Here is a 60,948-nt window from a genome sequence, read left to right as displayed (position 1 = left end):
GCTTCAAAGAAAAGTGTCTTTTCATATTATAATTCCTTAACAAAAACTAGTGATTCACATCACAACAAGCAAAGAGATTTATCTTTACACATGATAAAGAAATAAGCCTCCGTCCATTTGCCCTGGAACTGGCGAAATTCAGTATCTACATTTCTTTCCCTAAAGCCAGGCTTTTTGCGAATAAAGTCGGGAAACACGCATGGAAAAATTTGCACGAAATTACTAAACAACTATTGTAGAGCTTTGCGAATGAACCGACAGCAAATGACTAGTTTGTTTACCAAGTTATGGGGCCTTCTACTGCTATTCAAATCGGCAAATCTCTCGCTTACCAAGGGCAAGGGAGGAACAGTGGCCCTCCATACTTCTAAGGGAAAGGAAAATTTATAGTGTAATCACGTGTTTTTCTTTCAAGAAAATGATTTAAAAGTCGGTATTACGCAGGTTTATAACAGGGTCAGAACTGGAATTTTTTTATGGATACTTAATGTCGCAATTCATCTTCGAAATTATTAAAAATCCTCCGTATCCCGCGTCATTGGCCTCCCTCCCCCCTCTTTACAAACTATCATATGGACACTCTTGTTAAGTAGCTGGTAATTTTCTTGCCATTATCTTCTACTGCCTCACCTCTTCAAGACAGTGAGCTGTTTGTCCGACTCGCCTTACGCTCGTGATCACATGTGCCGTAATTTCGCCCACAGACTGGAGACGTGTTTCTCTTTGTTGTTTAAATCCAGAGGCGGCGAAACTGCTTTGCATGTGCATAGATTAAGCAAAACTTCCAATGGTGTACGTAATAAGCTGCAAATCCGAGACGAACTTCATAGGTACGCCGCTGAAGAGATTAGGCGGGACACATGACGCATCTTGACTCGAGTTCCGCCTAAGAGGTCCAACGTTAACATCATCTGGGCTGAAAGAAATGCTCTACTAGAACTGAAAGGAGACCAAGACATCGCCATCTTACCTGCTGACAAAAACAGTGCTACTGTGTTTCTCTCACGCACAGAATATAATAGCAAGACATACAAATTGTTCGATTACCCTGCATACAGTAAATTAAAAAGTAATCCGACTGGTAGGATCGAAAGGAAGACTTTGGGACTCATCAGAAAGAGCTCGATTCCAGCGCAAGTCACCAAAGGCTTGCGTCAACAGCTTGCAGTTTCACCCAGACTCTATGGCCTACCCAAGATCCATAAGAAAGGCGTGCGTCTCCGTCCCATTGTAAGTAACATACTTATTTTGTTGTTAAATATCTGACATCACTATTGGGACCTCTCGTAGGCAAGTGCGACAATCATATTCGAAACTTTGCGGATTTCATGGGTTGGCTAAAAACTCTTAGATTGCAGTCGTCGGATCCCTTTGTAAATTTTTATGATGTGTCTTTATATACAAAACCGCCCTTGGAGAACTATTTAGAGCTCATTAGAAAAAGGTTTGAGGAGGAAATAGTGGCATTATTTGAACACGAACTTCCTTCAACATACTTATTATTTCGTGAGCAATATTCTGGACAATTGGTGTGTGTCACCATAGGAAGCTCTATTTCTCCTGTGGCGGCCAATTATTTTATGGAGGACGTTAAATAAAAAGCACTGCAGTAAGCCACTCTCAAGTCCTCTTGTTTTTTGCGTTATGATGATGTTACATTTGTGGTGTGGCCACATGGAGTTGATACCCTGCCTACGTTTCTTCAGCATTTAAATTCCCGCCATCGGAATATGGACTTCATAATGGAACTGGTAAAATATGGTACTTTACATTTTCTTGATGTTTTGGTACGAAGGAAAGTAGATGGAACCTTAGGACACAGTATCTACCGCAAGCCAACACATAGAGATCTATATTTGCAGGCTACAAGCTGTCATCGTCCTGCATGGTGCGGTAGCACATTACGTACGTTAGTTCGTAGAGCGCTTGTGGTATCTGATCCTGAACACCTGTCAGAAGAGATACAACATATGAAGACAGTGTTCCGACAAAACGGTACTTCTGAGAGACAGATACGTAATGCATTCAGGCTCAAACGAGTTCAATCCATGGAGCAGAATGAAGATACAAAGACACCCATAAGAAGGCTGCGATGAACACCAGCGTCATACAAGCCTACACCAACCGGAAAAGTCAACAACTGCAGAACACTGTCTGAATACAGGACATCGCATGATTTATGAAAAGACGGAAGTTTTATCCCCGGCACCATCTTTCTGGGATTGCTTCATGAACGAAGCAATACAGTTGATAACCTCATCAACAAAGATGCGGGATTTCAAGTGAGTACAGTCTGGAATCCTGCATTGGTTTCTACTAAATCACGACGAGAGAAGCTAGATTGTTCCATTACTCACCCGTCATAACACTGGTCTGGTAAGGGCTTTTTAGTGAGTAACTTCTGGCCTCACTGTTAGTAAACATAGCGTACAGTGCATGCGCAGCAGGCCGCTGTGCGATATTCGGCATAGGGTGTTTGAGTGTGGCACCATCTATCCGCAAATCATTCCGCATGCGTGATTTCCTCGCCTGCACATTCTTCGCGCGCTTCCGGATATCGTCAGCCGTACCTAGCCACCAGCAAGTTCAACCACCTCAAGATATCGGATAGTTGCCCCGAGGATATATTGTGGAATTTGCACGTCATCCGTCAGCTAACCCGTGAAGACTATTTACAAGATGGAGGATGTTTTCATGCCATTTATTAATATAGAAACAGCTTTTAATTGTGGAATAAGAAAAAGAACACACGGGTAATTTTCAATACTCCAAAAATCTAAGTGGGAATAACGGAATTGGAAAGTCGACACTGGGAGTAAAAGTGCAATGAACGCTTCATCTTAAACAGAAAATATGAATTTACAAAAACACTGTCCTAGACTGCAGCTCTCTCTCACTCAATTTATTCTTATGGGGAAACATGTCATAGAAGTGCAGAAATGTCACTGGTTGTGTGTCGTAAGAAGTCTGCCTTAGAATATTGAATAGTTTTATACCTACGTAACGGTCCCTTACGCACTATACATTATATAGGGTTTATGTTTAGTAAAACGTATCTATCTCTATGAGGGATACTTGGATATTTATTTTCCATTCTTTTCAAAGAATTTAATTACGCACACATATAATATAGACATATTTTCATGGGATTTTCACAGGTAACTTGAGCATAGCTTGTGGCAAAGTATAGGCTTTAAGTCATTAAAACTGTAATATGAAAAAAAGCGTCATAATTTAAATTTAATCTTGACTCGTCTGCTCGGCTTAATAGTTCGGATGTTCATTAATCAGTGCGTAGTCACCAAAATTTCGTAACACACCGAAGACTCAACAGATGGTGCTGTTATTGTTTAGCCCATAAGTTAGTGATATGTCAGTCACAGAATTAAGAACGGGAATCATATCTTTACGAATACAAGTTGACAGCGAATATCCTTAGCAAGATTTCTCTTAGTGTATTAATATATTACCTTAACGATATTGCTTTGCTCTTTTGGTAAGTTTTATTTATATTTGACTTCTTTCCTAGGGAAGTTATTTTTCCCTCAGTGATAGAAATATTATCGGAAGCTCATGTCCGTCACAGAGTTAAGGGAGACAATCTTATCTTTACGAATATTTGCAAACATTGAATTTGCTTGGTTAGGGTCTACAGATTCACTGATCATGTTCAGTTTATAAGAAAGATTGCTACTTTCGGTAGGTTTTATTTTATTCTATGCCAGGAAAAACTAATTTGTTAAGTTCGCTTTGTGATTTGGGTCTCTAGTCACTACAATTTTATTTCGTTTAATTTAGCAATAAAAATACCTAGAAAGCTGTCTTGCCTCTCCAGAGGCACCAGAATTACTTAAAGACCGAGGGCCATCAGGTATCCAGAATCCAATGAGCATCCTGAGGCGACACCTACTGCAGTTAAAGAACATCGGACTTTAACTTACTCTTTGGAAACTAGTTCCAAAAGTGAGGCACTCCGTAACTTTTATCGAGAGCATCATTTCTTCTCTCGCTCCTCAGAATACTACTATGACAGAGGTTTGAAGTTACTTCTCACAGAAGATGAAAATTTGAGTACTCCTAATCCCACTTATTCATAAAAAAGTACCATTCACGATGTGCTAATGCCGTGACCATAAAGAAAGCACAGGGCCAGAGACTGCATGTCGAGAGCGTGGACATTAGTTTCAGCTGGTTTTCTCATGATCAGCTCTACGTGGTTTTCTTACGTGTTAGTGAAACAAACAAGTTCTTCATTCATGTTCCCTGTCTTATTGCTTCAAACGTTATACAGAAAGAAACTTTTTACGTAAAATACAAATTCCACGCTTACGACGTCTCAGCCACAGCTATAAATAAATAATGAAGGAATGCCAGCTTTCTCAGCTAGTGGCCAATAAAACTATTTTCAGTTCACAGGATCAATCCGTAGCGGATAACTTGTACATATCTAAGTTATACATCGGAGAGACAATGGACTAAGTATTATTACACGGATCTAAAACATTCATTGTACATCTTTTCACAGGAAAAAGGATAGGATGGGCTCTTCAGGTGCATGTGTAAATGAAAAACAGTGTTATTTAATCAAGACTGTTTGAACCACAAAATTGTAAGGTGAATTTCCTCTGTAATATCCAATTTTACCACATTCATTTTGAAACCAATGTAACGAATACATTATTTGTTAATCTAAGTGGACTATTTTACATTCATTCAATAAAAATTTTTCGTAAAAAGTATTTTCTGGGGTTTACGTGCTTATTACCTGCTGCTACAATTAGTTCAAAAAAATAAGATTTGAGACGACAGTAAAAGTCTGTCACGAAGCACAGGCTTCGCGAAATGGTTCTAATGTCTCATTCGGTACATCGCAGATGCTTGGTGCCATACTGTACCCACTGCATTTGGACACGAATAACGTGCTTATAGAACTATTTTTTTCATTTGGTTATGCTACAGCTACATTATATTATTACTAATTATCTGAAGTATTGCATTTAGTATGTTTTCTGGGGTCATGACAGGTGACGTAATGGAGTGAGCGCATAAGCATATCCACAATCTTCACAGCTCCCCATCCACTGGTTTGTCGGTGTTTAGCGCTTGTTCATCTGGCCCAAGAGCGCGTAGTATGAGTAGGATGCATTCACCAACTGTAACAAAACAATACGAAAGCGTTAGTATTTATAATCAGTGGTAGAGTTTCCTGACTGTTTTAATTTGTTAAATAGTTGTGAAGTCTTCTGAAGCTAAGTCTTTAGCGACTCAGTGCAAGATGGCCTGCGAACACATTCGGCGCTAGAGTATGACGGTTCAGATACCCGTCTGCTCATCAACATTTAGATTTTCTGTGACCTCCCCAAATCATTTGAGCCAAATGTCCTGGGGCTCGTTTTCCACACATGGAATTGGCTTAAACAAGTGAAAACGCCGTTATCAATTTATGCCTCAATGTTTTTCGTGCCTTATGAAATTTAATTCTAAAAATTACAACGATACCTGCTTGTATCTAAAATGAATCGTTCATTCACCAAACTGTCGGGACTGAAAGGACGGACCTCGAGACTTGCCTATAGACTCAAACCTTAACTTTCAAGAAGAGCTCCATTTTTGTGCAACCATTGTAGATCCGGAGAAGTTTTTCGATTCCAAAAAACATTTTTGTTCTCAAGAAGAATTTAGTGAACCTCCTTGAAAAAATTATTTGTTTAAAGCTGGGGAAGACGATTTGGGGGAGAAGTAAATGAGCTAGGAGAAGGATGATAGTTAAAAAAGACGCAGAGGAAGGGAATTAACCGAATGGAGCGGAAATCGGTAGACGTGATGCAAATGTACAGACGAACAAATGAGTACAGTTTCGCGAAAAGTGGGTGATGAAGTCAAGAGAAGGAACTTCACAAACTGAGCAAGTCAGTGGCGTGTTTTAGTCCACTTCTGTCCCGTACTGAAGTTATGGGGCTTGGGATTGATAGAGTTGCTGGGCGAGCTTCTGAGGCATACCATGCGAAATTCTGGGCAGTTAGCCGGTTAGACTGTCAAAATCACGAAACAGTTGGAGGTCCCTGCCCACTTCGCTTTACACGTTGACGTTTGGGGACAGACTCGGTGACCCTTCTGACCCAGGTAGGGTTTGGCAAGAACGAAAAAAAAAAAAACAGAAACTCTCAACGTGGGTGGGCGGTCATTATCTTGGTGAAGTGTAAGTTCAGAACGGTTTGCGACGAAGGGCAACAAAATGGGACGTAGAGTATTGTCTCGACGTACCTCCTTACTATGGGGGTGCTATGTATGACAACCAAAGAGGACCTATTATGAAATGAAATAGCACCTCAGACGATCACCCCTGGCTTTCGGGCGGTATGGTGGGCGATGGTCACGTTGGTATCTCAGTGCTGTCCGGGCCATCTCCAGGCATATATTTGGCCTATAATCTCACTGACTGGAGTAGAGCTCCCTTCGGAGTGGAATCTCATTTACTGGAGTGGGATTGTCTTCCCCTTGTAATCGCACTGGATGGAGTGGTATTGTTGTCAGTGATGACTCCCGCTTCGAACTGAACGCCTATAACCAGCGAAGACGTTTCTGGAGACGCCTGCCGCATGACCCGACAACCAATTGTGATGTTCCGTGGTGCTACGTCATTTCATAGCAGGACCTCCTTTTTTGTCATCCGTGACACAGTTTCAGCACAGCGGTACGTCGAAGATATTCTATTCACTGTTACATTGCCCGACTTGGCAAGCGACCCTGGGCTTACAAGTCAGCAACGTAGTGCCCGCCTACATGCTGCGAAGAGTTTCCAGCGCTTGTTTTCGTACTTATCCTACCCTACATTAGCTAGCAATGTCGCCGGAATTCTCCCCAATTGAGAAGCTTTGAAGCAGTAGGGGCTGGGTCCTCCAACCAGCGTAGGATTTTGATTATCTAACGCGCCAGCTGGACAGAATTTGGCACTATATCCCTCAGGAGGACATCCGACAACTGTATCAATCAGCGGGAAACCGAACAACTAATTACCTTAAGGCCAGAGGTACACAAACGCGTTATTCACTTGATCAATTTGTGGAGCTCTTTCTTGTGAATAAATCATCCAGATGGCCTTAGGTTGTGTTCCAAAAATGAACAGCATAGAGACAGAAGTGAGCGCTTTCTGCAGAACCTGACCATCATGCTGCAGGACAATGCTCAAACACGTACAGTGCCATCTGATACTGATTTGTTTGACTGATGGGGCTGCTAAGTGCTATGCCACCTACTGGTCTCCCCAGACTTAAGCCCTCGTGAGTTCAACTCGATTTCTAAACTGAAGCATTCGCTTGAGAGCTGCTACAAATTCGTCGGCCAATAGACCACGCCGCTCGAACTGTCAACACAAATGGCATTGCTAAGAGTATCCTACGACTTCCACATCGCTGGCAATATTGGTGACTACTATGAAGATCAGTAACACTTTGAAACACGTATCTATTTAGTACGAGCTGTAAATAAATAGTTGCCACTATTAAAGTTTCAACCCCCGTATGTATAACAGATCTACCGATTTTGATCTTATTCCGGTAATTCCCCAGTGGTGGGTACCTTTTTGGTCTTAGCGTGTATTATGGACACTATCTAGGTTGTAAGAACACTGCCTGAGAAAGGAAAGATTCCTAATTCGAGTGCGCAGCTCGTGGTCGTGCGGTAGCGTTGTTGCTTCACGCGCCCGGGTTCCCGGGTTCGATTCCCGGCGGGGTCAGGGATTTTCTCTGCCTCGTGATGACTGGGTGTTGTGTGATGTCCTTAGGTTAATTAGGTTTAAGTAGTTCTAAGTTCTAGGGGACTGATGACCATAGATCTTAAGTCCCATAGTGCTGAGCGCCATTTGAATCGTTTGAACCTAATTCCAGTTCCAGTCCAGCACACTGTTTGCAAATGCCAATAATTCTAATTTCTGCCCCCTTACATCTTTTATTCTAGACAAATGAATTAACACGTATTAATGTGTACACTAATCTTTCTTTCTGAGAAAGCAGTTCACGCTTTGAGAGGGGGGGAGGGTGTTGCATCTCGGAACACTTTGGGGACTTTTACCTCTAGCCAAAGGTGTAACAGATGTTTAACGTATTTTCTTAGTTCATTTAGAAACGATAGTTTTCATTTTATCTGTGCTGCAACCTTTTTCTGAACTTACAAAAATTACTCCAGAAGAATAAGGTTTTTCCCCGCTGTACGAAACTAATCCAAGTTACAGCAAGGTAATGTAGATAGGGACAAATAGTCTGTTCAAATATAAAAGTGGTGCAGTCGAGAAACATCTTGGGAGTATTGTATTTAGTAGTGTGTGTGTTAGATTATTATTGTACTAAACACCAATAATCTTTAAGTGAAATCAAATAAACAAAAACATTATCAAAAACTACACGCAACGTAAAACCAATTTGAAATACAAGTCATTGGTGACCAACAAATGTTTCCAGGGGGATGGGTTTCTCCACGCCCAGTCCCAAAAAATAGTTTAAAAAACTAGATTCGTTAGTTTCTGTTGACTTCAGTTAACTTGGCGCTTTTTAAAGGGGTACTGATATGGAGGTAGGGCCCAGAACCTGAAAATATCTTTTAGCACATTCTTGGCAATAGCTATGCATTTTCAATGTTGTGTACTACCAAGCTGTGGGTTCTTTATGACCAACGAAAAAGAATGTATATTTCGTTAATTATTGTCGACTTCCACTTACAACAAACTTTTTAAAGACATGTTGGTGTATAAGCAAGGACCAGAATCTAAAAATATTAAATATGACAACACTAGTAAGACTTAAATTTTGGGTCAAGTTTAACACAAAAACTTCAAACATCTGTGCAGTCTGATGAGAGAATTCATTAGAAAATATAAATACTTTTTCAAAATTGTAAAATGTAAAACAGCTGACTAAATTGCAATATTCTCAAAAGGTGGACATGTAGTAACTTCTCCGTCCTCCCTCACTAGGTAATGAGATAGATAACATATCATACTGCACTTACATAAGAAGAATTCGTAATATTTACATACGCTGCACAGCACACCACCTCATATCTTAAAACAACAGAAACAGTAAAAATTTCCAGTAACCGCTTGCGGAGGCTTGCAGTGCTCATTCTTTCGTGTGATTTCAAAATCAGTCACTAGATTGACACACCGTCCAGGAAACATCATATGTTCGTAGATACAGAGCCGTCCACGTACAACAATCTCCCACGATTGTTGTACTTAAATAGGCAGCACTTAATCCTATAGACATTAACCAAATGTACACGGCACTCAAAACAGGCTGGCCTGAAATGTCATTTCAGCATTTCATAACAGAGGAATGTAAAAAGCAGACAATCAATTAAAGCAGGATATCATTGAACGTTCCACCAGCAGAATAATTCTATCTAGGAGTTTCACAGTAGTTTGTTGTGACCATGTTCTCTGTTAATGATATTAATACGAAGTGGAGATTTATCCAGTGGTGGCTTCCTAAAGCACCGATGGTGATCCCTGACCGCGATATCGTACTTTATTAATCAGTTGTCCGAAATTCTTGTCTACCATTGGAAACGATTTGTTCCGTGTTTAAAGACCCATTGCTCTACTGGGAGGCGAAAACATAAGGTCTGCAGGGCCGCGATGTAGCCCATAAGCCATTTATCACAACAACTAATGTGTGACATAACTCATATTGCAAAAATGACGCAGTTGTGTGGATAGGTGGCTAGGAGTTTCATAGCGTGGCCACTCAGCTTACAGTCTTAGACATAGAACCTAGCAGGATGCCGGCCACTGCAGAGCTCTAGGCCAGACACTCACTTGAAGTTCCAATAAGACCGGCTGCCCTTCCAGCCAACTGCACGATCGGGCAACTATAGCATGCAGAAATTTCCGGAGGATGTGTTGTCTTCCACTCGAGCTGATACAGAGCTGTATATGCTCCTGGTTTAATGGTAAACATTGCGAGTTCGGGTCTATTACCTCTTCAATTTTTTAAACTGTATTTCAGGTGTCTGGTAAAGGTATTAGTCTGATGGAGTCTGAATGATAGCTTTCATCACACACCAGTAATAGCAGAAAATTTCAGAAACATATCTGGGAAAGAGCTTGAGACTGCGCCAAGATCAGAGCAGATGAATTCTGGACATTTGCCACGCCGGACATTTGCCACACTTGCTTCTTCGCCAGGTAGCTTGAGTAGCGATCCCTCAGGTAAGGGACGCCCTTCCTCGTACTAATTCTGTTCGCTTTCAAACCGCCGTCTCCACATCTTATCGGTACAACCAGTACGTAAGGGACCTTCTTCTTCGACATCTTGCCCAAATACAGAGCTTCTTTTCCGAAATCGAAATATTTATGACTTTTGGGAAACGAAAGCAATACCGACGATGATGTCAGTATGTAATTAGTTCTGTCAAGTATAAATATACATCCCTCTGTCTGTACGGTAGCTTCCTTTCACGCTTACTGATTGCGATAGAAACAATCACCATGGGAGCAACAAGAAAGGAACGATGTAAAGAGATTGCGAATGTACGCTACTCATTTCTTTTTCACCACTGGATTTGTGCCTACTTTAATCAGTACAACTGCATGCCCAAAAGACAATAAGGAAAGAAGAAATGGGTGTATGAATGACTGAAAAGAAGAACGACATGCTTCATAATAATTTATTCTCTAAAATGCGATATTCCTTGCGGCGAAATATTAGTTAATAAAGTGTAGAGGGACAATGTTCAAAACATGACTGAAAATACGTTCACTAAATAGAGATAAGAACGTCTATGATTGATATGTCATCTAAAGTCGACGTACAATGTTAAAATGCTAGAAATAAGAAAATGAAGGAATACAGAATGCTATGCCTTAACGTACGTTGTTGTTCTGCATTGTTTAGCTCTGGTATTTACAGGGTCACAGAGAAAGCATCCTAGGTTTAGGAGGGGGAAAAGCCGTAATTCTAATGATCTGCACTACAACAGAAACAAGAAGGACAACTTAATGTGTGCTCCAGCTCACAAGTGACATTGAAGCAGATAGTTCCCGTGACTTAGTATGGGCAGAGGTTATATTCGACAACCGGAATAAATTAATAGCTGGCTCCTTTTACCGACCCCCGGTCTCAGATAAAACAGTTGTTGAACAGTTCAAAGAAAACTTGAGCCTCATCACAAATAGGTACCCTCGTCATACAATTATAGTTGGCAGTGACTTCAGTCTACCTCCTGCACGTTGACAAAAATACATTTTCAGACCCTACTGTAGATATAAAACGACTTCCGTAATAGTTCTACACGCTTTTTTTAAAATTATTTTGAAAAATTAGTTCACGAGGCCATTCAAATTGTAAATGGTTACGAAAACACACTTGACCTCTTAGCCACAAATAATCCTGAGCATCACGACGGATACAGGGATTAGTGAACACACAGTCGTAGCGAGGCTCAATTCCGTAACAAAGAAATTCACCAAAACTTAACGCGAAATATATCTATTTATAAAAGCAACTAAAAATTCGGTTGACGTCTGTCTAAGAGACAGTCTCCAATCATTCCAAACTATGTAAGTGAAGACCATATGTGGCTTAAGTTCAAAGATATAGTATCAACAGCACTCGAGAGATTCACACCCAATAAATTAATAACGGACGGAAATGATCCCCCATGGTACACAACACACAACAGAAAGCTGCTGCAAGAGCACCGAAAAAGGCAAAATCTCCAAGATTGGCGTAGTTTTGAGGCTCGAAATATGATGCGGATTTCAATGCGAGATGCATTTAATAGTTTCCACAACGAAAGTCTCTCTAGAAATGTGGCGGAAAATCCAAAGAGGTTCTGGCTCTATGTTAAGTAAACCTGCGGAAAGGCTCAGTAAGCGATAAGGAGGAGGAGGAGGAGGAGGAGGGGGAGACAAGGGATCCAACCCTTCGGAGCAGGTAAAATTGTGGCAAATGTCCGGCGTGGCAAATATCCGCATACCGAGCAGATGATGCTTTAGGGTTTCCTCCCTGTACAGCGGCTATCGGTCGCATGCCACCGGCCGCATATCGAAGTGCGCCGTCCGACCATATGAAAGCGTTGTGGCGCACCTTGAGTAAGTTTCTGCTCTTGCTTTGGTAAGCATAAAGCCGGTTACCAATATAGTTTAATTTTCAGAGTGATGTAACTTCGATCAACCGAGTAAACAACGCGCAGTAACACAACACTCATACTGCTGTGAGTGTAATTATTAACTGTCCTTTTCATATTTCAACTTGCAGTGCATCACTTGCATTTACATATCAGAACTGCACACTGAAAATCAATGAAAATTATTCAAGCGTTGTAAAATAGAGCCGCAAGTGGCAAACGTCTAACACTTGCGAAATAGTGTTCATTTTATGTTACGTAGAGCGGTGAAGGCAGCGGAGCAGCTCGAAGCGTTTGCATCACTCGTGGCCGAGTGATATGAGCAAATCACGTCACAAAAGGGTTTGCTTGTTCCAAGAAAGAGAACTATGGGTTGAATGATTTTCCACATTCAGGAAATCTAGATGATTGACGTTTGTGACGAAATGTGAATATTTAATCATCATGCAACATTTGCATTCATTAGGAGATGTTCATAAGTTGGGAGGAGGTGTGCTGTTTGCTCTTATTCATAGAAACACATATCAAAAGAGTGTCACCGCATTTTCACATCAGTTCGGTCACTGAACACTCCTACGCTGTACTCTTACATGTGATGCGTTATGATGGCTTCATGTTAACTTCTTAAGAAGAAATTTTAATGGCTGTGGCTGAACAAAGGGTACTATCAACATAATATTTTCCATCTTTTGATTCAAAAAGGATGTTGTGCTCTACGAACTCTTTCCCAGTGATGCGTCGATCATAGCTGTTATTTGTTGCCATAATTAAATACAAGCCTTTATCTGGTAGAAAAAAGTTGTCTATAAACCTAAACTCTGTATCACTTCTGCCAAGTTGATGTACCCTGTTATCACCATTGTCCAACTTCCTGTGAAGAACACACGTGCCTTTATGAAGCCGGCTTAAGAGTTTCCGCGTGTTGACATATGAGGTATTAATTATCTATGTACCACGTCTGCAATTATGCATACTGTTGTCTATTAATTTGTGAGAAACGGTAAATAAAACTTTACAATGTAGTACTAGTAACAAATATGATCTCCGTGAAAATAAGATACCGATAGTTTAAGCTCATGAACCAATTGCGTATGGGTGCTGCATGCACATTCTATAACTGTCTACTGATCTGTACCATCGCATTACACCTCGATAACTCTCATAGAAATATTGTGGTAGCCTGGGTCGCCATTCCCTTGAAACTGTCACGGGCTAAGTAACACTACACCGACTGAGAAGAGCTGCATAGAAAATCAGCTCCACGTTGAGCTTGGTGGACCTGTTGATGTATTGAGGGTATCTCTGCATGAAGGATATTGAGTTGAGAAAACTCTTCAACTAAGGTGCCTCCAGCTTTTATTGACAAAATGTTAGCGGCGTTTATATTGTTGAAAGATGTAAGAAAATGATACTTGGCGTGCATTCAATAATTATAGAGTGAGTGACAGTTTCACTTAAGGATGCTTATTCTTAACGTTACTACCAGCATTTTGTGTTCTTTGTTCTATGTTCTGACATCAGCTGCTTATCCTTTCATGTTAAGAGATACTGGAATCGAAATTGCAATGCACACATTCGCTGGTTTCTTCTTCAATGGCTTTTTGAGCCTACTTGACAATGACAGCAGTCATTCTCTAAGACCAAAATTATCAACAGGTGTCTGACCTTTTTATCATGTTTACAGCATAACTACTAGAGCTGCTAAAAAAATGTGAATTCTGAACAGTTAATGAGATTTCCAGTATTCAGCATGTTTAAGGTAGAAAAACGAAAATTACTGAGGCAGTTTTTGATTTATAGTGGCTTGTCTGCAGTTGGCACATCGGAGTATTATAAATTAACTTGAATCTAGTTGCTAGACGTAGTTAGAGAAACGAGAATAAAAATCATTGCTCAATACATACCGTATTTAAGCTTCCAGTCAATGCTGCAGCAGGTGGCATCATCACATTGTTGATGAACGAGCTCCTCAAGAGTGAGCTCACTCAAGATACACACTAGGTGTGGAAAAGTACTGTCTGCGGGTAATGTAACCGAAACTTGGTTCCATGCAAATTATATTTTGCAACAGTGTGACCATCGAGTTATATTCTGGTTGGCACAGAATCGTCCTGCTATATTCACTTGATTCAGTCTTGTCATTGCCACTGAATAAAGTGAGTGATTTTTACTTAAGCTGCGACATCAGCTTGTCGCTTTATGATTTTCAGCCAGGAAGATCGTTCCAATCGGAAATTGCTACTCATCTCGTCTTTTACATTGTAATTTACCTGTCATAAACTCCACTGGGCAATAAGGGAGGGACATATGCTATAACTCTTCGCTAGCTCTGTGGTAATGGGATGACAATGCTGTTTGGGTTCCCAGTTCCAGTTTCACAGACAGAGCTATAAGAATCCAGAGAGAAAATCAGTGACGACATCTAAAGAAAACTTGTACATCATACGTCATTTTGCTGATTCCAGTACACCAGAGTGTAAAAGCATACTGTACACTCAATAAAACCTTTTTCTGTTTCTAATGACATAATTTTTTTAAATACATAATTTTGTTTATGAAGTGCCATATTTCGACACCTCTTCAGTATGACAGAGGGCAATACAGACTATCAGACCGTTTCGAAGTCCAAAGTGCGTAATACCTTACTAACTGTCGTTTTAGGCATGCGCGTCACAGTACTGTATGTTTTATTAAAATCGGCTTTCATTGTACAGTTATATTGGTAAGTTGTAATTCATTTATATTAGCACAGTGCATATTTTAATAGCGTTTTTCTATGACTTTATTGGTTGCAGGAGCAAAGGCAGTGAGAATTTGATCAGCAACAATATATTCTCTCGCGTTATCTAAATCCGTGTGACAGCAATCAAGTAGTTTACCAATACTAAACCTGCTGAAAGCTGTTGGTTCTGGGTTAAAGATGTTGTCAAACCATATCTGAAGTGCGTTTTCAGCTACGAAGAAATTTTCTTGACAGTTTTTCGATAAAGAGCAACGTAGTTCGATATTCGAGGGTATAATATTAGGAGAATAAGTGCATGAAGGAGACTTTCCAAATAACTCCTGGATTGTTTCCTTTATAAAATCATTGGAGAGACACCGTGTTGTAGCAGCATTTGATATATTTTTGTTGGTCGTCTCACTTATCCCGTGATTTGCATCGATCTATTGCTGTGCTGAAACATCTCATCTTTCAGTCATAATGTATTTAGGTTGATTAAAACCTGAGCTATATTATCTATCAAATTAATATATAGTTAATAATAATAAAAATGGCTTTAGGGACTGCCACAATTAAGAACTCTACGTAGATATTAACTCTTTCTCTTCCCTGGTGGAAGTCTTCTATGTGGTATTTTCTGTGATTTAACTGGGTCCATGACGAGGCAGGCTAGGCAGAGATGCTGTAGGCACTGACTGTGTTCTTTCGGGCCCCCTTCGGAGTTTCTATTAGAGCGAAAGCAATATATGGCCAGGGCATCGACGAGTTGCATTCCTGCAGTTTCTCACATAATGCACCCTGTGCAATGTGGAATCCAGGCCTACATTCAAACTATTCATACAGCGTGCCATGACGAGCACCTGCACTAGCGCATAATCTTAGTTTTTACAACTGGACCATCTGGTCAGAGTACTGTGGGAGTCAGACACAGATACCGATTTCTGCAGTCTGTGAGAAGCGACACAACTACATTGTGTGCAGGAATTGTTTTCTGTCTTTGTGAAGCATTGGGAGGACGTTTTAGGGCCACTTTACGCAGGATCAAAGCTGTCTGGTCTAAAAGGTTGTAAGAGGCATCCTCATCGGTTAATCATAAAGAAAAACAGCTAAGAAAGGGAAGTCAGGGCACCAGTTTCCAAGAAATTCCGATGTGGGTACTGTGGTGTTGGCTGTAGTGAAATACTTAATTAGAAAGTGGGACTGTAATACAGATTTGTTTAAGAACATCGTACGTGGAAATTAGTTATTGTTTAATGTTGTAAAACTTTTCTGGTGGAGAGTTAGTTATATTATTCACAATAGTATCACTAGGTAGAGTTTTGCAGAATTTTTCTCATTGGTGCATGCGAATTATGTAGACTTGTAGAGAGGAGAGGTAAAGTCTACTCCAGATTTGGAAGAGAACACTTGGTCTGTGGATTCTGAAGAGATCGTTTGGTCTGCATATTATAGAGCAAATTCTTGGTAAGGGGATTCTGAGAGATCTGTTTGTGCAATTAGCAGCTGATGTGTTGCTGAGTGCAGCAGATCACGCCGCTTGGAACTTTCACGCCAATGAACACAGAATATGGTGAGAAATGGTCGCTTAGGCGAACGAATTACGAGACTTACCGAACGTTTCTAGACGCGTTGGTAGTATTAAGTAGGTTTAACAAATTTTATAGATGTTTTGGTAGTTGAAGACTCATTCATCACTACATCAGTGATGTTAACAGCATGTTATAGTATTTAGTTTTACGGAGAATCGAGCAATCACAGTATGTTTGCTGCGGACTTGTCTCTTGGTAACTCATTGGTGAGATCTCGATTTTGTCCGATTTACGTAAATTATTCAGTTTTTGTCAAGCTATTTAAGTGTTAAATTTGGTCCATTCAATGATAATAAGTGTCAATTTTTGTGTCCTATGGATTTTTTAAGATCGAATAGATGCTATGATTATTTCTTGTTCATTATTTCTTATGAGGTGCAACACCAATGTCCCATGTTTTCTTAGGCTTCGCTTGCCCTCGCACATTTTTTAAAGCATGTAACATCGTGGGGAACAATCTTACGATCGGCCAGTCCAACCGATTCAGATCGTTCTGACATCTACATGGGTATCTCAAAAACTCAAAAAATTGCTCTAACCAATAAGGGACTTAACATCTGAGGTCATCAGTCCCATAGACTTAGAACTACGTAAACCTAACTAACCTAAGAACAACACGCACATCAATTCCCGATGCAGGATTCGATCCTACGACAGTAGCAGCAGCGTGGTTCCGGACTGAAGCGACTAGAACCGCTCGTCCACAGCGGCCGGCCTCAAAAGCTCATTTGACCTTTCACAACTGCAAACAAAAGGTGTCTCAGTTGTTGACAACAAACGCTAGTTGTGATGGAAACATTCCGGAGGAGGAATTCCTATTGTACAACAGACTTTTTAAACCTCCAAATTCAAAATAATATGCTCACACTTCCCTTTATTCGAGTATATATCTTTTGTTTGGGCTCAGTCATTAACTTTTTTTTATGGTGTCAGCAGTACTCATCACAAGGAACTGTACTACTCAAGAATACTTAATATCTGAATTGATGACGTTCAAGTAAAAATGTAGCCACAGTCACTCTATTGATTTGTGTTGCTCTGCTTTAGAGCATGCAGCATGCATTTCTCCTACACCCGACTTCCGAATCGTGACTATTGAATGTCAAACGCTACACGAAGTTTAAATAGTATCACGACATTAAATACGTCAGTTATCGAGACTTTCTGAGTTTGGAAAATCTTTCAGTGGAGAACGATCTTTATTGATACAAACGATGTTTGCACGAGTTAATTGGACAATAACGCACGTCACATGCGATACAAACATTTTTAACTGCCTTCGATGTGTAAACAGCTGTATTAAGTCCAAAGCGAACAATAAGTTGCAAACGTTAGACCTTTTTCACCATTTTAGTTTATAACGCTGAAACAACGTTCATTTGTCTCAAGTACACGAATATGTAAATGCAAGACAACTGCTAGAAGCTGCTGGACAACTGAGACAACAGCCGGATCTTCAAATAGGAAAGTGACCGATGATAAATACAATCATAGCGGCCCATGTGTGCTCTGTTACAGCGCGCTGTTTATTGAAAATATTTTACGTGGAAAATCAAACTATAATAATAAACAATTTTGTGCCTAAAAATGTGCTGAAACTGCACCGCTCCATGGTCTCTTGAAGGGACAGCACCTGATGTCAGACGGACAATGATGTTTGGCTAATAAACGGTGGAGAGTGGCGTCTGTAGGCAGGGAATCTCTTGATAATGAGCGGTTATGACGTGGTGCAGCCACGAGCTAGTTTGCAGAAATGCTTCTGGATGTTTCTGCTATTACTTTTGGGTTAGATAGTGAAGTAAACACTATCGTTAAAGCTCCATCAGACTGATACCCTTAACAGACAGATGAAATGCGATTTAAAAAATATGTGACGTGCTGTGTGGCTGCGCGGTTTGAGGCGCCATGCACGGATTGCGGGGCCTCTCCCGCTGGAGGTTCGAGTCCTCCCTCGGGCATGGGTGTGTGTCTTGTTCTTAGCATAAGTTAGTTTAAGTACTGTGTAAGTCTAGGGACCGATGACCTCAGCAGTTTGGTCCCTTAGGAATTCACACAGATTGGAACATTTTTAAAAATATATACTTTGTCTATACATTACACGACATTACCACTTTTCTTTCTTTCTCTTGGTATATTTGTTCGCTGTCTTTCTTTCACAAGGAGTGAGGTTCAGCGCGCATGTCACGTGACGTCTCTCATAGTCTATCGTTGAAAACTTATTTCTCATTACAGAGGGCGGCCAATCGCTGAACGATCTTGCTGTACTGCCGTACCGGCATCACTATAGCATGAGCACATACAGCATTTTAATAGCTCGAGCGGAAACCAGACTTCCTCCTGAAACTTCTGTGGCCTGTAGTATTACCAGATCGTGCCGATGACTGGAGTTGGAATTTGTACCAGTGGCCAGATTTATTGACACCTTAAATACACTGTCTTTGACTTAGTATCTGTGGCGGATGGCTGGAGGTCGGCTTGAATATCTATGACTGTACATAATTTGGAGCTGTAATGGTTGTGAAGTGAGTAGGAAGCGATGGGAAAATGGATTCTCAACAGCCGGAAAATGCAGAAAACCAACGACCATAGGGTAAGATGACGCATAATGTTTTTTGGGACTGCCATGGTGTGATGCTAAATTATTATGCTCGTAAGGATTCAATCGTAAGTGGAGGATGTCACAGGAATCTTCAGAAGATCGTTATGAGAAACTGTGAAGACGTGGTGTCATGAGACACCGTCAGAAGAGGCGATTTTGCTCCACGATAATGCTTCTACTCATTCACTGTATGATTTCCCATTTTATCAGCATTTTTCCTCTTTCCTCACACTAAGAGGCATTTCTAGAACGACGACGATGTGATTTTCGGGGTGAAACATTTCCTGAACAGCCAAATTGCATGCATTTACCAGCAAGTCATATATCGTTTTGAAGGGTGAATAAATGGATGACAACTAACACCACTAACGCTACCTGACTGTTTCAAGGTGATGATTACATTTTGCTTCGGTGGTTAAGTATCTCGTTTTGCTTCACAGTCCGGATGTTAGGGTTAAAATTCGAACCTATCCGGCTACACAGTGTTTTCCGTATTACAGTTAACTGTCTGGTTACTCCCACTAACCGAGAGGAACGCTGGCTTGTCTATGGGGTAGAGGTGTCCAGCTGTGAGCACCAGCGGCTTCTGCGCGCGGCTGATGAGGATTCTCAAGGCGTGTTTGAAACGCTCACTCGCCTCCACCCAGGAGCAACCGTACGCCGCTGCTGATATCATCTCCGCCTGTGGACATATGTTATAGAGCTTTTATTCAAATTAGCTGTAAAAACAACCATAATGTAAATAAGAAAACAATTAAGTCTGAGGAGTAAAAAAAATTTGTAAAAACATATAAACGCGTAAGTAAAGTTTTAGTAATCGTCACTTTGACTTTTTTTGTATCGTTCTTGTCGATAGTGGCCGACATGGAAAGAAATTACATTAAAGTCTAGGTGAAATACTGTGTCACTGAGTAAGGGAAGCTGGCCGTTGTGGTCGAGCGGTTCTCGGTGCCTCAGTCTGGAACCGCGCGACTGCTACGGCATGGATGTGTGTGATGTCCTTAGCTTAGTTAGGTTTAAGTAGTCCTAAGTTCTAGAGGGCTGATGACTTCAGATGTTAAGTCCCATAGTGCTAAGAGCCATTTGAACCATTTTGAGTAAGGGATAATATTCTACTAATATTTGTCGAATTTAATTGACTTTTGCTCTAAAGTAGATGATCTTCGCAAGAATCCCCTTCAGAGTTCGTCAACCGGTATTTTCGTGGCTAGAAGATTCATAAGGCTTTTCTATTAATGTTGTACGTAATGAAGTTACCACTGCAAGACTGAACGTGCTAATGTGAGGAATAAAAAAAATAGAAAAAAGATGCGACTGAGTAAAATTAATTACTTACAAGTACCATGCAATTTCTGTTATTCTCCCTAACTTAACTACTTAGTTTCATGACAAAATTTTTGCTAAAAAGAGATATAATTTGCGTATTACCGCAGCGTCTATGTTCTCTTCAGATCTAAAGAAATGAGTGCAGTAAACTAAAATACGAGACGTTTTCAATAGGTAGGGAAATGTTAATGTTGGGAAGAACTTTATTCATACGTCTTCTTTAATAATGTCACGTAGAGGAAGGTGTAAGCAGATGAAGAACGAACACTAACTTCACCTAACGAAGGTTTATTCAGCACTTGCACATACAAGAGCGCAGAGCGAACTGCCTCCGGCCAGAACACATGCGGTATATATACAGCTGCAGAACATTCCTGTATAATGATTCTTACCATTAATGGATACTTCTAGAATGAACTCGAACCGAAGATTAAAATTTGGGTGAGTTTGTAACTGACGACCCTCTATACAATAATGTAGTATCATAACCACTACACTAGGGGGACTGCAGTACTCTGTTTTTTCTACAACTATGTTACCGTCTTGAAAATAGCCCCAATTAGATATACTGTTACACCAGCGCTTTTCCCGATTCCCAAAGCTCTTCTGTATCTCGATCATTTAGATAGTTACTAGCTCTCTCAGCGATCCATTTTTACTCTCACCTATGCTTGTAAACCGACGGCACTTACTTATATATACAAAGAATCATCCCATGGGGCCATGTATGCCGCATGTGAAGGCTAGGGCACCATTTCAGTACTGCTTCTGCTCGTCACCGAGCAACTAAGTGTAACAGCTGCATTATAGTGGTGCAAAAGCCATGAATTGTTTCACCGTCAATCCGGGCATATTTTCGGATTGCTTCACGCTAAATGCATTGGACTTTTAAGAACTACTCATTGATCGTTGTGCTTTGTAGGACGAACTTATGGTGCACCATATCGTTAAAACTGAAGAACGCAGTGAGGATAACCTAAACATCTGATCGCATTTTTTGTGCTTTCCGCCCATAATGTTTCCACATGAAAGACTGAGTGTTATATCCGTAGACTCCTGCTTCGTTACGTGTTTTGCTCGTTTCAGTAGTTCTGCACAGTTACTGATTTCGTCTAGCGACTCCTTGCATACGTCACTATTTGTCTTCGAAACTCAACAATTTTGGAACGTATTTTCATGCCGCACATCAGAAAAAAATTGTCTGACATGAGTCGGCTTGTGTGATAACATCCTCAGGGACTTCACGATCATCCATAATAATTTCTCTCACTTTTCTCACGCTTTCCTCTGTTGATTATACACCGGTCCTTCGGGAAGCTTATTTAACTCATAGCAGACTCAGCAAAGGAATGTTGGACGTTTCTAAAAAATTGCTTGCTGTATTCCGCTCTTACAACAAAATTAATACAAATTCTCGAGTATACTTTTATACTAAATAAATAATCGCCACAATATAACGTCTCCGACAGCTGAGAACAGGCAGATCTACGATAAGACTAACGCTACAGATACTTTGCTGACATGTTTAACAACACAACTATAAAATCTCGCGAATCGGTCTAACACAACGCACGAAAATGCAGAATTCCTGTTACTTTATGAAGACAGCTCGGACAAGTGTTCTTTCCTACAAATGATTTGTTTTATATGTTCATTTGAATACTCAGCTGTTATCACAGGGAGATATCTACTGTACTGCTTGTGTTGGAGTAAGAGAGCCCTGTCTGTGAGGGAAAGACGATGGAGTAGGCAGTTTGTGTGGTGCGCTGTGTGAAGCCACCAAGAGGTAGATTAATGTATGTATGTCTATACCGTTGAACCTGAAAACTAAAGTCTTCAGGTAAATACAGTAAAGATTTAAATAATTATGATTCGTGTTTTTGCCAGCGCGTTAGTGTAGATGACTTGGTTGGTAATTTATAATTGTTGGGTAGCCCCAGAATGCACGTAAACGATTTTGAGATAAAGACTGATTAGATATTTCATTTTTGTAATGCTTTTAAGATTTTTTGACAGGGCTATGTAACTTGATGCTTTAAATTTATGTTGGATTCATGAAATTAGATAATACTTGCTGTTTAAATCTCATTGTTTGGGAATCAATTGTGAGTAATGTAGCTTCAATTGTCAGATGTTTTTGAAAAGCCAAACATAACTAGCAATATAATTTTGCTAAAAAACTGAGTGCTAGTAATTAACCATAATCAGTACCGCCTCCCAGTTCAGATTATATATTTTTTTAAAAGAAACTGAATTTTCTTATATGTTCTCGTTTATCAGCCAAAAGAATTTCAAGCGCATTTTAACTATTATGACAGGCATTGCACACCGTTGAGCCTGTAGCTAGCATTCATATTTTTTATGAGAGTCCAAAATAAATCACGTTATTCCATTGCTGCTTTAGAGGTAAGACAATTTAATTAATTTGGTATGTGCACAAGGACCAAAGTTATCAGTTTTGAACAGGGTCAGGTGATGCAGTGCTTAAGGGGCTGAATGTATTTTGCAGGGACTTTATTTCGTTATTGGTATTGGGAGTTGCATTGCCCAATCGATTCGTGTAAAGTTTTTCTAACAGTAACACAGATTAAGCACACCTCTTCCAGTCGCAATACGCAACACGACAATTGGAATTCTGTACCAATTCCACAGTTCAGACATCATCCAACATAATAGTAAAGTTATTATATCATAGATTAAAGAGAATTACACACCTTACAGTTTCACTCAACTTGAATCCACCTCTCATATGAACAAAGCGGTGCAGAATGAAATACCCCCTAATTACTATTGTGCAGAGGTCCTTCTTCACATGTAAAGCGGTAAAACCTCCGCTATTTGTTTGACATCACTCTAGGAAGTACTCTATGTATCGGCGTGATCTCGGTGACCTGTAGTTAAGAACTTTTCCGGTCTCTGAAAACGAAGTGTTTCGTGTCGGCAATGTTGCGTAAAACATTCTGGGACTTCCTGTCATGCCAGTTGGAGCTTACGACAGTCACCTCCATCGTCTCCGTCAGGAGTCAACTGACTGTCTAAACTGATGCTGTGGTGGCCTTGTGTAGCCCATATACGGCTTGAGATTGGTCGGTAATTAGTAGTGCTGCTGCAGATGGTGTCAACGCCTGCGCTGGTGGCGCAACCGCTCTCGTAATAGCGTAAACATTGCGTATAATATCTCCGCCTCTTCCCTGTATTGAGCTCGTTTCCATGCACCACAAAGATTTTATCCGCTGTTGTGGCTGAAGTTCTTCTCAGACAATTTCTGTAGCCTAATTACTGAATCCCAGTTGGTGGGAGCTTTGGACAAAACTTTCCATTCGTCAAACAACATTTTGTGTTTGTGAGTATGTTCTCAGCAACTTCAGGTTTAGACATTTCTCGATTTTTAATATGCCATTGATGTTCTCCACAGCAGTTGGAAATGGTACCACGGAGTGACCGATTTAATTGCTTCCGTACTCAGAAGAGGTGTCATAAATCCCAGGAGTCCTGAGGACGAGACTGTTCTTAACAGGGCGCAGCATCTCCGTTGTCCTCTTAGAAGGTCAGAAAATGGGTCTCATATCTCGTTTTCCCCAGACTCTGCCGATTTTGCTGGATGTAGCATCGAAGAAAGAAAGTAATACGATCGGCGGTTCATCTCGTGAATGTTCAACATTTTCACGTTTTAATTATTTATTTGTAATTTCTGCTACCAGTCACTTTTATTTGTTCCATTTATCATCTAACATAATACAACGCGTTTAGAACATGTGCTGTTCATCATCAGACGTTTATACATACATACAAACAGAGAAATTTAGCTTAAAAATAAATTGTCTTAAACTAGATTAACATAGAACATTTTGTGGATTGTTCGTTTCTGTAGTGGCTGGGGTGGTATTTGAAGGGGGAGGGAGGGGGGCAGTGGATGGCCAGAAATCGATGTTGCTGTGATGTGATACATAACCAACAAGAAGAAAAACCGGCAGAAGACATCACTAACATCGGTTTCTGGCCATACACTGCCAATCTCTTCCCCCTCCCTCCGCCCCCCCCCAAATGCAAACACCACACCAGCCACTACAGTAACATGGACATAATGTTCAAGGTTAATTTAGTTTAAGAAAATTTATTTTTAAGTAATATCTCTCTTTATGTATGTATAAATACCTGATGACGAACACGGCATGTTCGAGACGCGTTGTATTACGCTAGATTAAACATAAACAAATGAAAGTGACTGGTAGCAGAAATTACAAATAAATGATTATCCCGCGCAGTCACGGTTCACAAACGTATCCACTATGCCCGAAAATAACTTTCACATTTCCTGCAATGTGCGTGGACTAGCGGTACTTGAATGGCCGAGGCGTCAAGGCGACTTATCGTTGTATTAAGATATCTAAAATTGACAGGATTCCTTCTTTCTCTGTCTCGACGTTGTACTGGATGTTTAGGTGTATATTATTATTTGCAGATAGTGCACTTAAGACGAATAGAGTTTTATTACTTCTTTTAATGTCAGTATTCTCCTGAGTAGCCTCTTCCCAGAGATGCAAATGGGAAACACTTTTATCTCTGGAATATTTTCCCCAGGAGGAGTCCATTATCACAAAAACATATGATTTTGTAGCATGGCCTCAGGAAATATAGTGATGTTATTGACTCTGTTTCCTTTCAGTACTGCCTCAGTACCAGTATAACAAAGCCTTGTCGGCTAATGTTGCAAACACCGTAATAGCTTGGATTACTTCTAAAGCAGTGTATAAATGCGGCGTTTTCAGTCTCTGAAGCAGTGTATTAGCACAGTCTTTGCAGTCAAAGCTCTAACCATATTTCGGCTTTGTTACTTCCGGCTGATCCCTCCCCCGTTTTCTTCTGGTCGTAACAGTGATATTACATCACGCTCAGTATCTGAGGGTACATTTCAGGTTAAATGTACTCTGGTGTGCAAAACGTAAGGACGAAAGTAACTTTCACATGTCGCATCCCTAGCTCGATGAAACTTGGACCACAGGTGGAGAAAACTGTTGTAGTATTGTTCAGTACAGTACAGTACAGAAAAATACTAAATGATGAGACGAACCGAAATGCCACTTTCATACAAAGACTATCATTACACTGAACTCACTGTGTTTCATAATGTTTCCTGGACAATACAGGAAGTTAGACATGGTTCTTAATAGAGTGTGTTTTCTGGGTTGCATTAGCTGTACGCACCTCTAGCCATATGAGAGTTCATCCAGCATTGTCGAACGTGATCGGTTAGGTAGTGTAAGTGTGGAGTTGTGGGGAAGCATAATGTTAAATGAACGTACTGACCTCAAAATCTTTGGACACGGTATACTCACTGGTCACTTTACTCCTTACCTATGTGCGTCTTTTCAGGTGCGCATCGGCCCTGACTTTATTTGTTATGGATGACAATGCGCAAACGAATCGACCACCGTAGGTGGACTAGCCTGCCCATTCCCGTGACTTAAATCCATCGAACACATGGTCGATGCATTAGGGACACCTACTGCAGTAGATCGACTTCATCGACATGAACTTACGACTGTTTACCAGCTGTGAACCCTACTGGAGGATTAATGAATTCCTGCACCACAATAACTCCTCACCAACTTCATGGCTACCATGACAGCACATTACGGAGCATCCACTGCCATCTGTGGTGATCACACACACTGTTATGAAGCGTGTGCCTACTTTTTTAATGTTCAAGGACCCATAATTAATCGCGATAACTTGTGTGTAATTACTGTCTTTGAATAAAAGTGTCATCTCTGTCAGTTACCTTTTATGCCGTACTGTAGCAATTCTTTCTATGGCTGGTCTAATTTCATCGTGATACGTTACTTGCAAGTGACACATCGTGCGAAAGTGACTTTCTTCCTTAAGTTTTTGACACCAACGTAGGTTCATAATCTCATATAGCCTAACAGATTCAGTTTCGAAAGGAGTGTCACTCTCACGATAATCGACGTTTTGCCAGCTTACACACACAACACGCACAGAGCAATACTCTTCATATGTGTATGCGTGTAAGCTGGCAAAATGTACACTATCGCAAAGAAGTTGTCACGCATACCACCAGGCAGAGGAATCACCACTGCCCTGACATATAGCTGCAGTTGCTGCGGAATGTAATGTTCCTGTAACATCTCAATCAAATTGGTCTGCAGTGCCACGAAAACGTTTTAATAGTACAATAAACAGATCAAATGAAAAAAGGTGACTAGTTGCATATTTTACCACACACTATGAGAGGATAGTCGATGCTATTCCTATAGAAGCTGTGAAGGCGGTGATAACTTGAAAACGATGGGAAGTGTAAGCAGTGGGGCGCATTGTCAGCAACTAAGCAGCTCTACTCGTGTTCTCACCTGTTCTGTCACTGTGTGAGCTGCCCAGCAATACAGGTAGACCTGGCCTCCTGGAATGGGGAGAAACGACATCGAGCTGAACGCTGCAGAAAGGTCCTTACTCTGGAATGGAAGTAAGCTTGTTATGTCGATAGTTGTCAGAAACTGGAAAGAAAAATATTGTAAATATTTTTAAAATCATTCAAAAACTTCTATTGAAAAGCAATAAATATCCAAGAACTTCTTGATTAATTTCTCTCAGCGAGTGTAATAATCTCAGAACAAAAATGTGACCGCTACGAAACCCAGAAATAAGATAGTGTCGAACTTCCTGACAGATTAAAACTGTATGCGTGACTGAGACCTGAAATCTGGACCTTTGTCTCTGCTGACAGAGCTACCTCATTGCTGTACATCCGCCAGTACCTGATCTCCTTCCTTCGAAACTTTTATATACTCTCCTATGAAACTTGCAAGACTAGCACACCTGGAATAAAAGATATAGTGGAGACATGGTTTAGCCACTGCCTCAGGGATGTTCGCTCTGCAGCTCAGTGTATGCGCTGACATGAAACTTTCTAGCGGATTTAAACTGTGTGCCGAACCGACACTAGAAGTCGGGACCTTTGCCTTTAGTGGAAGATTGCTCTACCGACTGAACAAAGGTCCCAAGTTCGAGTCTCGGTCCAACAAACAGTTTTAATTTTCCAGGAAGTTTAATATCAACGAACTCTCCTCTGCAGAGTGAAAATTACATTCAAAATATCATCATGATATCGATAGCCCAAGGACGTAATTGCAGATACACAATTAATTGCCCATATCAGTTCTCCTTAGATCGTCTAAAGCACAAACAATGTCCCAAAAATTTGGGGGTAAGCTAACACAGACGACAGAGGACAATAAACAGAGGTTTTTGAAATAGTAAACCTGTAATTGGGAATTAATTTTTCAAGTGGTAGTAGGTCATGAATGATCAATACTTGGGTGGAACGCATTTTTAAACTTCTTATATTTTTTGATAGACAGTACAACAACATTGGGATGTTACCTTGAAAAATAGTACGCAATAGTCTGCAATGAAACGAAGGTAGACATCAACATTGTTCGTAGATCATGAAACAACATTTCTCGTTGCAGAAATTTACAGTCATGTATTTTATGTATAATTCAACAATATGTAAGGTCCAGAAAACAGAGTGAATACGCCACTACCCTGGGAAAATGCGTAGGATATTTTAAGGTTACAACTACGGATATGAATCTGCAGCGCCTGGGTGGTGGCAACACAGCACAAACTAATCGGTGTTGCTGAAGATTTATTTTAAAAAAGGCCTAATTACAAAGGGACAGTTTTGTCGTAAATGGAGTCTGTATGTGAGCCCTAATGAAACTGCCGAGAAGAATTTTCGGAGAAAGCATGTGTGGCGATGTTTAAAAATACGGTCCACCGTCTTTGAACATGTATTTTTGCCAACATATCTAAGGTAGATAGAAGTCACCACCAGCTACACTGAAGAGCCAAAGAAACTAGTACAACTGCCAAATATCGTGTAGGGCCCCAGCATGTACGATGAAGTGCCGCAGCACTACGTGTCATGGACTCGACTAATGTCTGAAGTAGTACTGTAGGTAACTGATACCATGAATCCTGCAGGGCTGTCCGTAAATCCGTAAGAGTACGAGGCGTTGGAGATCTCTTCTGAACAGGACTTTACAAGGCATCCGAGATGTGCTCAATAATGTTCGTACCTGGGGAGTTTGGTGGCCGGCGGAAGTGTTTAAACTCAGAATAGTGTTCCTGGAACCACTCTGTAGGAGTTATGGACATGTGGGGTGTCGCGTTGGCCTGCTGAAATTGCCTAAGTGCGTCGGAATGCACAACGGACATGAATAGATGCAGGTGATCAATAGGACGCTTACGTACGTGTCACCTGTCATTGTCGTATCTAGACGTATCAGGGTTCCTATATCACTCCAACTGCACACGCCCCACACCATTACAGAGCCTCCACCAGCTTGAACAGGAATTCGACTACATGGACGACAATTCGCGCCCCCTTCGTGCACATCTTGTGAATGACTTCCTTTAGGATAAGGCCACCGCTCGACTAGAATGGCCAGCCTGTCCTCTAGACATGAAGCCTATCGAACATGTCTGGGATACATTGAAAAGGGCTGTTTATGGACAACGTGACAGGTCAACAACTCTGACGTATTAACCACGAATCGCCGTTTAGGAGTAGGACAATTTGGACCGACAGTGCGTTGATGAACTTGTGGATAGTATGCCCCAACGAATACAGGCATGCATCAGTGCAAGAGAACGTGCTACTAGGTATTATGGGTACCGGTGTGTACAGAAATCTGTAGCACCACCTCTGAAGGTCTCGCTTTATGGTGGTACAACGTGCAATGTGTGGTTTTCATGAGCAATAAAAAGGGCGGAAATGATGTATATATTTATCTGTGTTCCAATTTTCTGCACAGGTGCCGGAACTCTCGGAATCCGAGGTGATGCATAACTTTTTTTAATGGTTCAAATGGCTCTGAGCGCTATGGGACTTAACATCTGAGGTTATCAGTCACCTAGAACTTAGAACTACTTAAACCTAACTATCCTAGAGCCATCACACACATCCATGTCCGACGCAGGATTCGAACCTGCGGTCGTTGCGGTCGCGCGGTTCCAGACTGAGGCGCCTAGAACCGCTCGGTCTCACCGGCAGTTTTTTTTAAATATGTATGAATAAAATTATCCCAGGGATATGGACACATCGACCTGTACATACGGCTCAGTGTGCAGAATGCCAGCTTGCGAGACAGGGAGGTGAGCCAGATCCGAATAAAATTCGTGCGGCGTAGCTGTGGTAGAAGGACCCAGACGTGACGCATTGTTAGTGAGACATCAGGAACGAGCGGAACCGTTTAAGTGCCCATGGAAACAAGTTTAAACCTCTACGATAGACAAGTAAAATTTGAAGTCAACGTTACCAGAGGCATTACTAAAATCTGAGAAGCATATTGCAGTCACCTCTTGTTCGTCCACTGCTGACTTTAGATCCTCTCTTGTTTCATTAAAGTACATGTAGCGCTACGAGATTTGCGGAAGCCTGATTGATATACGTCGAGTAGATTGTTTGTGGTGAAGTATTTGTTAAAATGGCCATGGACTATTATTCTATTAAGGGATGAAATACTATTTGTCTTTATGTGTTAAAAGATTCCACGGCAGATTACTACCATTAATATTGAGCTGTTGCGTATGTTGATTCGATACATGTGGCACACTTTTATTCATTAATTTCCAGAAAAAACTAACATGTATTAAGAAGATAGTATATTCTCCTGAGTGAGGGTCTGTAGTGACTTGGCGTGTCAGAGCTGAATGGAAGACTCAACCTTGGACATATAAAGTCCAGTTGAGAATATGCGGATGTACAAGTGTTTCTATTGACGATGGCACGTAGTGACCTAAATCCGGGTAATGCAATAAACATCATTTGCGTCTGATTGGAGTAGCCTTTACTACTTGTCAGTAACGGATAACTTCCTTGTGGTGGAACAGGAAATCTGATTTTGATTCATGCCATTGTTATGCAGGTCATTCTTGTTTCACTTTGCCGTAGCATGTAAACAGAAAATCTGTTTTTGCTTCATGGCATTGTTGCGCAAGTCCGACTAACATCGCATTGCCATAACATGTAGCATATCCCCATTTCATCTTCAAACATGTGGCGATATCTGTGTAGTTATTGTGCATAGAAGGATATACATCATTGTGGCAACCAAAAGACGGCAGTCTGTGCTACATAGCACAGTCCTTCACTCATATTCGTCAAAATCTGACTTACAAGATTATGCCATAAGCCTCTTCAAATGTCAGCAGGGAAAGTACAGCTCTAAAAAGTCAACTCTAGACGTAATAACAAATCTTATCATTTTATGCTGTTCTGTATTTAAGGCGGTATCATGACGGAATAACGAAATTCCCGCAGGAAACCACGAGCCAGGATCTGGGGTATGTGACGTCTAGTCAACCAGGTTTAGAATTACTAGCTTTACTAGAATCTATCATCATTATACGAATCGCTCAATTTCGTGCCAGTGACCTTACACACCGTGAACATTAGATGCATTATTAAATACTTACAACTCAAGTGCAACAAACACCACGAAATATTCAGAAACTGAAGTTTGTCACTTACATATGTGGCTTGAAATAATGACGAACACGCAACGAGGACGCTGCAGACAAACTGCGTCATTGCGATGGGGCTCATGGTGTTTTCCAAATGGGTGACGAACCTGGAAGGGAAATAAATTTCTCGTCAACTGTCGATGTTTGTAGCAATGGGGTCTGTTACTATTCCTATTTCTGAAAATTCCTCTTCTGGAAACTACCATCTACAGCTAAAATACGTTACATTAGCACCAAGTGCCTGTAACTTCATAAAAGTAAAACACCTGCTGATATCTTGAATTATATACACTGCCAACAAAACCTTGCGCAAGTGATAACCAAAAATCATTCTCAGATACGGTTAGGAAAGATATAAAACAAATTTCCGAAAACTGAAAAGCAAACAGATTAAGATATTCAATGAACAAAACTGGATGACGTAATATTTATGGTAGCGTATTGAAATACTGTATACAGCCGTGGTATAGGGGTAGCGTCTTCGGTTGGTAATCAAATAGGCATCGTGCTGGCTCAAAACCCACCACCGCTTAAAATTTGACTAATAATCAGCATTGGCGGCCGAAGACAACTGGCGTAAGAAGTCACCCTCATTCTGACAATGGCCTTGTCAAAGAGGAGGAGGAGCAAACAGAGGTTCAGGGCACTAACTTGTCCTTGGAATGTTGAACTGCCCCTAAAGGCGAAAGAATCAGCGAAGATCAAATGCATGAGGCTGCAAAAGATAATCTAAACCACAGCACTGATGACACACAATGTGTACCTACAGGATATGTAACCTGTGATTGAAAAAGTATCATGATAATCTCTCCATTGCAAAATATTTCCGAATAGTCCCCCATTCGGATCTCCAGGAGGGGAAAGAGACAACAATTTCTGGTCTGATACGCATAGGGTAATATCAACAGCGTCAAAAAAAAAATTATAATGTTAGGAGGATTCGCTATGATTAGGAAGGTAAGGCAGAGAGTGAGTTACTGTGAACAGTTCTGTGATGGAGTGGTTCTGATCAGAGCGACAGCAACTCAACACCGACAACGATAGTACAGATATATATGCCGACGTCACAAGCAGAAGATGAAGAGAAAGTATATGAAGATATTGAGAAGGTAATGTAGAATGTAAAACGACTTGAAGATACAATAGTCATTGGGGACTGGAATGCAATTGTAGGAGAAGGTGTAGAAGAACAGGTTACAAGAGAATATCAGCTAGGAGCAAAGAATGAAAGAGGAGAAAGGTTACCTGAGTTCTGTAGTAGCGAATACTCTGTTCAATAATCACAAGAGGAAGAGGTATACTTCGAAAAGGCCTTGTGATACAGGAAGACTTCAGTTACCTTAAATCATGGTTAGGTAGAGATTCCAAAATCAGACACTGTATTGTAATGCTTACCCAGGAGCAGATATAGACTCAGATTACAATGTAGTAGTGAGGAACAGTAGGTTGAAGTTTAAGAGCTTAGTCAGGAAGAATCAGTATTCGAAGTCGTGGGACACAGAAATACTAAGGAATGACGAAACATGCTTGAAGTTCTCTAAGCCTGTAGATACAGCAATTTAGAATAGCAAAGTACGCATATAGTTTAAGAGGAATGGAAGTCTCTAAAAAGGGCAATCACGGAAGTTGAAATGAAAAGCATAGGTACAAAGATGGTAGCTGCGAGAAACCACTGGTAACAGAATAAAAACATCGGTTGATCGATTAAAGGAGGAAATACAAAAATGTTTCGGGAAATTTAACGAAACAGAAATACAAGTGGCTGAAGAATGAAATAAACAAGAAGTACATGGAAGCTAAGACGAAATGGCTACATGAAAACTGTGCATAAATTTAAAAAGAAATGGTTGTCTTAAGGACTGACTAAGCATGCAGGAAAGTCAAAACGACCTTCGATGACAAAAAAAGCAGGGCTGGTAACATTAAGAGTGCAACTGAAATTCCAGTGTTAAATGCAGGGAAGAAACGGATAGGTGGATAGAGTACATTGAAGGTCTCTTTGAAAGGGAAGATTTGTCTGATGTGATAGAAGATGAAACAGGAGTCGACTTAGAAGAGAGACGGGAGCCAGTGTTACAGTCAGAATTTAAGGGAGCTTTGGAGGACTTAAGATCAAATAAGGCAGAAGAAATAGATAGCATTCAATCAGAATTTCTAAAATCATTGGTGAAAGTGGCAACAAAACAACTGTTCACGTTGGTGTGTAGAATGTATGAGTCTGGTGACATACCATCTGATTTTCGGAGAAATATCGTCGACATAAGAGCTGACGTTTGTGAGGACTATCGCACAATCGGATTAACAGCTGATGCGTCCAAGGTTTTGACAAGAATAATAATCAAATGAATGAAAAAGAAAACTGAGGATGTGGTACATGAGGATCAGTTCGGCTTCAAGAAAGGTAAAGTCACCAGAAAGGCAATTCTTACGTTTCGGTTGATAATGGAAGGTATACTACAGAAAAATCGACAGTTTAAAAGAATTTTTAGACTTGGAAAAAGCGTTCTAGAATGTAAAAAGATGCAAGATGTTCGAAATCGTGAGAAAGATAGGGGTAAGCTACAGGCAGAGATGGGTAATATACACTATGTACAAGAGCCCAGAGGGAATAATAAGAGTGGACGACCAAGAGCGAAGTCCTCGGATTAAAAATGGCATACGACAGGGCTTTTGTCTTTCGTCCCTACTGTTCAATCTGAACATCGAAGAAGCAGTGATAGAAATAAAAGAAAGTTTCAGGAATGGAATTAAAATTCAAGAGTGCAAGAATATCAATGATAGTATTCCTTGGTGGCATTGCTATCCCGAGTGAAAGTGAAGAGAAATTACATGATCTTCTGGCTGGAAGCAACAATCTAATGAGTACAGAACATGTATTGAGAGTAAATCGAAGAAAGATGAAACTTACGATAAGTAGCAGAAATGAGAACAGCGAGGAATGATGGTCACGAAGTAGTTGGAGTTAAGGAACTGTACCATCTAGGCAGAATATTGCCAATGACGGACGGATCAAGAAGGACATAAAAAGCAGTTTAGCACTGGTGAGATATGGACCAATTTGTCCTCTCAATCTCATATGTGTTGAAGTTATAGGCAGCGCTGCACGTGGTTACCATGCGTCCTGAAGCGTATTTCAGCCATTCTTCACAATGAATCACGTGTGCAAACTGCGCGACTCCTACCGTCGCCCGTTGGTGCGAATGATCCAGAATCTACAACTCACTGGAACAACCGGCTGAGATTATTACAGATGGAAGGGCTTGTGGGTGTCTTGCGTCATGCGGTGGACTACTGACGGTTACTGCCATCTGCAGATCACCACATCTGCCTTTCCCTCGTAGTAGTAGGCCTTCGTTGCGTTGTTTACAGCAGAGTTTTTTCACACTAATCGGAATCCCTAATCGTGTGCTACTAACGTAGTGCATGAGCAGCGCAACCTCAGTTGCCTGACTGAGCAGATCGCTGTACTGCTACGACTGATGTCATCACCACCAATAGTGTCGTGGAAATTACGGCCACTCGGACATTGGCGATGAACTGCAACAGTAAGACGGTCTACGCCACATAATTTTACTGCACATTGCTCGTCATTAGTAAACGTGCTCATATCTCAAATGGTATTGGTTACCGCGCATAAAATACATGAATTTCTCTTCTAGCCTTGACCGATCCTAGTTTATGCAGGAACATCTGACACTTTTTTAAGTGCTATATGTATTAAGTGCATACAATAACTGCAAGTAGTTCCTCTTTGATGATCCAGACGATCATCTCTAAAAGAGGGGCCCGACTTGTATAGGTTTCACTGCCGAGATCAGAAGAGCAAATGGGTCACCTTTTGTCCGACGGGGGCAATTTTGTTCCGTTATGTACTAGCATGGAATTTACAATAATCACTCTTTATCATAAAATGAAATAAAGCGTTGGTTTCGTCATACGCATGGTGTTTCAGAATTCATGTTACACACTCTAGGGACTATAGAGGTGACTTAGTGCAGGGAGTTTTATATAGGAACCCGTGTCCGAAGACGTCATCCAACGACGCTACAGAGTGTAAAAGTTGTAGGTGCCGGCCACTGTAAATGTACGTATGTATAGGGTGATTCCTGATGATGTTACAAACTTTCAAGGGTGATGGAGACCAGTAAATGTATCAATTTGAGGTAAGAGTCCTGTTGCGTAATCAAACGAGTCGAAAGCTATAAATGAAAATCGTTCTGATACCTCTGACAGTGGAATGCACGTACCTTTACTATTGTTGTAAAGACTATAGGGAATGCAACTTCCAGAAGTGGTAGTATCGACCAAGACAAGAAAAAACGTAAAGTAAACATGGCCTCCAGAATGTATATCTGTGGAGCTAGGAGCATTTGTTCATCTTCGGTAATGTGTAACACAGCTACTTTAATGAAGGGACGCACTTTAGAAAATATGTTTACTAGACATTTTTTCTCGTCTTGGTTCATACCACCACCACTGAAAGTTGGATACCCTACGATCTTAGCAACATAAGTACCAGTAAATGTATTCAACATAAGAGATATCAGAACGGTTCTCACTTCAAACTTTCTAGTCGTTCGTTTCCGGTACACGTAACTTCACATCAAACTGATATATTTATTCTGATTCACCATCCTTGAAAGTTTGTAACATAATCACAGAAGTACCTTGTAGATACATACATTTACAGGTGCCGGCACCTGCAACTTTGAATCACTGCCGCGTCGGTGGATGACGTTTCTGGACATGGGTTCCCAAGTGGAGCTTGATCTATTAAGTAGCCTCTACAGTATCTACAAGTGTGTAACATCAACATTGAAACACCCTGTATATATGCAAGCATGGACCAAATTATCAGATTCTCGTAGCTCCTGTTTTTATCAAATGAGGTCAGTGAGGGAAGCAGTGTCCCAGGTGCACAGGGCTGGTGGAGTTATCGACATGTAGGGCTAACAGTCGCCCACCATTGCAGACACTGAGTCTCACAGACTTTGTCGAAACTGTTCAGAAAGTATTACGGATTATGAAAAAAAAAAAAAAAAACAGCTCGGATAGCAGCACGCGTTAACAACAGCGCTTCCGGGATTCGGGGAGAAGCGCTAATACGAGCTTGAATCCGCCCGGCGGATTAACGACGAGGACCGGTATAATGGTCAACCTGGATGTGGTTTTTAGGCGGTTTCTCACATCCGACGAGGTGAATACTGGGCTGATAGGCAAGTATTGCCTCCAGTACACGATTCCTAAACATTTCGAAAACGTCCTCACATTTTGACATGTGATAACATTTGACGAAGACCCGATGGGTACATGAATAACATGGCGAGCCCGTGAAGATATGGCACATGCTAGGAAAAAAATAAGGCAACCTATGTTAGCAACTAAAACTCGTCACATTAAGAACTTAGAGGCTTTAGAAATCTGAATTCCACCAAATTTCGCAACGTACACTACAAGAGTGGGTCGAACAGTAAAAAATCGCAGCACACTGTTTTTCAAGGACTAGTGTATCATGAGCTACACGGTGGGAGGTAGAAAACTAACACTGAGTTTTTGGGCAATAGAGAATGAACTCACCGTCGTATGTGAATGGGCTGAACATTACAACAAGCATGAAAATTTTGTAGAAATGCGCTGAAAAGTAGTAGGGAAAACTACTGTAAAGGCGCGTTGCCTGAGATTAAAATTAATCGAATGAATATTAAACGGAATTGAATAAAGCAGTGTTGTGTGAGCTAGATTATCACTAAACTTAATTCAGATAACATTTTGACAATCCAAATGTGTTGCTTGGTGGCTTACATTGTTTGGTGTGAGGGTATATCAACTAGTGAATTTTTGGTCAACTTTGTTGATACTGTAAAGCAAACAGTCTATGTCGGCAATATTGCGCCGCAACTTCTTAATAACAAAATTTAAACCAGAATGTAAGGGAACATGGTAATAAAAACTTGCGACAACCTGTAATGCATAATAAGTCGTTCAGCAACGTTGAATTAGTACGAGTGTATTCTATACGAGTGTATTCTACAAATGCTCAAAAATACACAGAGTCTTCTCCGGTTATCTTCTATTCCCAATGCTGCACAACCACGCACCGTATTTTACGGGCTATAAGACGCGTTTTTTTCTTCGAAAACTTGGCTCCAAATTTACGTGCCTCTCATACTCGAAAACAATACAAAAATGTCCAGCGTTTGATTTAAAATTCCCTCTATTCAAAAAAATGACCATATGTTCCATGGCGCGGGGAACCTATCTCTATCTAGCAACAGTGGATTCAACTGGCAGTGCACCGATGCGACGAACATGAGTTGCGATGTTTGACGAACTTGAATTGTGGGGATTCACAAGGTTACTATCACTTTCTCCCTCGCACCCTGCCCTCATAAACTAAGGTCACTGTCTAGCCAATGATGTGTCACTGCTATCCACTTCGCCAGCAAAAGCAGATTAGAAAGTGATTTGTGCTATATGAAACAGAGTTAGTAGCTAGTTACATAATGGAAAAAATGTAGGGTATTCAAATGATGCAGGCTTTAAACTGAAAGTAGTAGCATAATGTAGAAGAACATGGAAACAGAGCAGCTGAGCGGCATTTCGACCCTCTAACAATAGAAAAAAATGATTCCCCACTGGCGGAAGAATTGAAATAAGTGAGGAAGACTAAACGAGCAAATAGAGGACTCGATGAAAAATAGCCTAAACTAGAAAATGACATATTGGAATGCATTCAAGAATATCGTCAAAATGGTGCTGGAATTAATACAAAAATGATTCAAATACACGCTCGTAAGCTACCGTTACAGTAGAACTTAACAGACTTTAAGGATGGAGTTGGTTGGTGCTACGTGTTTATAAAGAGTCACGGACTTAGCATACGAACCAAAGACAAAATACGTTAGAAAATACCACAAGAGTACGAAGAGAAAATAATATATTTCCATCGCTTTATTAATCAATATCAAAAGGAAACCAGTGTGGAAGAAAGACAAATAGCGAATATGGACGAAACTCCTCAGACATTTGATGTGACGAGTAACGGAAACGTTTGCATGAAAGGTGCTGAAACTCTAACCACAAAAATAAGTGTACGCGAAAAAATACACTACACTGTTGTTCTTTCATGTTGTGCTGACTTTGCTAAACTTCATCCAATGTTTATTTTCAAGCACAAAACAGTGTTAAAACCTTCTGAAATACCGCCAGGTGGTGTTGTTCACCTGTATAACAAGGGTTGCATACCAATGAAATTACGGATTATCAGAGAGTGGGAAAAAAGGAAAGGTGCTTTATTGAAGAAGAGTTCACTTCTTGTGCTAGATCAGTTTAGTTGTTGTTGTTGTGGTCTTCAGTCCTGAGACTGGTTTGATGCAGCTCTCCATGCTACTCTATCATGTGCTAGCTTCATCATCTCCCAGTACCTACTGCAACCTACATCCTTCTGAAACTGCTTAGTGTATTCATCTCTTGGTCTCCCTCTACGACTTTTACCCTCCACGCTGCCCTCCAATACTAAATTGGTGATCCCTCGATGCCTCAGAACATGTCCTACCAACCGACCCCTTCGTCTAGTCAAGTTATGCCACAAGCTCCTCTTCTCCCCAATTCTATTCAATACCTCCTCATTAATTATGTGATCTACCCATCTAATCTTCAGCATTCTTCTGTAGCACCACATTTCGAAAGCTTCTATTCTCTTCTTGTCTAAACTATTTATCGTCCACATTTCACTTCCATACATGGCTACACTGCATACAAATAGTTTCAGAAACGACTTCCTGACATTTAAATCTATACTCGATGTTAACAAATTTTTCTTCTTCAGAAACACTTTCCTTGCCATTGCCAATCTACATTTTATATCCTCTCTACTTCGACCATCATCAGTTATTTTGCTCCACAAATTGCGAAACTCCTTTACTACTGTAAGTCTCTCATTTCCTAATCTAATTCCCTCAGCATCACCCGACTTAATTCGACTACATTCCATTATCCTCGTTTTGCTTTTGTTGATGTTCATCTTATACCCTCCTTTCAAGACACTGTCCATTTCGTTCAACTGCTCTTCCAAGTCCTTTGCTGTCTCTGACCGAATTACAATGTCATCGGCAAACCTCTAAGTTTTTATTTCTTCTCCATAAGTTTAGTAGTCACTTGAATAGTTCTGTGAAAGAGAAACTGAGACAGGAAAATACAGTTTGCTGCCATTACTGGAGAACTTATTTCATAATTGCAGCTTCTTGATGTATCGATAAATAAACTGTTTATGGTTTATATGAAAGAGGAGTGGAGAAAATGTATGAAATCCAGCATGTATTCACGCCGAAGGGAGCTCTAAAACGACCTACAATCAAACAAAAGTGTCAGTGGATAAGGCAGTCGTGGTGTAGAGTAAGAGAGGACATTATTCTTACATCTTTACAAAAGTGTGACATAAGTAACGCTATCGATGGCCGTGAAGACCGTCTTATATTAAAACAGACAACTATGACGACGAAGAGGAAGAAGAAGAAAGTTCAGATGACAGTTTTTAGGGATTTTAAAGGCAATTTCGGTTTTACAATCTAAGAGTTTTTTTAGTGTGGCTTTGCAGTCTAATAATAAAAATAGTAAAAATGTTGTTTAAAAAAATTGCTTCAAAATTAAGGTGCTGCTTATAGTCTGTAGCGTGTTGTAATCCGTACAATAAGGTACACATTATCCTAAACAGTATTATTATTTTCGGTTCATAGCTGATAAACGATGCAAAATTTTGCAAGATGTCCGTTATGCAGATGGAGAGAAATTCTGCTCTTTCGCTGCTACTATTAAAACCTATAAATCGAATAAGAAAATACAGAAATAAAATAAAGGTTGAAAAGTAGGATTAAAAACTGAGGATCAAAGGATACTAATGATAAGATTCACTGCTGGCCCTCCTGTCATCACTGATGTTTGTTTCGTGGGGCGCTCAACTGCGCGGGCGTCAGCACCAAGAGAAATTCCCAATCTGTTGACGGTCCAATCTAGCCACTTTTACGAATGATGATGACAACACGAGCACCCAGTCCCCTGGCTGAGAAACTCCCTAACCTGGCAAGGAATCGAACCTGGGACCCCATGATCCAAAGGTAGCAACGATAGCCACTTGACCACGAGCTGCTGAGCCTGCAGTCTGTGAAAGTGAAGAAGAGTTCTCAGTTATGTTGAATGGAAGGAAAAGTCAAATGAGTACCTCAGGGCCAGTATAAGTTACATTAAATAAATTAAATTACTGTCAAATCCACTTTCATCAACATTATTTCATCATCAGATCAGTTATAAACGAAAATCTATAGTAACCGACCTCCTCTTAATTATAAGCTGCACCACGACCTCAAATACTTTATAATTATAAATCCTGATAATTACAACTCTAAAGAGATTCCATGATAACGGAGATATGCAAACAAAGACAAAGATTGTGAGGAGTAGCAGAAACAAGATAAGCTGTAAACTTCAAATCAAAACCGGTGCCTACGAAGTAGACGAAATTAAGGAATTCTACTATATATGAAGGAAAATAACACGTGACGAACGAAGCAAGGTATACGTAGAAAGCAGACTAACAAATGCAAAGAGGACATTCCTTGCCCATAGAAGTCTGCTGATGACAAATGTCCAGCTCAGTCTTACGGCCGGCCGAAGTGGCCGAGCGGTTCTAGGCGCTTCAGTCCGGAACCGCGCGACCGCTACGGTCGCAGGTGCGAATCCTGCCTCGGGCACGGATGTGTGTGACGTCCTTAGTTTAGTTTTAGGGGACTGATGACCTCAGATATTAAGTCCCATAGCTGTCAGAGCCATTTGGACCATTTTTTCAGTCTGACGGACAAATTTCTGATAATGTATATTTGGAGGCAAGCATTGTGTGGTAGTGAATCATGGAGTGTGGGATGTTTTTGAGATGTGGTGCTTTAGTAGGATGTTGAAATTTAGGTGAACTGGAATCGGTAAAGAAAGGAAGATACGCAAAACACGTACAAGAAAAATGGTTCAAATGGCTCCGAGCACAGTGGGACTTAACTTCTAAGGTCATGAGTCCCATAGAACCCAGAAGTACTTAAACCTAACTAACCTAAGGACATCACACACATCCATGTCCGAGGCAGGATTCGAACCTACGACCGTAGCGGTCGCGCGGTTCCAGACTGTAGCGGCTACAACCGCTCGACCACCCCGGCCGGCAAAGAAGAAGGGCAGTTTGATTGGATATGCGTTAAGATACTACAGAATAACTTCCGTGTTACTAGATGGAGCAGCAGACGGTAGAAGCTATAGGGGAGAATAAAGATTGGAATACTTGAAACAAATAACTGAGAACGTTTGGTGCAAGCTCTATTCTGAGATGAAGAGGCTGCCACAAGAGAGATATTCTTGACGAGCCTCGTCAGATACCTATTGATATCTCGCCTCTTATCACAACGTTCGTCCACCGTACCTGAGGACCTTTTGATGAGCCTCTACGCAAACGCACAAGTCTCTGTACGTCTGGCTGCGTGTATTGGCGGCCAGTGATTCGTCAGGCCGACAACCGGCGGCGTTCGCCACTTTCCCCAGCGCCACGATTCGCCCCGCCAGGATCTCCAGTTGGGCAGCCACCAGCAGCATGACGGACGCGAACAGGCAGTCGATGCCGTAGCTGATCTGGCTGAGCCACAGCCCTGCCACGCACTGCACGGCGTACGACAGCTCGTAGTAGCCGGTGTTGTTGTCCCAGGGGTGCTGGGCGAACGGCAGCCGCCGCTCGCCCGCGTGCGCGAACACCGGCATGGGGAACCAGACGAAGCACTGCGAGAACATGAAGAGAAGCATGCCCAGTGTGAGGCGCGTGGCGCCCTGGCGCGAGCGCCGCAGCACGGCGGCCAGGGCGGGGTCCCGCGAGCAGACCTCGCTCTGCAGCGACATCAGCCGGTCCACGCTCCGAGCCAGCGAGTTGTAGCGCAGACCGTCTCGCGCGAAGAAGACGATCTTGACGAGGCCGCTGGCGTTCGTAAAGGTGTTCATCAGCACCAGCGTCGTCTGCTCCAAGTCTCCCCAGCTGAAGCAAACAGCCAGGAAGCCCTCCGCAGTGTTCCAGATGCCGAGTGCGGCTCCGTAAGCCGTGTACAGGTGGAAGGGCCAGGCCTCGCACAGCGGCCACAGCCCGAAAATGTAGAGGTGCCTAATGTTCAGCTTCAGCACTGACCGCCCGCTGGCTTCCCAAGACAGAGGGGTTTCTAGCTCGTCTTCCTGTTCACTCTGCATCACGATGCTTCTGCGAAGTGCCCGCTGTTACGAAACAATATAAATGACCTGCCAGGTCCGGATGACTCTTTACCAGCTAGGTAGATGGACGATGTTTTCAGATCCTAAGCTGTACGAAGCTAATGACTACTCAAGTCACTAACTGCGCCAAGTAACTCCCGTTGACATGTCCTCTATATATATATGACTTCCACTGGTAAATAACTAAAGACGTCTGTATGAGTCCTAAATTATCTAATATTACCGCAGCGTTTAGTAACTGGTTTATTCAGGATCATCTGTTTTTATTCTCGTCGGAGTTACGTAATATAAACAAACGCAGTGCATCGATGCAACTAAATATTTGAAGCTGGTCGTCGTCCTTAGGTCGCGTTAAATAAACTGTTAGTTTAAGATATTTAGCTTTGTCAACTCTCTTTTGTGTACTCCTGGAAGCATCCTCCTTTTCATATAGAAAATACTTCCATTTGTTAAAGCTTTAGTTAAATCCGTGTTTGTAATTCACGTTTTAACAGGAAAACACGTCCTCTGATAAATACCTCTATGTGCTAACGGTAGCTATAAGAGTCAAGTATATCTGACAAATACTTTAACAAACACGTTGGTAATATAACGTAGTATAGACGAAAAATGTATAACGTTGTGAAGACTCAATTACTTATTTTTACTCATTTTTAAGGCCTTTTCTTATTTATTTTTGCTGATTCTCTATTATGCCGAAAGTTTTTTACTAGGCTGTTTTCTGGGTTTACGCTTGCCACGAAATACAAATTAAAATGAGTTTGGTTCTGCATGAAGTATGCGGGAGAGAAGGGAATAACGTTAAATTTCTCCAAGTCTCAGGAATTAATCGACGTGAATTGTTACTCACAAATGTATTTGTTTTATAAGTCAACAGACAAACACCGTTTTTAAGTTAAAAGCCATACTGTATGTACACTAAACGCTAGAGGAGCAACTCATCTCTGTCATAATAATAAATAATAATAATAATAATGTGTATTTAGTCTGTGTTGTAAGAACTGGGATAAAATAATTGTTGCAGGAAAAAATTTTCAGTATCCGATTGTTATATAATACCACTCATATCTGAAATTTTCGAAATTTTCTGTTTTCGTTGCGGTGTTTCCTAGAGAAACTGCTATATCAACAGCTGTATCATTCTCAATGAGTTTATTGATGCTAACTTTATCTGGTCGTCTGTTTTGTTTTGTCCACATCAGTATCCAATCTCAATGTTGTTATTATTGTTTGGATTCCATTTCGATGAACCAAGGCCGAATTCAGCAACAGAAACAATAGTTTGTGTTTCATTGGTCTTTGTTGTGCGCTTTCTCAGTTATCCAGGGGTGATTTCCATCTGCTAAAGCATTCGTTCTGTCTACTGCCCAGGGTTGTAGCAAAGCGATTGGAAAGTATGTGATCAACTGATTCTCCTCCACTTTCATGTGAGGGGAGATGAGCTTCTCGTGCATTCTTGTTGCTGTGACAATTGCTACGGCAAAAGCCTCAGGAGAAAGACAGCAGGTTACAGCAGGGCCTTGTAGGAGCCAGGCTAACCCACCACGTATAATATTCTCTTCACTTTAATATGTTATCTTTTGATCCCTTCGCAGTTTAGTTCTGCGAAGCTGCAAGGGTAAATGACATGAGGTGAAGTCTTTCCACTTGATTCATAAGCCCATCCTCAGCCTCTAGAAACATTTTTTAACTTAAATTTTCAGACTCTCGCAAAATTTGAAATGTTTAATATTTCTCGAAAATTATCCTTTTGTTACAAATCAAGTATTTCAACTGAAAGTGTCTGATAAAGTGAGCAAGTGAATTTTGCCTGCAGGATTTCTGCAGTAAGATATTTTGAGCTCAGTTCAGTGAATTCAGAGGGCAAATTACCAATCGCACCCGCCCGACAGATTTAGTTGTAAAATGACCCGCTTGACCGCCCGTCAAAAACTAAACGCAGACCAAGCATGAAAACAGGAAGAAGGGTTTTTTTTTTTTGGTCATCAGTCTACTGACTGGTTTGATGCGGCCCGTCACGAATTCCTTTCCTGTGCTAACCTCTTCATCTCAGAGTAGCACTTGCAACCTACGTCCTCAATTATTTGTTTGACGTATTCCAATCTCTGTCTTCCTCTACAGTTTTTGCCCTCTACCGCTCCCTCTAGTACCATGGAAGTCATTCTCTCACGTCTTAGCAGATGCCCTATCATCCAGTGCCGTCTCCTTATCAGTGTTTTCCACATATTCCTTTCCTCTCCGATTCTGCGTAGAACCTCCTCATTCCTTACCTTATAAGTCCACCTAATTTTCAACATTCGTCTGTAGCACCACATCTCAAATGCTTCGATTCTCTTCTGTTCCGGTTTTCCCAAGTCCATGTTTCACTACCATACAACGCTGTACTCCAGACGTACATCCTCAGAAATTTCTTCCTCAAATTAAGGCCGGTATTTGATATTAGTAGACTTCTCTTGGCCAGAAATGCCTTTTTTGCCATAGCGAGTGTGCTTTTGATGTCCTCCTTGCTCCGCCCGTCATTGGTTATTTTACTGCCTAGGTAGCAGAATTCCTTAACTTCATTGACTTCGTGACCACCAATCCTGATGTTAAGTTTCTCGCTGTTCTCATTTCTACTACTTCTCATTACCTTCGTCTTTCTCCGATTTACTCTCAGACCATACTGTGTATTCATTAGACTGTCCATTCCGTTCAGCAGATCATTTAATTCTTCTTCACTTTCACTCAGGATAGCAATATCATCAGCGAATCGTATCATTGATATCCTTTCACCTTGTATTTTTATTCCACTCCTGAACCTTTCTTTTATTTCCGTCATTGCTTTCTCTATGTACAGATTGAAGAGTAGGGGCGAAAGGTTACAGACTTGTCTTACACCCTTCTTAATACGAGCACTTCGTTCTTGATCGTCCACCCTTATTATTCCCTCTTGGTTGTTGTACATATTGTATGTGACCCGTCTCTCCCTATAGCTTACCCCTACTTTTTTCAGAATCTCGAACAGCTTGCACCGTTTTATACTGTCGAACGCTTTTTCCATGTCGACAAATCCTATGAATGTGTCTTGATTTTTCTTTAGCCTTGCTTCCATTATTAGCCATAACGTCAGAACTGCCTCTCTCGTCCCTTTACTTTTCCTAAAACCAAACTGATCGTCACCTAGCGCATTCTCAATTTTCTTTTCCATTCTTCTGTATATTATTCTTGTAAGCAGCTTAGATTCATGAGCTGTTAAGGTGATTGTGCGATAATTCTCGCACTTGTCAGCTCTTGCCGTCATCGGAATTGTGTGGATGATGCTTTTCCGAAAGTCAGATGGTATATCGCCAGACTCATATATTCTACACACCAACGTGAATAGTCGTTTTGTTGCCACTTCCCCCAATGATTTTAGAATATCTGATGGAATGTTATCTATCCCTTCTGCCTTATTTGACCGTAAGTCCTCCAAAGCTCTTTTAAATTCCGAAAAATGGCTCTGAGCACTATGCGACTTAACTTCTGAGGTCATCAGTCGCCTAGAACTTAGAACTACATAAACCTAACCAACCTAATGACATCACACACATCCATGCCCGAGGCAGGATTCGAACCTGCGACCGTAGCGGTCGCTCGGTTCCAGACTGAAGCGCCTAGAACCGCACGGCCACTCCGGCCGGCTTAAATTCCGATTCTAATACTGGATCCCCTATCTCTTCTAAATCGACTCCTGATTCTTATTCTATCACATCAGACAAATCTTCACCATCATAGAGGCTTTCAATGTATTCTTTCCACCTATCTGCTCTCTCCTCTGCATTTAAGAGTGGAATTCCCGTTGCACTCTTAATGTTACCACCGTTGCTTTTAATGTCACCAAAGGTTGTTTTGACTTTCCTGTATGCTGAGTCTGTCCTTCCGACAATCATATCTTTTTCGATGTCTTCACATTTTTCCTGCAGCCATTTCGTCTTAGCTTCCCTGCACTTCCTATTTATTTCATTCCTCAGCGACTTGTATTTTTGTATTCCTGATTTTCCCGGAACATGTTTGTACTTCTTCCTTTCATCAATCAACTGAAGTATTTCTTCTGTTACCCATGGTTTCTTCGCAGCTACCTTCTTTGTACCTATGTTTTCTTTCCCAACTTCTGTGATGGTCCTTTTTAGAGATGTCCATTCCTCTTCAACTGTACTGCCTACTGCGCTATTCCTTATTGCTGTATCTATAGCATTAGAGAACTTCAAACGTATCTCGTCATTCCTTAGTACTTCCGTATCCCACTTCTTTGCGTATTGATTCTTCCTGACTAATGTCTTGAGCTTCAGCCTACTCTTCATCACTACTATATTGTGATCTGAGTCTATATATGCTCCTGGGTACGCCTTACAATCCAGTATCTGATTTCGGAATCTCTGTCCGACCATGATGTAATCTAATTGAAATCTTTCCGTATCTCCCGGCCTTTTCCAAGTATACCTCCTATTGTGATTCTTGAACAGGGTATTCGCTATTACTAGCTGAAACTTGTTACAGAACTCAATTAGTCTTTCTCCTCTTTCATTCCTTGTCCCAAGCCCATATTCTCCTGTAACCTTTTCTTCTACTCCTTCCCCTACAACTGCATTCCAGTCGCCCATGACTATTAGATTTTCGTCCCCATTTACATACTGCATTACCCTTTCAATATCCTCATACACTTTCTCTATCTGTTCATCTTCAGCTTGCGACGTCGGCATGTATACCTGAACTATCGTTGTCGGTTTTGGTCTGCTGTCGATTCTGATTAGAACAACCCGGTCACTGAACTGTTCACAGTAACACACCCTCTGCCCTATCTTCCTATTCATAACGAATCCTACACCTGTTATACTATTTTCTGCTGCTCTTGATATTACCCGATACTCATCTGACCAGAAATCCTTGTCTTCCTTCCACTTCACTTCACTGACCCTTACTATATCTAGATTGAGCCCTTGCATTTCCCTTTTCAGATTTTCTAGTTCCCCTACGACGTTCAAGCTTCTGACATTCCACGCCCCGACTCGTAGAACGTTATCCTTTCGTAGATTATTCAATCTTTTTTTCATGGTAACCTCTCCCTTGGGGGGTACTGAACTGTAAAAAAGAAGCAAAATAGAAACATTGAACTGTTCAAGCTTAAGAACTGCAACATTGAACCAGTTGTAAGCCCCACGGTGTCGAGGTTATGTTGTCTCGGTGTTGGACTGCAAAGCGAGAGATCCGTGTTAAAATCTACCTTGTGCCCCATTTTTTTCACAAATTCATGAACTGCCCGTCTGGTCATTGACATGTCTGTTCTCTCTCTGTAGTCTGAGCGATTGTCATACTGTACATAGGATACAGAATATGACTTATGAAGTAAGAACGTATTACCATCGCAAGTAAATTTGATGAGTAGTGAGAGCACATGTGATGCGGTGTAGGCCTCTCACAGAAATGAAAATAACAAATAAACGGGTGAGAGCCATTTCATAACAAAGGAATTGAAGAAGCAGAACTTTCGAAACGGAATGTAAGAGTCATAATATGATGTTCTTGTGCAGAACAAAAAGGGGGTATTAACGTCCAGAGATCCCTTCGTTACACCTCGCTGTTGCGTCTGGCGGTTACACCACGACACAGGAACAGATTTGAATGCAGCGAATAGACACGTCAATGAACGGACGGACAATTCATTATTTTGTGAAAAAAATACGGAATACGAGAAAAATTAGAACACATGTCTTCCCTTCAAAGTCCAACACCGTGACTACATAAGCACAACGCAGTAGGTATTCAGATTGGCTCGATAATGCACACCTTGAGGTTGGATCATTCGCTGTTTCTATTTTGCTTCTTTTTTCACAGTTCAGTATATCTTCTTCCTGTTATCATGGTTCATCTGTGTTCACTTTTTGATGGTCTATCCAGTGGGCCATCTTACTACTTAGGAGGATACGATGGGCAGTTTACCTTGTCAGTTCAGACACCACCATTTAAACCCATCAAAAACATACGTTGCCATTTGAAACAGCCCATAGATTAATTGCTGTGATATTAGTAGTTTCAGGCGACTTGATTCAAGCAACACAATCATTCGCATAATACATTTACCCATAAATATATTTTATTATCTGTTTCCAATTCTTATTCATAATTAAATATTATTTCCTTATTCGTTAGACTGTTAATTTCTTCGTTGATTTCTTCTACATAATCTTAACAAATTTTTCTCGTTGGTTACTTCCACAAATTCTTTATGAATGTTAAGAACTTAATACTTCCGTAAATCAAATAATTTTATAATTACTATTCACATTACCGTTCTTGTCAAAAGCTACAACGGATCCTGATTTTCTTCGTATGTAGTAAGAACTTACAAAAACTAATAATAATCAGTTTTTATTGCAGTTGTTTCCTACAGGGCCAAATACTGTAAGTTAATAAATAGTGATTCAACTAACCCGTTCACCTTAAATATATCCGGAGCCGTATATGATATGGCAATTTTTTTTTTTTTTGCCAAGATGAAATGTGGAAAAGTCTTCACTAATCGACATACAGTTTCTTTTCATACTAAAGAAACTACATTCATATCGGTTTCATCTTCGTTTCTTCATATGGCTGTGGAGAATTTTCTGTTGCTAGTATTGTAGTTCTAATAGAGACATATTCTCCATAATCTGGTTATTGTTTTCGAAATAATAACGGTATTTAGAACTAAGAATTTATTGGCCTCGAACACGAAATTCGACGAGTGATAGATTGGAGAGTCATAACATGTGATCTCGAGTCGTAAGTAGATGCGAATCTCAACAGCAATCAGTGCATAAGGGGCCCGAGCTACTGCCCCTCCTGCAGCAGTTACATATGACATGTTTCACCATTTTACCAGGATAGTTCCCGGCCACATGCAGTGGCCAACGTCCAAGCCTTCTTCCAAGAACGGTGAGTGCCACCGCATCACTGACATACGTGTTCAACTGACATGCCACACATCCAACATATCTGGGACATAGTCGGTCTGCAACTTGTTCATTCTCGTCCTTCAGCAATCGTTGTCGATGCTCTCTATAGACGCATCTCAAATCGCATGCCAGCAAGTTCCAAAGCAGCATACCCAGGCTCTCTTCGATTCTGTACAACAATGTTTAGAGGGTTCCTTTGCACCACATGGTGGCTTCAAATAGTACTGAATGCTCACAGTCAAAGTGATGTACAATTCTGTCGTTCTAATGATTTTTGTATTGTCATGTACCCTCATCTGTGGAATGAATTTCATTGCCACCACATAACGCTTTTGTAGCGTTGGAACTCTCGTAATCAGCAGTGTAATACCGCTTTCAACAGCGCAACGAGCAACGGCCAGCTGCTTTGCTTTTATTTTACGGGTCAGCATCCGTTTGTCCGTAAACAACTGAATAACTGTAATACTTGCTTATCGGCTGGCAGAATTATCACTTAATGTTTCTCACATAATTCTTTCAAGAAAACATATTCGGTATTATTCAATTAGATTTCAGGCTTGCAACGGTTGAAGTCGATATCTTGCCATAATATTTAGATTGACGAACATTCGACCATCGTCAGGTGAGAGTTTCACATTACAACTGCACGTCGCTTTATACCAAAAACCAAGCGCAGAGACTACTGCTGCATAACTCCCTGTTTCAAGTTCAATGCTCACTGTCGTATATTACTCCACCAGAGGAGTATACGTAACGGTGGGATTGGCGTTCAAGGGCCCCAACAGCTACACACATAAAAAAAAAAGTTTGCATCACCTCGGTTCTCAGAACTCCTGAAGATTGACGTTTACTGTGGATATTGTATCACAGACCCCCGCCCAAAGATGTAAGCAACCATGTATGAACAGCGCCTATTAGACGGAGGGGGTCCGACAGCCGATCATTTCCGGTCATTCCACCAGGAAGGAGGTACACGGCTCACTTTTTTTGTAGTTTAACCACGCCTAGACGGTCAATAAAGAGGTTCGATCACGTCCGCATTGCTACTTTGTGCCACGAAAGGCTCTCAACAACGGAAGTATCCAAGCGTCTCGGAGTGAACCAAACCGATGTTAACCGGATGTGGACGAGATACAGAGAGATTGTCGATGACATGCCTCGCTGAGACCACCCAAGGGCTACTACTGCAATGAATGACCGCTTCCTAAGGATTTTTTCTCGGAGGAACCCCGACAGCAACACCACCATATTGAATAATGCTTTTCGTGCAGCCACAGGACGTCGTGCTACACTCAAACTGTGCGCAATACGTTGCATGATGCGCAACTTCACTCCCGACGCCTATGGCGAGGTCCATCTTTGCAACCAGCGCAGTACAGATACGCCCAACAACGTGATGAATGGATCGCTCTGGATTGGCATCACATTCTCTTGACCAATGGGTGTCGCAAATTCCTTCAACCAGACACGGAGACATGTTTGGAGGCAACCCGGTTAGGCTGAACGCCTTAGACACACTGTCCAGCGAGTGCAGCAAGGTGTGGGCTCCCTGCTGTTTTGGGGTTGCGTTATGTGGGCCCGACTTACGCCACTGGTGGTCATGGAAGGCGCCGTAACAGCTGTACGATACGTGAATGCCATCTTCCGACCAATAGTGCAACCATATCGGCCACAATGGTGAGGAATTCGTCTTCATGGACGACAATTCCTGCCCCCGTCGTGCACATCTTGTGGATGACTTCCTTCAGGATAACAACATTGCTCGACAAGAGTGGTCACCATGTTATCCGGACATGAACCCTATCGAACATGCCTGGGGTTGATTGAAATGGGCTGTTTATGGACGACGTGACTCACACACCACTCTCAGAGATCTATGCCCAATCGCCTTTGAGGAGTGGGACAATCTGGATCAATAGTGCGTTGATGAACTTGTGGATGGTATGCCACGACGAATACAGGCATGCATCAATGCAAGAGGACGTGCTACTGGGTATTAGAGGTACCGGTGTGTACAGTAGTCTGGACCACCACCTCTGAAGGTCTCACTGTATGGTGGTATAACATGAAACTTGTGGTTTTCATGAGCAATAAAAACGACAGAAATGATGTTTATGTTGATCTCTATTCCAATTTTCTGTACAGGTCCCGAAACTCTCTGAAACGAGGTGATGCAAAACTTTTTTTGATGTATGTAAAATTCAGTAGTCAATCTGGTAATGTTAACTGACAGTCGACGTTTCATCAGGTTGAAAGTCACCATCGTGATTAATGAGGTATGTTAAACGTACTTCCACAGATGTATTAATAACTGAAGATTCTTTTCGAGGCAGATATTTCCCTGACATAATAATTAGTTTAATGTCCAGTGGAAATACAACGCTTGGATACGGTTGATTTAATGGGTTACGAAAAACGAGTGCCGCGATCATGTTGCACAATTCTTTCATTCACTGTGAAGGTTGTTTGACAGAGACTTTGTCACATTTGTATGTCGCGACTTCCACAAACTCAGAACATACCAAGTTCAGAAGATCACAGGTCTTTGTAGGTGATACATATATATGTATATTGTAGCATCCCACCCATCACTTGGCTGGTTTTGGCGTGTGTTCACCCCAAGTAATCGACTAACAGATCAACAGAGAGTGCAAAACTGCCGCAATGTCGGATAACGCAAAGAAAGTAATAAGGCACTGTGACTCCTGATTGAACTGCGGTGGCAGTGTTGACATTAATTCATTCAGAATTGATCTCTTTTAATTAAAAAGGGGTGGACATTGATGTTATGTTCAGCTATTGAACACCAGATGCAAATGTTGAACATAAAATTAATTAAGAAAGTGACATGGGATTTCAACTACTTGATTGAAAACAGATGCAGTCGATTAGCACAGATATATTTTAACTCACAACGTTCAATCATTACATTACATGACTCTCCTAACAGGCTATGGTAATAAATTGCGTTTGCGTGGAGTAAAGCGTGATAAATCAAAAGTAGTTCCTATCGACTGACTAAGGCATAATGCGAAGTGCGAGAAGAATTCTACAATACATGGCCCATGAAACCCTCGTGCAAACTTTGCCGACGTGATCCAACAAATTAATCAGTGGTCGGAGCGGGTGCAATATCACCGAATTCAGCATGGTAGAGTGGCGTTGTTGTGTGGACGTCAGCCAACCTTGTGGTGGTGCAAGGCTGCGCTTGTCTATTCACTGCTAGCTATTTTGCTCAGTACATTGCTGAACCAAAACTTCCTATCTCCAAGCTCAATCATTCCCTTTGCTAAGTCTTAAACTGCAAAGATGTTTACTCTTTCTCAGGCAAGCTGAGTCAAGAGCGTCACGTCTGCACTCTATGCATGCTGGGAATGGAAGACCACTGCGGAGAATTCTCACTGTCCACTCTTCGCCTTGGTTTCCCCTCGAGCAAAATCACTTACGCCAATTGCAGCGCAAGTCGTGTTAATTATGCGTCGATTCCCAGTGCCGACCAATGCCTGCTCTGGGAAGTGAACAAATTCCCACAAAATTTCCTATCCTCTCAACTTCTATTTTGCTCCTCCCAGGCCACGCATCAAGGTTAGCGTCTGAACAAACACCAAGTTTTCCGGAATTCTGACTCCCAGGAGAGTACTTCAAATTCCTTGGTCCTACGTTCCAATCAGAGGCCAGCATATTTCATTCTGTCGCTCTTCACCTGATTTGCTTCAGACTCTGCAGACCGTGAATTCAGCGTGAAGTTGCTATAGTCACGAACACGCATATTTTGACCTCTGTTGACCGCTCCACCATAGCTTTGCGCGGATTTATCGCATGTTTCACAGAAAATGGGACGGCGGACATTTATCAACAGGCATACAAGTTCTTCATCTGTTTCCCGGTACACCAGTATGGAGTCGGGGTCAACCACCCACTCACTGTCACTCATCTTAAGGCGGCTGGAGGCCACGCCACGTTACTGCTTTCTCAGAGCTTGAGCCGCCCTAAGTTGCCTATTGTCATTTCCCTTCGCCGTTCCCCAGCCACCCACGGTCAACTCTAAATGCTTCCCTGGGGTAAACTAGTGTATAGTAAATCGACTCATTTACACAAAATTTTCATGTCATGTGAATTACTTTAAAACCATCACCCGACATTAATTATTCAAATACGTCCATACTATACCCTCTACAAGATGCATTGTGCGTTGTCAGTCTTGTTGTTCAGCCCTACTGTTCGTTCAACGTGAGTTAGGTGATCTTTAATGGCTTCATGTAAGGGGCATAGTTCTTGCCATCTTACAATATATACTGTAACCATCTATAAATCCCTGTGCTCTTCTGAATTTCGTAGTTCAAATGATTCAAATGACTCTAAGCACTAAGTGATTTAACATCTGAGGTCATCAGTCCCTTAGGCTTAGAACTCCTTAAACCTAACTAACCTAAGGACAACACACACATTGATGCCCTTGGCAGGATTCAAACCTCCGACCGTAGCAGCAGCGCAGTTCTGGACCGAAGCGCCTAGAACCGTTCGGCCACAGCGGCCGGCTGAACTTCGTGCGTATAGCACCTACGAAGACCTGTGCTCTTCTGAACTTGGTATGTTCTGTGTTTGCGGAAGTCGCAACTAAACATAATACCACAGAATCCATATTTACATACCTCCCAAACCTGTCAATAATATCAACAAATTTTGCCACAGAAATAACGGGCTTCATGTATCAGAATTGTGCCCGCCCTGCTAGCCGTGAGTTCTAACGCACTGCTTCCCGAGCGGGAAGGCGCGTGCCGGTCCCCAGCCAGCCTGTAGATGGTTTTTAACACGGCTTTTCGTCTGCCTCGGCGAATGCGGGCTGGTTCCCGTTATTCCGCCTCACTTACACTGTATTGGTGATTGCTGCGCAAACAGTCTCCACATATGCGTACACCATAATTAGTCCACCACGCAGACATTGGGGTTAGACTCGTCTGGAATGCGACGTTCCTGGGAGGGTATACTGGGGGCCGAACCGCACAATAACCCTGGGTGCAGCGTAGGGCGGTGGTGACGTGAGTGAACTGCTGTATCCTGTCGAGGGGTTGTGTACCACTGAGGCATTTGGCAGGGACGAATCCTCTCCGTCGTTTCTAAGTCCAATGTCAATACTTATATACGTACATACATCAGCATTGTTGGGTTAATAACCTGTTGCAATACGTGATCAAAAGTATCCGGAACACTGACTGAAAATGTTTTACAATTTCGTGGCTCCCTCTATCGGTAACGCTGGAATTCAGTATGGTGTTGGCCCACCTTTAGCCTTCCACTCTTGCAGGCATACATTCAACCAAGTGGTGGATGGTTTCTTGGATAATGGCAGCCCATTCTTCACGGTGTGCTGCACTGAGGAGATGTTTCAATGTCGGTCGGCGAGATCTGCCACGAAGTTGGCGTTCTAAAACATCCCAAACGCTTTCTATAGGATTCAGGTCAGGACTCTGTGCAGGCCACTCCATTACAGGGATGTTATTGTCGTGTAACTACTCCGCCACAGGCGGTGCGTTATAAATAGGTGCGCAATCGTGTTGAAATATTCAATCGCCATCCCCAAATACCTCTTCAACAGTGGGAAGCAGAAGATGCTTAAAACATCAATGTAGGCCTCTGCTGTGATAGTGCCAAGGAAAATATCAAGGACTGCAATCCCCCTCCATGAAAAACACGACCACACCATAACGCCACCGTCTCCGAATTTTACTGTTGGCACTACACAGACGATGTTCACTGGGCATGCACCATACCCACACCCTGCCATCGGATCGCCACATTGTGTACCGTGATTCGTCACCCCAGACAACGTTTTTCCACTGTTCAGTCGTCAAATGTCTACGCTCTTACACCAAGCATGGTGTGTGGTTATGAGCAGCCGCTCGACAATGAAATCCAAGTTCTCTCAACTCCCTCCTAACTGTCATAGTACTTGATGCAGTTTTCATTTCCTGTGAGATGGTCTGGATAGATGTCTGCCTATTACGCATTAAGACCCTCTTCAAATTGTCGGCGGTCTCAGTCACGGAACAGTTGGGGTCGGCCTGTAGGCTTTTGTGCTTTACGTGTCCCTTCACGTTTCCACTTCATTATCACATCGGAAACAGCGGACCAAGGAAAGTTTATGAGTGTGTAAATCTCGCGTAGAGACGTATGACACAAATGACACCCAATCACCTGACCACCTTCAAAGTTCGTGAGTTCCGCGGAGCGCCCCATTTCCCTCTCTCATGATGTCTAATCACTAATGAGATCGCTGATAAGGAGTAGCTGGCAGTAAAACGAACTTCATTTGTAGAGCAGCCTACGTGTCTGCAGCAACAAATGGATTCCTGGACAAGATGTGGCACTGCACGACAGGTGTTTAGCATTGGAGTAGTATTGGCTTGCCATATTGACCTGCTTGGCATTGCAGCTTGTATATCAGTGGCCAATAAAATATTTTCAAACCCCTGGTATGTAGGCTGCCTTGAATAGCAAATGTATTATGGGAGAAGTGTAGGTCTGTATCATAGAACAGTACTGCAGGCGCCACACTTGCCGATTAGACATCTACAGCAGGGAGCAAGTTACGATAGATAGGCGAGCTGATGGACAAAGAGAGGTTATGAGGGGGAGAGGCAGACAGGTGTAGAAGGGGCAGTGGACAGGTGGAAAAGGAAGAGGAGGAGGAGAATATTTTCATAGTGGGTTGGAAGGTGGAAGATATGGTAAGAATGAATGGGTGCAGGGAGTGGACAAAGAGAGAGGGAGGAGGAGTGAGATACAGGGAGAGAGGAGCGTGAGATAGAGGTGGGAGGATGATTTGGACTCAGAGAAGCAGCAGGAGGGGGAGTGTTCAATATATGTGTCGAATATACACACACACACATTTATATATATCCGGAACCCAGTCTGAAAATGACTTATATGGATGAACTCTGCTGGGGTAATGTTGAGATGGTTAGAGGAAGGGATTAAAAGAGAGATGTGGGAGCAGAAGGAGATGGTAGATACTGCGGAGGAGCAGGAGCTGGAGGAGCTCGGTATTGAGACGTGACAGTGAAGATGGACAGGGAAGTATGAGGAGTGAAGGGTAGAAACCATGCGAGGACGAGTTTAACAAAGAAAAGGAAGGAGAATGTGAGCAGATGGAGGGGAGTAATACTCAGAGGGAGGGGGCAGAGGAGACTGATGAAGTGGGAGGAACGAGGAGATGAAGAGAGGGTGGGGAAGAGAGCGGATAGGTACAGACAGGTGAGGGGAAGAGTTGGACAGAGATACACAGGAAGAAAGAGGTGGAAAGAAGGTGTATACAAAGTACCTGTCGAACACATACATGGGCAAAGCTGTAAGAAAAGGCTACATGTGCAGAAGGGCGCAGCTGGAATAGGGTTAAATTAATAGAAGATGTAATGGACAGAGAGGGGGCTGCAGGGGATGGGCAAAGAGTAGGTGACAGTAAGTGGGTTACTGGCAGAGAGAGATGTGGGAAGAGTATGTGTATCAAGACAGTGTGTGAGGCGGTATAGATAGGGAGAGGGAGGAGGAGATAATGGAAAGAAAAATGGGGTAGGAGGAGACACATAAGGGTAAAGAGGAGAAGCATTTTGAGAGGGGGAGGTAGAGAGAAGGGAAGGCGATGGAAAAAAATGATGCAAATGGCTCTGAGCACTATGCGACTTAACTTCTGAGGTCATCAGTCGCCTAGAACTTGGAACTAATTAAACCTAACTAACCTAAGACATCACACACATCCATGCCCGAGGCAGGATTCGAACTTGCGACTGTAGCGGTCGCTCGGTTCCAGACTGTAGCACCTAGAACCGCACGGCCACTCCGGCTGGCAAAGGCGATGGACACAGAGAGGGGGGAGAAGAGGAGATGTACAGGGCAAGAGGAATGAAGCAGATGGATTGAGAGAGGGGACAGGATGATGAAAAAAAGAGCGGGAGAGGAGGACGCTTGAGCAAAGGGGTGGAGAGAAGGCTAGTGTTATCAAAAGGTAGCCTTAGGGTTCTATCTAATTTAGATGAAACTTTGCCAGCATTTAGGAGGAACGCCCTGGATTTGAACAGGTCGTTCTCCTCTTAATTTTGTGAACCATCACGTTTACTCCTCTTTAGAGCTGCCCTAATGTGATATGAAGAATATCCATTTCCTTTGAACACAGGCTGTAGGTGTTCCACCTCCTTTGGCAGGCTTTAGCAGGCACAGCATGTGTCTGATGCACTTGCTTTTGGAGGACGTCCTTAATTTATGACGGGTGCTGATAGCTAGAAGCCTACATATACAGGTCAGTGCATGTGGGCTAATGATAAATTGAGTGCTCCACAGATCTTTCCACTTTACGATTGACTAAGGCATCTAGAAATGGTAGAACGCCGTCTGTCTCCACTTCTGTCATAAACTTCGGTGGTATTTAGATGTAAGAATATTGACATCTCTTGTTCAACGTGTGGAGTCGAAATATCGTAACAAGTCGTCGATGTCGTTTGGTTGCAAGCCTCGTGGAACACCCATTACAACGGGAAGAATTCAAGAATCACACCCTCTTGCTATGAAAAAGAAATTCTGAGTAAGCAATCTGATCAGTATGCTACACTTGTCCTGCTCTCTCTTCTCCTTCCCGTGGAAGCGACGTTACTAGATGATGCACAAAAAGTGTGTAACCTTTTCAGTCTTGAGAATAGACTTATTGAATGACAGGTACATATTGATCAGTGCGTTGCTTGGTATTAAAATAGAATAAAAAGCAAAATGTGAAAAAATTGTGTGAGTCACCAACATTTTAGCGCATGTACCATATGTGCTATATCACGACACACTTTTGAAGGATTTTGTGTATAAACTGACGACTGAAGTACATGCATACTTTTTGTAATTATCACAATATGTTGCTATATTATTATATGTGAAAATAGAATAACATATTTTTTGTAATTATGCTATTTTTATGATATTGCAAAGAAAGGTTTCTTTTTTCTGTGAAATAGAGATATATTTAGCATTTAGCCCACTGCACAAACATGAAACTCTTACATGAAGGCAACGCAATCTGAAACGACTTTTATGGATATTATTCATCATCTCAGATAATTGCATGGGATGGAACTTTCTTGCCCTTGGTGATTTCACGGTCTGATGTTCTGAAGCATTTCGTCTTTTGAACTCAGTCATCTTTGTCAGCAAATTTATCCGCCTTCTTTATTCTTTCCTTCCTCATGCGTGGCTGTAAAAACATAGGTTGTTGCCGAAAGTAAACCCATTGCTATGTTGAAAGAAATTTATCACTGTTTCGTTGTGAAGAAATAAACAATTACTTTTTCTGTACCGTGGGTTTAATTAGCATTTTACAACATGGTCATTTACGCCACAGGTTAAAATTACTGTAACAAAATTACGTTTATTTCTCGAAGTCATGCTGCCACATCCTGAAGGCATGCAGATGCAAGCACACAACGTTTACACTACAACACAGCGCAGTAAGTTCTGTTAACTCCGTGAGACAGAGGAAAATAAAAGTTGGATGTATTATACGCTAATTTTGGTAAACATTTTTGGAATTCAGTGATCAATTAATTGTTATATTTAGATTAAAGTTCAGTCTTGATCACGTTATGTCTGTTTTAATGAGTAACCGGTTTCGGTTTTTTCTATAAAACCATCATCAGACCCATTGGCTTCCTTGGGTTGGTAGGTGGAGCTCTCCTTGCTGCTGTGCAAACTGATCAGTTGACTGCACAGCAGCAAGGAGAGCTCCACCTACCAACCCAAGGGAGCCAATGGGTCTGATGATGGTTCTATAGAAAAAACCGAAACCGGTTACTCATTAAAACAGACATAACATGATCAAGACTGAACTTTAATCTAAATATATTATACGCTACATCAGGACTGAGGAAGGTAAACGAATACCAGTGGTGTATTAAAACGGGGATAAAATTTAGCCATGTGCTCCGTACCTTCAACTTATCATCTTCAAGATGTTTCTGTGTAAGGCTAATAACGGGCGGAAAACTCTTGTCTCTCTTAATTCGTTTACAAAACTGTCGAATTTACCTTCGTTCCTAATCATAATACTGACTGTTACGTAGCAGCAGAACTTCATTTCGGAAATTTATTTTATTCTGAAATTTTGGCTACTATATCTTACAAGCGTTTTGCTTCCGCCTAGAAAAAATTCGTCTACGAGTGAAGATCACTCCTTCCGCCTTCTCAAAATGAGAAAATTATGTATGAAGAGTTTTTGACCTATTCACGACCCACAAGAGCAACAGGAACCGTTTCTGTAGAATTACTTTTTTTTTCTTTTTTGTCATTAGTCATCTGACTGGTTTGATGCGGCCTGTTGTCACGAATTCCTCTCCTTCGCTAACCTCTCCATCTGAGAGTAGCACTTGCAACCTACATCCTCATTTATTTACTGGATATTCCAATTTCTGTCTTCCTCTGCAGGTTTTGTCCTCTACAGCTCCCTCCACTACCACGGAAGTCACTCCCTAATGTCTTTACATGTGTCCTATCGTCCTGTCCCTTCTCCTTATCAGTGTTTTCCACATGTTCCTTTCCTCTCCGATTCTGCGCAGCAACTCCTCATTCCTTACCTTATCAGTCCACTTAATTTTCAACATCCGTCTGCAGCACCACATCTCAAATGCTTCCATTCTTTTCTGTTCCGGTTTTCGCACAGTCCAAGTCTCACTACCATACAATGCTGTACTCCAGACGTATATCCTTAGAAATTTCTTCCTCACATTAAGGTCGATATTTGATATTAGTAGACTTCTCTGGGACTGGAATGCTCTTTCTACCATTGCTAGTCTGCTTTTAATGTCCTCCTTGCTCCGTCCGTCGTTGGTTATTTTACTGCCTAGGTAACAGAATTCCTTAACTTCATCCACTTCGTGACCACCAATCCCGATGCTAAGTTTCTCGCTGTTCTCATTTCCACTATTTCTCATTACTTTCGTCTTACTCTCAATCCATACCCCGTACTCATTAGGCTGTTCATTCCGTTCAGCAGATCATATATTTCTTCTTAACTTTCACTCAAGATAGCATTCACATCAGCGAATCGTACCACTGATGTCCTTTCACCTAGAATTTTAATTCCATTCCGGTACCTCTCTTTTATTTCCATCATTGCTTCCCCGATGTACAGATTGAAGATTAGGGGCGAAAGGCTACATCCTTGTCTTACACCCTTTTTAACACGAGCACTACGTTCTTGGTCGTCCACTCTTATTATTCCCTTTTGGCTGTTTTACGTATTGTACATGACCAGCCTCTCCCTATAGCTTACCTCTACTTTTTAAAGAATTTTAAACATCTTGCACCATTTTACATTATCGAATCCTTTTTCCAGGTCCACTGATCGTCATCTAGCACATCCTCAATTTTCTTTTACATTTTTCTGTATATCATTCCTGTAAGCAACTTGGATGCATGAGCTGTTAAGCTGATAATCCTCGGACCTGTCAGTTCTTGCCGTCTTCGGAATTGTCAAGATGATGCTTTTCCGAAAGAGAGATGGTATGTCGCCAGTCTCATACATTCTACATACCAATGTGAATAGTCGTTTTGTTGCCACTCCTCCAATGATTTTAGAAATTTTGGTGGAATGTCATCAATCCCTCCTTATTTGATCTTAAATCTTCCAAAGTTTTTTAAATTCTGATTCTAATACTGGATCCCGCATCTCTTCTGAATAGACTCCTATTTATTCTTCTATCACATCAGACAAATCTTCCCCCCTCATAGAGGCTTTCAATGCATTCTTTCCACCTACCCGCTCTCTCCTCT

At 41.6% G+C, this 60,948-nt stretch overlaps 1 protein-coding gene across 1 annotated transcript; it reads right to left on the bottom strand.

The window, feature by feature from the left end:
- Positions 1–5,052: 5,052 nt before the first annotated feature.
- Positions 5,053–42,175, bottom strand: LOC126418502 (odorant receptor Or2-like). The gene is made up of 5 exons (XM_050085290.1): positions 41,370–42,175; positions 30,918–31,017; positions 26,731–26,832; positions 19,560–19,715; positions 5,053–5,153 (listed from the first exon to the last, which is right to left on the bottom strand). Exons 1-5 carry the CDS (start codon positions 42,173–42,175, stop codon positions 5,097–5,099), a joined length of 1,221 nt encoding a protein of 406 aa, XP_049941247.1. The 3' UTR covers positions 5,053–5,096.
- Positions 42,176–60,948: the final 18,773 nt, after the last annotated feature.

The sequence above is a fragment of the Schistocerca serialis genome, chromosome 9 (assembly GCF_023864345.2).
Source record: "Schistocerca serialis cubense isolate TAMUIC-IGC-003099 chromosome 9, iqSchSeri2.2, whole genome shotgun sequence".
Taxonomy (NCBI): Eukaryota; Metazoa; Arthropoda; class Insecta; order Orthoptera; family Acrididae; genus Schistocerca; species Schistocerca serialis.
The sequence above is the reverse complement of the archived record's forward strand: the minus strand, read 5'-3'. Positions and strand labels throughout refer to the sequence as shown.

Excerpts from the sequence above, each read along its gene's own strand:
- LOC126418502 (XM_050085290.1), bottom strand. The coding sequence starts at position 42,175 with ATGCAGAGTGAACAGGAAGACGAGCTAGAAACCCCTCTGTCTTGGGAA. Across the intron at positions 31,018-41,369 it reads GCTCATCAAAAGGTCCTCAG|GTTCGTCACCCATTTGGAAA; the intron begins GTACGGTGGACG and ends TTTCCCTTCCAG. Across the intron at positions 19,716-26,730 it reads CTCACACAGTGACAGAACAG|GCGGAGATGATATCAGCAGC; the intron begins GTGAGAACACGA and ends ATATGTCCACAG.